General features: G+C 49.7%; 1 protein-coding gene across 1 annotated transcript; it reads right to left on the reverse strand.

Moving 5' to 3' along the window:
• Positions 1-33,605: 33,605 nt before the first annotated feature.
• On the reverse strand, positions 33,606-52,809 carry LOC146839452 (apelin receptor-like). Its single transcript, XM_085651502.1, has 2 exons — positions 50,428-52,809; positions 33,606-39,361 (listed from the first exon to the last, which is right to left on the reverse strand). The coding sequence occupies exon 1, from the start codon at positions 51,649-51,651 to the stop codon at positions 50,440-50,442; it is 1,212 nt and encodes a 403-aa protein (XP_085507628.1). The 5' UTR covers positions 51,652-52,809; the 3' UTR covers positions 33,606-39,361; positions 50,428-50,439.
• Positions 52,810-72,089: the final 19,280 nt, after the last annotated feature.

Raw genomic sequence — 72,089 nt, forward strand, 5'->3', positions numbered from 1 at the left:
GTAATGATACTGGTGTAACAGGTCTCTAAGGTAAATCAAAATTGATGACCAGTGGATATTTACTAGCTCATTGAATGTATGAATGTATTTGGGCCCAATTGAGAGTTGTGTGTATGTGTGTGTGTGTAGAGCTGGTAAACTCCGCTGCATCACCACCCAGGGGACCACCTCAACAGTGCCTCACCAAACACCGTAATCTCCGTTTTTCCCGCTTTAAGCTGGAGGAAGTTGTTTCGCATCCAGCCTGCAATGGTACGCTTACCCTCCAAAAACGTAGACTGGGCGTTAGGATTGTTCTTATCAAAGGAAAGTAGGAGCTGAGTATCATCAGCATAAGACATAGGAACAAAATCCTAAATCCCTTATCAATCCCGCTAAGAGAACAACATAGATGTTAAATAGGTTGGGGCTCAAGCAGGAGCCCTGCGGTACTCCCTTAGTCAGTTTAGTAGTCTTTGCACAGAAAGGGCCGAGATTTATCGTTTGTGTTCTGTCAGACAGAAAGCTCATCATCCCTTTCAGAGCGCTCCCTTTGAGGCCAATTTCCCCAAGTCTCCTGAGCAGAGTTTGATGGGAGATAGTGTTGAAGGCTGCCGATAAGTCAAGCAACACCAAATGCACCGCTTGTCCGTTGTCCAGGGCCATTATAATGTTGTCAGTAACTTCAATCAGAGCAGTCTCCATACTATGTCTGGATCGGAAGCCCGACTGAGATGTATCGAGGCAGTTCGAGGCTTTGACAAAATCAGACAGGTGTCTATTAATATGCTTTTCTAATACCTTGCTGAGGAGAGGTAGCAATGAGATGGGTCGATAATTGGATAAGTTCTCCATAGGGGCTTTAAGATTTTTGCGGATGGGAATTATTTGTGCCGCTTTCCATGCGGAGGGGAGGAGACCCTTTTCTTTAGAACAATTCAAGATTGAGCAAATAGGGGCAGCAAGTTGTTTGGCAAGCAGTGAGGTGGTCTTGGCTGGGATGATGCCTAGCAGGGAGCCTGATTTTACAGTTTTAAGTAGCACCTCTACATCCTCGGACTTGAGAGCCATTAATGTATCTAACCTCTGTGCATTGTCTGTAACCACAGGATGGTTTGACGGGTAGTCAATCTGAGGACTTCCAGCTGTAGTGATTTTGTTATAAATCGATTCAATTTTCTGGGTAAAATGTATGGCTAGTTTGTCGCATCGGGCTTGAGAAGGTGTTTCTTCTTTATTGCATGCCTTGCGATTGTTGAACGTTTTTAAAATCTTATAGAGGGTTTTGGGGGCATTCCCTACCTGTTCAAGTTTCTGCGCTATGTGGGTTCTGCGAGCAGTTTTAATGTTTTTATGGTATTTGGCCAGTGCAAGTTTATATCTTTCTTTATCCTGTATGTCATGTGACTGTTGCCAGAGTCGTTAAAAAATTTTACAACTTCTTTTTTCTATTCGGAGGTTTGGAGAGACCCAAGCTGTCTGAGAATGCCTGGCTACGCTGGGGCATTTTTTCAGCGGGACCAGATGATCAATAGTGGTTTTAATAGTGGAGTTAAAGCAGGCCAGGAAATCCCCAACGTTGTCTGCGTCAGAATTCTGTGGTCTAGGAAACATATTTTGAAAACCCTCGGGCGTACGTTTGTACCACTGTCTGCGCCACCTAGGTGAGTAGTACAGGAATTGTTGGATGTCCCAGGGCCTCTAATATAAAACTCTATTAGTGAGTGGTCAGTCCAAGTAAGTGGAGAGGTAGCACCACAGAAGATATTAGGGGTGTTAGTAAATATAGTATCTAGCGTAAATGGGTGAGGCCATTGTTGATCTTAATTAATTCCAGTGAAGTTAGGTCTGCCAGAAAAGTAGCTGTGTCTTGGTTTGTGGTGTCTCCACTATGCACATTGAAGTCTCCTAGAAGCAAAAAGTTTCTAGTAGAGATCACATGTGAAGAGATAGGTTCCATTAGTTGAAGCGAAAAATTAGAAAGGGGACCCGGGGCTGGTAGACCAGAGCCACCTTCCAGCAGTGTTGGGAGAGCAGATCCATTCCAAAAACCAAGATTTCCAGTATGTCATTACTTAGTTGGTCAAGTATGGATACTTTAATGGAGTCTTTATGGATAATGGCTATTCAAGCCCCCCCCCCCCCCGGAGGATCTATCCAACTTTTGGATCCGATCACCTTCCGGGAGAGTCACTGCAGTTGCAGGAATTGAGCTGGGTTTTATCCAGGTTTCAGTGAGGAACCCGGTATCAGGGAGTTTAGAAGAAACTGGTCCCATATTTCAGCCGTGTGTTTGGGTAAAGATCTACCATTACATAATAGACAATTCCAGCCTCGGAATTCCAATGGAATCAGGGGAGAGGAGTCAGTCTGGTCGAGGTGGCAGCTTTGACCATTGCTCCCGTCAGGCATCATGCTCTTAAAAGGAGGATGTACTTGTTTCATGCTCTGAAAGCGGCATGATCTACATGCAAAGGAACCTTCCATGGCCATACATGACATGGTGTTTTGCAGCTGAGTGCAGTTATCTAAGCTATCATTTCTGATCATTAGAAGTTCTTGCCTCGTATATCCCAAGTCCCTTTTACCTGAGTCTGGAGCAGAACATGCAGGCGTCCTGGCTCCTGGCGATGCCCAGGCGCGGTCGGGCGCAGATGGGCTGGCCTTAGGCGCACCTTTGGAGAGGTTAGTAGCTAGATCGCTAGGCTCAGCTCTGATTCCCGGGAAACCGGAAGCACCAAAAGGCCCCTCCCACTTTGCGCAGACTCCCTCCACACAAGCGGGAAAAACCTGTGGTGGACCGGGAGAGACGCGACTGCCCAAGTAGAGTTGTGCAGTGCCAATGAAAACAGGTAAGCGACATAACTGTAATGGCTACAATGGTATAAACCAGCAAACAAAACAGTGAACAAACAGTGACAAAATATTAAAAATCCCTCCGAGGGGAGTTGCAGTTAAAAGTTAAAATACTTCTAATCTCACTTTCTAATCTGTGCGCTGTTTCAAGCGCGTCCGCTTCACTTTGTACATTTCTTTGGTGAGTCCAAGCCCTTCTATTACATTTTCCTTTATATGCTGAGAGGACTCAGCCACATCCTCATTAAGAGTCAGAGGTCTATTTCTTCCCTCGACTGACAACGGTAGAGAGCCCCAGTGCTGGTGACCTCTCCCTCTCATTCTTCTGGCCCTCTCGAAGGTTGCAAACCCTTTATCAATGTCATCACCATCACTAGACCTGGGAACAGTCCCTCTGGGGATCTTAGGGTCAAAGGTTTCCTCTTTTTCCCTGTTTTCTTTGCTGCTGAACTTATCTTTGGGATTTAACCCATCCTGACCTTTCTTCTAGGACTAGTCTCCTTCCCTCTAGTTTGATCAGTCTCTCCTCTAGTGAGAGGAGGTCAACCTCTTCCTCAAGGGTACCTGCCACCTTACCAGTAGGGGGGTTACCAGAGTGGCTTCTATCACTTCCCACTGGTGAAGGGGGTCCAGGGAAAGATATGGGGCAGATTTATGAGCCCCTTGCGCCACTTTTGCGTCACTTTTAACATGGGAAAAGTGACGCAAAAGTGGCGCAAGGGGCTCATAAATCTACCCCATAGAGCTTTGGTCTTCACCTTCTTCTCCAACATCTTCTACTTGGGTCATGGTATCATCCTCATCCTCTTCAGGGTGTTCTTCTGAGCAATGGCCTTCCCTCTCTACCTTTTCCTTCTAAAAGGAGCTGAGGGCTCATTTTTGGTTATCTTATGGAAGCCAATGCCCCGAATTTTGCACAAGGCTCTCAGATCATTGATCTTCAGAGCTGGAAGGATGGACAGGTCAAGGTTCTTGTCAGCGTCCATTGTGAACTAACCTTTTACATGAAAGTTGGGGCCATTTTAAAACGTTACAAAAACTTTAAAAACTTTTTCCTAATGTTCTAACTTTTTAGTTACTTGGAATGGAGATCTACACAGGGTCCCAAAAATTGCAATAAAAACTTTTTAGAAAAATCTGGGGAAAAAATGTGGGTCTAATGTCAATAGTGAAAAGTCACTTATGACCAAGTGGTACTGCAAAACACAAGTTCAGGATCCCACCACTGTGACACCAATGTACGAAAGTGGGCTATTATGCAGTGAGGCTGGTAACTCTTCACTATACATTAATCTCACGGAACCCTAAATAGGTCCTTCGGATTCACACTAATAAATCCTTAGTTCGGTGGTGGTAGTGTGGAACAGAGCAGTCAGGCTTTACTAGAGAAGCATTTCAGAGTACCAACAGGGACGATAAGTCATTGACACGGCTCAAAAGAAATCCGATATCAATTTATAAAAATAAAACAGATTTTTATTTTAATTGTCGACACCAAAGCAAAGACAATTGGAGGAGTATAACTGGAGTTATGGATTTTTAAAAGAAAAATAAATCGGTGCATTTCACTCTTGCAAACTTTTAACGTCACAGTCATTGGAGAAATGTACTAGTGACAAGCGGTCACTTGCAGGTTGAGTTCCGTGGAACCCACTGAGCGTAAAGGTGAGGTGGATACCAGGACCAAGCTCGGACAGTCGGTTGAGTTGCACCTGGTCCATAGAGCCCGGGTTCACTCTAGGCACGGCGTTGAATAAAGGTAGTTGTAGCTGAGCTGCCCACCAACAGGTTTTGGCAGCTGCAAGTTCAGTCTTTGGTTACTTCGACATTCGGGAGTACGGGGGAAAAGAGTAGCTGCCTGAAACTTGCTGGAGGTCAGGACTACATTTCCCATTATGCACTACACTATCTACTTTTAGGCAATTCCCTCAACGGGCCTGAAGGCCAGTGATTCTTTGATTTCGGAGTGTGGTTTGGCTTGCATGCTGCAGTGGACTAGTACCTCTAATCCTACGAAATTCTGGGGGGTGCCTTTAGTTTGCAGAGGGGTTCCTCTTTCCTTTGGAACCAGTCTCTAATCCAGGACGAGTTGCAGTCATGCAGTTGCAGGGTGGTAGCCACAAGTGCAGTCTTTGGTGCCTTTTTTTGTGCAGGTCCTGAAGTCACAAACTCATGTCGCTTCTTTGTCCTTTTGTTCTAAGCTGTTCAGATCTGAGGTTCTGGTGCAAGGTGTGCCCCTTAAATCCTAGATTATGGGGTGTTAGGGGTGTGGAAGCTAGTAGCCAAAGGGCTACAGGACCCAGTGGCTAATCTGCTCCTGAGACGACTACTTCTAAAGGAGTGTGGCACCTCTCCTACCCAGAAGTTTCTATTCTGCCACTTTTAACATTGGCAGAACCCTTCTTTGGCTATACAGTCCTGGTAGCCCACCCCAGAGGTGTGGCTAGCCTTCTTGGGTGTACGTCTCCTGACTACCTAATTTTCCTGCCTGCCTGGATGGGAAATATGCCCGGGGCAGATGGTTGGCTTTTTCCTCCTCTGGGAAGAAGCCTACACATATCAGAGGCGGTGAGTGCTTTGAAGCCCACCGCCTTGATGTGCCACTTCACTAGCCATCCTGTCAGGGCAGGCAGGTCTTTGTTTCTGACCCCTGAGAGTGTTCACACCTCCTAGCAGGGCATCAGATTCCTGTCTTAGTGGCAGCAACTTGTGGGCTGTCAGCTAGGGCACAGGAAAGGCTGTGGCAACCAGTGTGGCAGCCTCTAAGCTAGCCACCTGGGTGCATGTCACATTAAATCCGCCTTTGGAACAAGATTGGGTTGATAAGCCAAATGGGACCATTATGGAGCTGCCAACCTGGAAGTGCCTGGGTGCCAACTCATGTTACTCAATGGCCCCCTGAACACTTATAGTAGCTCCTATGGTAAGAAAGCTTCTATAGGGTCATATAAGCTTGCACTTATATGTCCGCACCATTAATATAATGCGCCCTGCCTCCTGGGCTCAGGGGGTCTACCTTAGGGGTGACTGACTGTTATTAAAAATAGTGCTGTGCCCTTGCCACTGATGGTGAGGGCAAAATCGGGTTTGAGCATTTTGCACTGCTCATGCAGTCTGCAATGGGAGGCCTGCTCTCATTCTTTTACTTGGGTAGTACAATCAGCACTTCAGGCGCTGGTGACACTTTTAATTCCCATGCCCTGGGTACCACTGGTTTCACTTACCAGGGACTTATAGGGCGTTGTTAGACCTGGCACCATTGGCGTGAGTCTCCCTTCCATTTTTTCGCTGTGTCTCCTCTGTTTTTGCTGGTTATAGATGCTCTGGGCGCTGTGCCGCTGCCATTCAGTGCCACAGCGCGAATGCTCCCTTTGTAAAGATGACATATGAATTGGTACATCCATGATTGGCTTATTTGGTTTACCTGTTAGTCCCTAGTAGCGTGGCCTGTGTGTGCCCAGGGCTGGTAAACCGAATGCTGCTGGTGAGCCTGCAGCACTGGTTTGTGCCACCCACAGAAGCAGCTTGTAAAGTATGTCTCAGACCTGCCACTGCAGTGTCTGCGTGCAGTCCAGAACTGCCATCTTGGCTGTGAAGTGCACCCACTTCCCAGCCCCTAAACCTTCCCTTGGCATCCTGTAAGTCCCCCTTATGATAGGGCGCATTGTATGTGTAAGGTAGGACATGCCCTGATGTATGTAGCATGTCCTAGTAGTGAATTACACCCCATTTCGTTTTTCACTACTGTAAGGCTACCTGTTCTCCATAGGCCAGAATGGGAGGTCTGGGCTATTACATTCTATAGTCCTAACTGACCCACAGAACATGGTAGAAAAACGAATCTAGTATGCCTGAGCTCAGAATATTAAAATACATCTTTTAGTAAAGGTTATTTTTATATTCTGTGTTTGAAACTACTACTTTTAGAGTATAGGTACTTTCTTGCCTAAGCCTTCCAGTTTGCTCTGCTATGATGTGTATTGGCTGTCTGGTTTTGGAGGGACAGGGCAGGCTGAGTCAGACCTGGGTTGAATAGAGCGACCTGCCTTGGTGTGAGGGGAGGGGTAGCTCCTGCACTTGAATAGGACTGTGCCTGGCAAGGTGACTGCTGGCTCCACCTCCCACTGTGCGTCTGAGGCAGACCCCCTCTTTCTGAAAGGAAGGATGCAGCCTGATCAACAAAGTGCTCCAGGGCTGGGCAGAACTGGTTCTGGCTGGGTTCAGAGACTTGGGACCCCTAAGAACAAAGACTTTGGGGGTATAAATATTTGTGCACAAACCCCTACAATTTGTATTGCTCCTGGATAACAAGAAGAACCTCTGTCCGTGTGGCTACAGGAATCTGCAAGAGAAGGACTGTCCTTGTGCCTTGTGTGCTGTTTCTGGGACTGCCCTGCAGCTGTTACTACTGGACTTCAGGAAGAGGAAAAGAACTTTGATTGGACTTTTATTTTTGTGCTACAGCAATCACCCAAGGGCTAGGAGAGAGCTAGCCTCCTGCTGGAGTCTCAGGCACATCAGACTCCCCCACCAGACTCCTGTTTCCTCCCAGCGAGGATTACTATCTGCAGGTGAGGCTCCTGTGTGTTCCAGGGCCTCTAGTTCTACTGCTGAGAAGAGAGCGCTGAAAATCGTCGCTAACCTCCGTTAGCGAGCCGCTGCAGCTGGTGAGCGTGAGATATATCGCCGCTCCGCTGTCGCCGAGTGCTCGCTAACCCCGAAGATCGTCGCAGCACCTGCCTGCGGGCCTGAAAACGCCCGCTATCCAAAGATCGTCGCCGCACCTGTCTGCGGGCCTGAAAACACCCGCTATCTGGAAATCATCGCAACAGGATCATCGCATCGCGGACGCCGAGCGTCCGCCATTTTCCCCGCATCGAATCCGGATCGTCGCTTCCTCGCGGAGCGCCATCTTTGTCAACGCAGCAAGATCGCACACGCAACAGGCCCGGTGCATCATCCTCCCTTCGCGGCAAGGATTTCATCGCATCACCGGCTTAGCGTGAGGAAGGTTGTCGCTTTGTCCTGCCCGCAACCCAGCGCATCATCCTCCCTTGCGGTAAGGATTCAACGCATCGCTGGGTAGCGTGAGGAAATTTATCGCTACAACGCCTTAGCGACATTTTTGTTGCTTTGCTCCAGGAACCAGATACTTTGTGAGTAAAAGGGTCGCAGAGACCCCTGCCTTGAACTAAACATCATTTTGTGCATCCTGAACTATTTTTCCTTGCAGCATTTCTAAAGTAATTATATTTTTATAGTATTGTGGATTTTTACTGTTATTGGTCTTGTGATTAAGTCTATATAAAAATACCTATTTTTCATAACTACTTGAGTGGTGTCTATTTGTAGTGTTCCTCATTATATTACTGTGTATGGTCATAAATGCTTCACACACTGCCTCTGAGATAAGCCTAGCTGCTCGTGCTACGTTACCACAGGGTTGAGCAGGGGTTGTCAAAGGGTGTAGGCTGCTTACTCTGACTTAGGAAGAAGGGTCCCTACTTGGACAGTGGCCAGCCATTGCCAAATAGAGACCCCCATTTCTAACATTGGTGGTCAGCGGTGAGGATCTGGACTTGCATTTATGATTGCATACAGTAATTATAGTGTACACTACTAGTGAGTGCAGACCATAACATAACCACGTACGTTTTTGGAGATTTTCTGATTCTATTTTTGATCGTTATTGCCAGTTATTGCTACAATGGGCAAGCCCAGATCCAATGCCTCTGAGGATCTCTCCTGGGAAGAAGAGAACTTAGACACCTACAATGCCAAGCAGCTCAAATATTTTTGCAAACGCTTCACAGTCCCTATAACAGGTCTCACTAAAAGGGAAGAGTATTACAAGGCATTGAAGGCCTGGCTAGAAGCCAGGGATGCCCCTAGGAATGAGGAAGGGCCTGTGGAGGGGGGAGAGAATGCAGGAGAGCAGCAGGAAGATGGAGATGGAGGACAGGGAGAGAGATAGGCGGCATAATATGGAGATGGCTAAGCTCAAATTGGATGGTCAGAGAGACCTAGAGAATAAGAAGTTAGAAGTTGAGATAATGAAGATGAAATTTGAACATGAGAGAATTTTGAGGGAGTTGGAGATTAAGGCCAAGAGTATTGAGATCTCCCCCTCTGGTGGCAGCATACCAGTAGTGCATACTGAGAGTAGAGTGTATATACCTAAAGAGGTTATTAAGGATTTTCATAAAAGTGAGGATATTGGGCAATGGTTTGCCGCTTATGAATTAGCTATGGTGTCCCACCGGGTCCCTGAGAAGGATTGGGGAGCGGGGTTGTTGGGACGCTTTGTGAGTGAGGGGAGGGATACCTTGTTGGACCTACCCCCCGAAAGTAGGATGATTTATGCCCACATGAAGGAAGCTTTGATTACCCGCTATGGTTTGACCCCTGAAATGTACAGGCAGAGATTTAGAACCTGCAAGAAGATAGAGGGTACCACGTGGGTTGAATATGTGTCTTTTTTTGGCAGAGCAATGGAACGCTGGGTAAAAGGCAGCAAAGTAGAAACTTTTGAGCAACTGTATGACTTGATTGCATGGGAGCATTTTCTAGTAACTGTTTTCCTGAGCTACGCCAGCATCTGATAGATTGCAAGCCGACTAACCCTAGGAAGCTCGCTGAGGAAGCGGACCGCTGGGTGAGCACCCGGGTTCGCAAGGGTCCAGTGGGAGACTTCGCCAAAGGTGGGCAGGGTCCCCAGCAGAGAGGTGGGGGGGACAGGGGTAAACCAAGGGAGTTCCACCGAGGGCCCCAAGATAATTCCCAAGGGAACCAGGCAGTGGTATCCCAGCCTCCCCCAGATAAGAAGCCAGTGCCTCCAACAGGTAATCCTGTTCCAAGGAGGCCCCCTACTTGTTTTAAGTGTGGCCAGGTGGGCCACAGATACTTTGACCCCCAGTGTCCCCAAAAGGATACTCCTGCACCACCCGGTGCACCGCCCCGCCAGCTTGCCAGTGTAGCCCTGGGGGAGGAGGAGATGGGTGCCCCAGGTGGGTGGGACCCCGTAGAGTTGACCCTTGTCTCACTAGGAGACTTTGAAATGGTTCCTAAGCCTGCACTGCCTGATAACACTAAAAAATACAGGCAGTGGGTAACCATCAATGGCCATAGAGTGGAGGCTCTGAGGGACACAGGAGCCAGTGTAACTGCTGTCAGCTCCCGGTTGGTGTCCAAAGAGCAGGTTGTGCCCCATGCATTCTACCCAGTAGTGTCTGCAGACAACACCGAGAGCCAATGTGAGGTGGCTCAGGTTCCCTTTGAGTGGGGGGGGTCTCAGGAACTCTTCAGGTGGCTGTGAGGCCGCCATGCCTGTGGACTGTCTGTTGGGCAATGATTTAGAGAACTCACCGTGGGCTACAGTGGAGAGGAGAGCTCACTTGCAAATGTTGGGACTGCCTGAGTGGGCATGTGCTACCACTCGGTCCATGGCAGCCAGAGAGAGTGTTGAGAAAGACCTGGAGCCTGAGAATATGGCCCAGGTCCCTGCCTTAGAGGGAGGGGGCAGGGGGCGCGGAAAACCGGCCCCCTTGGTTCCCACGGCCCAGGAGGGAGCAGACCCTGAGGGGGATGCCCTGGAGCCTACCGGGGAGCAGAGTACCGACCTGGGGAACCTGCCTGAGCTGACCCAGTGGCAGCAGGAAGGGGGGCCCACCAGGGAGGAGTTTTGTGAACAGCAGAGAACTTGCCCCTCTCTTGAGGGTATGCGGCAACAGGCTGCAGCCCAGGCAGCAGGTGATATGTCCGGTTCACATCTGATTTATTGGGAGAACAGTCTCCTGTATAGCGAGCCTAAGGTTGCTGAGCCGGGGTCAGCCCGTGTGCTGGTGGTACCCGAGTGCTTCAGAGCCTTCCTACTGGGGTTGGCTCATGACATTCCATTGGCAGGACATCTGGGGCAGACCAAGACCTTTGAAAGGCTGGTCACCCACTTTTATTGGCCCCAGATGCGCAAGAGTTCAGATACGTATTGTAGGACCTGTGAGACTTGCCAGGCAAGTGGGAAGAGTGGGGGGAAGATCAAAGCCCCACTCCAACCCTTCCCAGTTGTTAGCACCCCATTCGAGCGAGTGGGCATTGACATTGTGGGGCCTCTGGACCCCAAGACAGCCATGGGCAACAGGTACATCCTGGTCTTGGTGGACCATGCCACCCGGTACCCTGAAGCCATCCCGCTCAGGACAGTGACGGCCCCCGTGGTGGGACGTGCACTGATGGGGATCTTCTCCCGTGTGGGGTTCCCCAGAGAGGTGGTGAGCGACAGGGGGACCAACTTCAACTCCCAGTATATGAAGTCTCTGTGGAAGGAGTGTGGGGTGACTTACAAGTTCACCACTCCTTACCACCCCCAGGGTAACGGTCTGGTTGAGAGATTCAACCGGACCTTGAAGGCCATGATCATGGGCCTAGAGGAGCCCCTGAGGCGTAAGTGGAACGTCCTCTTGCCATGCCTGTTGTTTGAATACCGTGAAGTGCCACAGAAGTCCTTAGGGTTCAGCCCCTTTGAACTGCTCTATGGCCATCCGGTAAGAGGGCCTCTGAGTTTGGTCAAGGAAGGCTGGGAGCAATCTCCCAGGATGTGTTTAGCTACATCCTGGCCTTCAGGAACCAAACTCGGCGTTTCAGAAACATTGCTGAGGCAAATCTGGAAGCCAGCCAGGAGGAGATGAAACGTTGGCACGACCAGAATGCCACTCTGGTCGAGTTTCAACCTGGTCAAAAGGTTTGGGTACTGGCCCCAGTGGAGCCCTGTGCGCTCCAAGATAAGTGAAACGGTCCATTTGAGGTGGTGGAGCGAAAAAGTCAAGTTACCTATTTGGTGGACTTTAAATCTCCCAGGAACCCCCTGCGGGTCCTGCATGTGAATCGCCTAAAGCCCCACTTTGCGAGGTCTGAAGTGGGCATGCTTCTTGCCACAGATGCAGGGATGGAGGAGGAGAGTGAGCCTCTTCCTGACCTCCTGTGTGCAGGAGAGAAGGATGGGTCAGTGGAGGGTGTGGTCCTCTCCACCACACTGACCCCAGAACAGCAGAGAGATTGCCACCAGCTGTTGGGGCAATTCCCCGATTTATTTTCCCTGGTACCTGGTGTCACTGACTGGTGCGTTCATGAGGTAGACACCGGGGACAGTCCTCCTGTCAAGCACAAGGCTTACAGGGTGACCGACAGAGTAAGGGCCTGCATTAAGGAGGAGGTCTCCAAAATGTTTGCCCTGGGGGTGATTGAGTCCTCTAGCAGCCCTTGGTCCAGCCCCGTGGTCTTGGTACCAAAGGCTGCAGCGCCTGGTGACACTCCAGAACTTAGGTTCTGTGTGGACTACCGAGGTCTCAATTCGGTCACGAGGACCGACGCGCACCCCATCCCCAGAGCTGATGAGCTCATAGATCGGTTGGGGGCTGCCCGGTACCTCAGCACGTTTGATCTAACGTCTGGGTACTGGCAGATCGCCTTAACTGATGGGGCAAAGGAGAGGTCCGCATTCTCCACCCCAGATGGGCACTACCAGTTCCGTGTGATGCCCTTTGGGATGAAGAATGCCCCTGCCACCTTTCAGAGGTTGGTCAACCAGGTGTTGGCGGGGCTGGAGGATTTCAGCGCCGCCTACCTGGACGACATTGCCGTATTTAGTTCCTCATGGGAGGACCACTTACGCCACCTCTGGGAAGTGTTGATGGCGCTGCGCAGAGCAGGCCTCACAATCAAGGCCAGTAAGTGCCAGATTGGGCAGGGTTCGGTGGTGTACTTAGGACACCAGGTAGGGAGTGGCCAGGTGGCCCCTCTACAGCCCAAGATTGAGACCATCCTGGCTTGGGAGCCCCCAAGGACTCAGACCCAGGTGAGGGCCTTCTTAGGACTCACGGGTTATTACAGGCGGTTTGTCAAGGGGTATGGCAGCATTTTTGCCCCCTTGACTGAGCTGACTTCCAAGAAGCAGCCCAAGATTGTGAACTGGACTGACACCTGTCAGAAAGCTTTTGATGCTCTCAAGACTGCCATGTGTACAGCACCCGTACTCCAGGCGCCCAACTTTGCTAAGGAATTTATTGTCCAGACAGACGCTTCAGAGCATGGGGTGGGGGCTGTTCTGTCACAGATGAATGAGGAGGGACTAGACCAACCTGTAGCCTTCATCAGTAGGAGGTTACTTCCACGGGAACAGAGGTGGAGTGCGATCTAGCGAGAGGCATTTGCTGTGGTCTGGGCACTGAAGAAGCTGAGACCCTACCTGTTTGGGACTCACTTCCGGGTTCAGACCGACCACAGGCCCCTCAGGTGGTTAATGCAGATGAGGGGTGAGAATCCCAAGTTGTTAAGGTGGTCCATTTCCCTACAGGGTATGGACTTTACGGTGGAACACCGCCCTGGTACAGAACACGCCAATGCTGATGGTCTGTCCAGATTTTTCCGCCTTAGTGATGAGAACCTCCCAGGGGATGGGTAGTTCTCCCCACATTTCAGCTGGAGGGGACGTGTGTTAGACCTGGCACCATTGGCGTGAGTCTCCCTTCCATTTTTTCGCTGTGTCTCCTCTGTTTTTGCTGGTTATAGATGCTCTGGGCGCTGTGCCGCTGCCATTCAGTGCCACAGCGCGAATGCTCCCTTTGTAAAGATGACATATGAATTGGTACATCCATGATTGGCTTATTTGGTTTACCTGTTAGTCCCTAGTAGCGTGGCCTGTGTGTGCCCAGGGCTGGTAAACCGAATGCTGCTGGTGGGCCTGCAGCACTGGTTTGTGCCACCCACAGAAGCAGCTTGTAAAGTATGTCTCAGACCTGCCACTGCAGTGTCTGCGTGCAGTCGAGAACTGCCATCTTGGCTGTGAAGTGCACCCACTTCCCAGCCCCTAAACCTTCCCTTGGCATCCTGTAAGTCCCCCTTATGATAGGGCGCATTGTATGTGTAAGGTAGGACATGCCCTGATGTATGTAGCATGTCCTAGTAGTGAATTACACCCCATTTCGTTTTTCACTACTGTAAGGCTACCTGTTCTCCATAGGCCAGAATGGGAGGTCTGGGCTATTACATTCTATAGTCCTAACTGACCCACAGAACATGGTAGAAAAACGAATCTAGTATGCCTGAGCTCAGAATATTAAAATACATCTTTTAGTAAAGGTTATTTTTATATTCTGTGTTTGAAACTACTACTTTTAGAGTATAGGTACTTTCTTGCCTAAGCCTTCCAGTTTGCTCTGCTATGATGTGTATTGGCTGTCTGGTTTTGGAGGGACAGGGCAGGCTGAGTCAGACCTGGGTTGGATAGAGCGACCTGCCTTGGTGTGAGGGGAGGGGTAGCTCCTGCACTTGAATAGGACTGTGCCTGGCAAGGTGACTGCTGGCTCCACCTCCCACTGTGCGTCTGAGACCCCCTCTTTCTGAAAGGAAGGATGCAGCCTGATCAAAAAAGTGCTCCAGGGCTGGGCAAAACTGGTTCTGGCTGGGTTCAGAGACTTGGGACCCCTAAGAACAAAGACTTTGGGGGTATAAATATTTGTGCACAAACCCCTACAATTTGTATTGCTCCTGGATAACAAGAAGAACCTCTGTTCGTGTGGCTACAGGAATCTGCAAGAGAAGGACTGTCCTTGTGCCTTGTGTGCTGTTTCTGGGACTGGCCTGCAGCTGTTACTACTGGACTTCAGGAAGAGGAAAAGAACTTTGATTGGACTTTTATTTTTGTGCTACAGCAATCACCCAAGGGCTAGGAGAGAGCTAGCCTCCTGCTGGAGTCTCAGGCACATCAGACTCCCCCACCAGCCTCCTGTTTCCTCCCAGCGAGGATTACTATCTGCAGGTGAGGCTCCTGTGTGTTCCAGGGCCTCTAGTTCTACTGCTGAGAAGAGAGCGCTGAAAATCGTCGCTAACCTCCGTTAGCGAGCCGCTGCAGCTGGTGAGCGTGAGATATATCGCCGCTCCGCTGTCGCCGAGTGCTCGCTAACCCCGAAGATCGTCGCAGCACCTGTCTGCGGGCCTGAAAACGCCCGCTATCCAAAGATCGTCGCCGCACCTGTCTGCGGGCCTGAAAACGCCCGCTATCTGGAAATCATCGCAACAGGATCATCGCATCGCGGACGCCGAGCGTCCGCCATTTTCCCCGCATCGAATCCGGATCGTCGCTTCCTCGCGGAGCGCCATCTTTGTCAACGCAGCAAGATCGCACACGCAACAGGCCCGGTGCATCATCCTCCCTTCGCGGCAAGGATTTCATCGCATCACCGGCTTAGCGTGAGGAAGGTTGTCGCTTTGTCCTGCCCGCAACCCAGCGCATCATCCTCCCTTGCGGTAAGGATTCAACGCATCGCTGGGTAGCGTGAGGAAATTTATCGCTACAACGCCTTAGCAACATTTTTGTTGCTTTGCTCCAGGAACCAGATACTTTGTGAGTAAAAGGGTCGCAGAGACCCCTGCCTTGAACTAAACATCATTTTGTGCATCCTGAACTATTTTTCCTTGCAGCATTTCTAAAGTAATTATATTTTTATAGTATTGTGGATTTTTACTGTTATTGGTCTTGTGATTAAGTCTATATAAAAATACCTATTTTTCATAACTACTTGAGTGGTGTCCATTTATAGTGTTCCTCATTATATTACTGTGTATGGTCATAAATGCTTCACACACTGCCTCTGAGATAAGCCTAGCTGCTCGTGCTATGTTACCACAGGGTTGAGCAGGGGTTGTCAAAGGGTGAAGGCTGCTTACTCTGACTTAGGAAGAAGGGTCCCTACTTGGACAGTGGCCAGCCATTGCCAACTAGAGACCCCCATTTCTAACAGGCGTTAAGGTCAATGCCAATTGGGGTTGCCAATTCACATGATTCATATTTTAGGGAGAGTGTACTGACACTGGTTATAGTTAGCAGGCTACAGTTCACTTTCAGAGGCAAAACCATCAACAATGGAGAAAAAAGTGTGGGGGTGACTATAGATAGAGAGCACTTTCCTACAGTAGTATCTACTGTCCTCACTGCCTTGAGGCCTTCTGCGCCACCTTCCTATAGGATACCGTGGCCATCAGTGCTGGTCGCAAGAAGTACCTGAGCCGGCTGAAGAGGTTTCAGCGGGCCCCAATGAGAGAGAAGCTTACTACCGAGACAACGAAGTGCAAACCTGACCCAGGCTTGCTGGTTTATGAGAGAAATGCTTACAACCAAGACAACCAAGTGCAAACCTGACCCAAGCTTGCTGGTCTATGAGCGAGACGCTTACAACCAAGACAACCAAGTGCAAACCTGAGCAGACCTTGCTGGTCTATGAGAGAGACGCTTATAACCAAGACAACCAAGTGCAAACCTGAGCAGAGCTTGCTGGTCTATGAGAGAGACGCTTACAACCAAGGCAACCAAGTGCAAACCTGACCCAAGCTTGCTGGTCTATGAGAGAGACGCTTACAACCAAGGCAACAAAGTGCAAACCTGACCCAAGCTTGCTGGTTTATGAGAGAGACGCTTACAACCAAGACAACCAATTGCAAACCTGACCCAAGCTTGCTGGTCTATGAGAGAGACGCTTACAACCAAGACAACCAAGTGCAAACCTGAGCAGACCTTGCTGGTCTATGAGAGAGACGCTTACAACCATGACAACCAAGTGCAAACCTGACCCAAGCTTGCTGGTCTATGAGAGACGCTTACAACCAAGACAACGAAGTGCAAACCTGACCCAAGCTTGCTGGTCTACCTTGAGTTGATGAAGAGAAAATCCAGCCATCAGAGGATAAGGGTCAAGCTGCGTTGGACTTGGAGGGTTCCAAACTTTTACCCAGGTGAGGGCCTTTCTAGGACTCAGCAGGAAGTACCATTTGAATTGTAACCTATGCTGACACACTTCCAAAAGAGAGGGCTTCCCTTTTTAAACACCTCGGGTGTCAGTGGCCATCAGAAAACCAGACGAGTGAGCTGTGTCATGCACAGAGTCCTTGAACTCAGCTTCCTCAGTAAGAGAGTCAGCAGTCATCCTTCTAACAGTGATGCAGAGACAAGTGTTAATGTGTCTTAGAGACCCCCTTACACTATGTGACAGGATTTTCATCAATGACATTCATCGGAGTGAGCCTAATGTAAAGATCTTTGGTGTACCATGCTAGTCTGACACATTATTCTGCAGGAAAGTGTAATTTTGGCACCAACTTAAAGTACAGATCCGTGGGAACACGGGACATCTTAATGCCTACGAAAGGAGAGTATGTTCCAACCATCTCCATAAGTGGTTTATGTTTAAGCATTCCTGCAGCTGGAACTCCTCCCTGAAAGACAAGAGCCCCCAGATGTAATAAGAACTTAGCACAATGGTCCCTAGACCCCAATAGTGGCCTAATAAACACACGGTTAGATGGGGAACACTGAAGCTATAATGCCACTCTGCAATCATGTCACCCTCTGGTTACAAGTTCCAAAATGAAGTCTCCATTCCTCTGAAGATCACAACAAGATCAGTCAGGAGCCAAAAGCAACATATGTTCTTCATTGTGTGGACTCGACCTAAATCTTGCTGCAAACAACAGATTTACAGCCTTAAGTGCTTTTCTAAACAGTATCATCCGTGAGTAAACATCCTGAGGACATAAAGCAACTCCCTGCATTAACTCAGTCAGTCAACCAATCTTTATTCGGCTTGAACAGCCAAAAAGGAACAAAATCAGACGAATGCATGGCATAAGTTTATAATACGGATTACCGTATGTTTCATAAAATGTTTCAAAACATTTATGCTCAAAATAGCACAGGTTGCAGCTCGACTACATCTACTTTTAAAACATGTCACCAAAAAATGTTATGAAAATCATTACAAACATTTGTGAGGGCCCTTCTTATAAAATTTAAAACAGCATAGCACATATTGTGGGCCTCTAGCCTCTGTAACAATGCCAGCGCTAGCTTATCATAAGTTCTAACGTAGAGCGGAAAATAGTATATAGAAGAACATAAGTGACGTGTGCTTTGAGAGGAGACAATATCACAAGGTGAGAGACTCCTAAGAAAGGAGCCCTGCATGGGGAAAGCAACAATAAAGTGCACTGTGTTCAAACATAAACGCGTTAAGAAAAAACGACGTGGCATATACATATGAACCCCTTGTGCAGCAGACGCGTCACCTTTTGTGGCGCTCCGGCAGGGCGAACCAATAAATCATATATTATGAGACCACGTAATGCCACTTTCCCACGCAACACCCATGGATTTTGACACATTCCCAGATTTACAAGGACTTGTAAACCTGTCTATCTTAAGTTCTCCTGATTCCCCCTCTTTCTGCATTCGGCAGCCCACATAGAAAGAGGAAAACGCCTCTTAGGATTGTTTCTGTGCAGGAAAGTGCCCCTTCCTGCACTTAAACAATCCTGCCTATTATGCAGGCACCCTAACACCATGGTGCAAGGGTGCCTGCCTTGGCGCTAGGCTGCCAAACTGTGCCAGCGCAGGGGGAATGGACAGGAATCCATCGTATTGGATAAATACAGAGCATTCCAGCCCTTTCACTTTGACGTAGGTCAGCAGAGCAAGGTGCCTTCCTGCGCTGCCCAATGCCCAATCCCCATACCTACGCCCGACGAGTGGAATTCAATATGAGGAACAGGTAAAGTTCTATCCCTGAGGATGTATTGACAGCAGAATACTGGATTATACGTGACGTGGATACAGCGCATCCCCTCCTTTGCTCCATATGGTATTCCTGATACACTGTGCAGTTCTAGATTTACAGCTCAGATTTACATGCCAGGGGGTGGTAAACAGATCTGGAACTCCCAGCTGGTAAAACATTTTTTGACATATGCAAACCATGGTATGCTGCAAATGATCAAGTAACAGACCATCCCCAAGAATGACCCTTTCCAATCCACCTTCCTGTTTGGCCCAACAGTTATCCATGAAATCAAGGGGGCAAGGCCGATCCTGTTTCCAGGTAGGTTAGGCCTGCGTCTTCATGTCAAACAAAGGACACAGAGCTTCTTGGAACCGACAGCAATCTGTAGATAAATCAGTTTTCGTGCCTTGAAGGATATCTGCATTACTGCACCCCATACACCCCCAACAGGGATACACTTGCTCTTTTAGATGTTTACTCATTCTTTGACTGGCTTCTGGCGTACTTTTTCTGCCAGTCCAAACACTGCCTCGTTGCTTTTACTACGTTGTTGGTTTCTCAGAGTTGAAAGAAGGTTCCATGTAAGAGATGAATAAAATAAAATCTCCAAATAATTAAAAGTCTTGGCGGCATATTTACAAGGTCTTTATTTCTGCCTTTTTGGCTTTTAAAGCCAAAAAAGCAAAGATAAAACTATCGCCCTATTAACAAGAGGGTGCTAACATGCATTAGCACATGTTAGCACCCTTTTACCCAACGCCTCCCTTTGCATCTCTAATGACATGAAAAGTGGGCATCACTGGGCAGGACAACCTTGTAAATATCGCTGATGTTCACACCGCGATATTTACAAGGCTGCCCCAGCATTTTAGCACACGTTCGTTTTTGGAGAAAATCGCAGTTTTTTCCAAAAACTAACGTCTGCTAAAATGCAGACTTACCTACCCCTAACATTGGGGTGGATTATGCTGATACGACCCACAGGGTCGTATCAGCAAGGTTATCGCCGTTTTGCAGGGAACATCGCTGGAAAACCAGCGATGTTCCCTGCAAAACGGCGATAACCTCGCTATCTCTGGAATTTTTATTGCCCTGGAGAAACGCGTTGTTAATAATGCGCTACCAGGGCAATAAATTCCAGAGATAGCCTGCGATAACAAAATTATCGCTAAGCACGGCCAGCGATAATTATCGCTGGCCGTTGATAATATGCCCCTTAGTTCTGCCTAACTGGGTCTCCCCAACCTGTGGGTCTTAAGTTTTGTCTTAGCTGGAGCACAGGTCACAACAAATGATGAGTTAAAATCGACCTTTAAGTCCAGACTCTCCATGAAAGATGGAAACGAGCCCAGTACAATGCGAAGACCATGGGCTGTTCTTGAGATAATAACTCACTATCCACTGTGCCCCAAGGTCGCCACCGAGAACCCCCTGCAGAAACCTTAGCACCACAATTTCCAAAAATGCAAAGCAATATCTAAGCTAGCAACCCTTAGGGAACACCCAGGGACCCTTATGACTGATCTTCACATGTGTGTGAGGGCTGGAGTCACCAACCCTACCTCTCTGTTCTTCACCTGTGACCTCGTCAGCAGCCGTAAGGCATTGCTCTCATAGCTAACCAATAACCTAACCCTTACCGTGTGTAGAACACTTTAGCCAATAGCCAAGACAATAGAATAATTAGAGCTCAGGGAAACAACAAGAGTTTAAGATCCTTCAAAGAAATATTCAACAATCTGTCCACTCTTAGAACAACATCTGCTGAAGCCTCCTGCTCTCACAGGTCCTGGCTGTCCTCTAAAATCATCTATAGCATAAAGCGCCTCGATGCATACCAATGCGCCCCGAGGTCCAAGCATACAGCCACAGATGACCCTCAACCTAGCTGGGCAGAGAGGTCCAATGCATACAGAGTTCTGATAAGGAGGAATTGTGGGGCTTATGCATGGTCAAGCGCTAAAGGGACGCCTCTGATGCTCATTTTTAGTTTTAAAAGTAAGGAGTTATAAAAACAGAGATGAAGAGCTCCAGTTCACACAACTGGACCTCAGGGCCCTCTGCTCGCCCTATAACCCTCTCCTGCCCTCCGAACCAGCTCCCGCACTGCCATATCCGGGAGGGCGCCGCTCACTGCTTTGCTTCTTTCTTTGCTGCCAAGGATGGCTGGAGGAGTCAACACACATGAGGCTGGCGGGTAATACTACATGGATCACACATGAGGGTTGTAATCATTAGTGCGAGGCATTAGCACCTCTCTTTCTGTCAATTCAGCACTGGCCTTTGATGCAGTCTTCCTGTCTGTCTGGCCTTCTGTTTACAGAGCTTTCACAATACAAGTACTTCACACTCTGTTGTTTCCTGGGCCTGCACTTCTTTCCATGTTAGTCTTGTTTCTTGAGCTAGAACTCTTGCACTGCACCCTTGTTTCCTGAACCTGGTCCATTTTACAATCCCGCCTTGTTTCTTGGGCTAGCACTGTCTTGCAGAGCGCCCTCATCTGAACCTGCTCTGTTTTGCAAAGCATCCTTGTTTCCTAAGCTAACACTGTTAGGCAGTTTCCCTGTTCTGAGAGATAGCACTTTCCAGCAGACCAACCTTGTTCCCACAACTAGCAGTTTTGCACAGCATCCTCGTTCCCAGAGCAAAGCACTGTCTTGCTGCAATTTTCTGAGCTAGCACTGTTTTGCAATCTATCCATCCTCCCAAAGCTAGCTCTGTCTTGAAGTTCCCCCCGTTTCCTGAGCTATCACTGTCTAGCAGTGCCCCCATTTCATGAGCAAGCACAGATTTACAGTGCCCCCTATTTCCTGGGCTATTACAGCTTAGCAGTGTATCTTTGATTCCTGAGCGAGCTCCGTCTTGCAGTGTACACTCGTTTCTTGAGCTAGCGCTGTCTCGCAGAGTACCCTTGTTTCCATCGATAGTACTGTTTAGCAGTGTATCTTTGTTTCCTGAGCTAACACTGTCTTGCAGAGTACACTTGTGTCCAGAGATAGCACTGTTTAGCATTGTATCTTTGTTTCCTGAGCTAACACTGTCTTGCAGAGTACACTTGTTTCCATCGATAGTACTGTTTAGCAGTGTAAACTTGTTTCCAGAGCTAGCACCGTCTTGTAGTGCACACTCGTTTCCTGAGCTAACACTGTCTTGCAGAGTACACTTGTGTCCAGAGACAGGCCTGCAATACCCACGCGACATGCGGGAAAATGCACAATGAAAGTTGGAAAAAAAAACACATACAACAGCCAAACAACAGCGAAGCACACTGGAGTCAGCTGGAGCAAGTGCAGAGGACAACCAGAACCCCACAAGCCCCCGGAGGAGCAGCCTGGGACCTCGGGGTTAGGGAAGGGCAAGGAGAAGAAGAGTAGGAAGAAAAGATTCAGTCCGCAGGAAAATAGGATCCTGATAACGGAGGTGATAGAACACCATCAACTACTGTTCGTCACCTCCACTGTGTCACTGGCAACTAAAAATGGAATTTGGCAGACCATCATGGGCAAGGTGAATGCAGTCAGAGTGCTGAAGAGGACAATGGAAGAGGTCAAGAGGCGCTGGAATGATGTCAAGCGCAAAACCAAGCAGAAACTCGCAAACCACCGGAAGGCAGCAATGCAGACTGGAGGTGGGAGTCCAGCGCCACAGGAGGAGCTGGACGAGATGGAGGAAATGGTGTCCACAGCCATCAGTGGGGGGACGGTGGCAGGAGTTGGGGGCCCGAACACTGCTCAACATGACCGGACACAACAGCAACAGGGTGAGTATCGACTGGGGGACAGGGGGAGATGGGCATAATGGCACACATGCACATGTAAGCATAGCACATCTGCGGACAAATCATGCCCCAGACCCCCAACTCCCACCAAGATGCCAATGCAACCAAGTATGCAACATCTCAGCACTGTATAAGCACAGAAGCCAGAGGCACACCGCATGTAAGGGATAAGGGGCAGCCAAATCAGAGCTGCAGGGGCGACTCCCCTAAAATGCGGCACACACACATCACATGCAGAGCACATCAACATTGACAATGATGTGGCACAATTCGCAACACGTCCACAACAGAACAGAGGACACAACTGGTGCCACTTGTGGGCAGAAACTGGCCAATCACATATGGCATCGCAGGGAAATGTGAGTTGACAATGTACAAGTACAAACACACATCCGTGATGTTGTCGAAATGTCCACTGTCCCGCATCAAATAGGCAGCTCCCCACCAACAGCCACAATGTACACTGTCATGCAGTCTGAATGTAAAAATGTACAATGTGTCAACATACATGTGAACTCAATGTTAAACTGCATCTCCCCTTCACATTGCAAAGGGAGAATCAACATCTCCTGCAGAGCAGACCGAGCCTCTCTTCCCTGATGACGAAGAGGACCACCACAGCTTCGACTCCGATGCCCTCCAACAGCTCGTGGAGAGCCTCCGCAGCCCACTTCCAGGAGCAGAGCAGCCCAGCGGCTACGAGTATAACCCACTGCCTGCACAGTACACACAGCAGGCAGCACCCACCAACACGGCTTCCCCCCTGGACCCCCACGATGAACACATGGCCTTCCAACTCCATGTGTTGGGGTGCCAGGAGAAGCTGGCTGAACAGGTGCAGGTGGGGTTCGAACGCATGGCAGCCAAACTAGACACCATACATGAGTGTCTAAGTCCCATCAGGGACCACTCACAGTCCCTAACGGACACTGGCAGTCCACTCCATGCCCTCCAACAAACCATGGCTGACATCGCCAGAATCCTAAATCTGCGACAAGAACGACTGTCTAGTCAGAGTGGTTCCAGTGGAGGCTCATGGAGAACATGGAGCGGACACAGGCAGAAAGAGCGGCTGCCACGGCTGCACACGAGTGAGAGGTAGCTGGGACCCTCAATGCCATAAAGACCCTCCACATGTCATTTCTGCCACAAGGCCTGTCTCTGATGCATGCTGCTGCTACCACTCCATCCACATCTCTGGCCCCTGATGTGTCAGTGCCACAAAGTGCAGCACACATTCCACCTCCTGCCCCTGAGGTGTCACTGCCACACAGTGCTGGAGACAGAACATCACCGCCCACATGTGAGGCACATGCAACAGCAGAGGACGAAGATGCAGATGAATCTAAACTCGTGGTCAGAAGGAAGCGGTAGCATTCATCTCCGCCATATGGCCTGTTTCTGCTTGGTTCTGCCCTCTGCATCACTGTCCCCCGATGCACTCTGCGACACTCACCTTGGACCTCGACATGGACTGCCATAATCTGTTTTGTTACCAATGACACAGCTATCAGACAACGGACTGAAATCCTCCTCTTCTAGTGTACTTGTCATTCCCTGAAAGACTCTGGCTGGCCCTCCACGGGCTAACAATGTAAAGTGGGGTTTGCATGGCCCTGTACTGCTCCAGCTACGACACTCCATTGAATGTGCATTAAACATTCATTGTCACACCGATGATGTGTCATGTCTATGATCTTGCAAGTGTGGAGGTATGGATGAATGTAGGGTCAATGATTCCCCCTTACGTCCATGTTGCTCATGTTGTGGGACTTGGGTCACAGGGTGACACATTGCTGATTGCGTTCCAGGTGACGCTGACACTAGAACGGAGACACACGCATTAGTCACTTCCTTGTCCAGCCCAGAACGGAAGCACGCCCAGAGCCCCGGGGTCATTGTTCACACACTTACGCTGGACTGGCATACGCCAGGCCAGCCCACTCTGCTTACGCTCTCGGGGGGGATGACAACGCTACATGTCCCAGGTCTTCCCTGTAGGGATCTGCTGCTCACAGGTCTAGATGTCAGTATGCCATAGCCACTCCCTCACGGCTGGTTCACACCCACACCACACCCATTTAGCACCGGCGTGACAGGACATGTGACCCTGCCAATAAAAAGGGTCTGGCGCATGTGCTGGACGCCATTTCAACTCTCCAACTGGGTGTCTCCTTGTGGGTATCATTTCTGCCTGAGTGCCTAGAGCCCAGTGCCAGCAGCACATTGCCCGGTGCCGGGGGTGACATGATGGTGTCCGTACCATGGGACTCAATCATAAAGGGTTCATGGCTTGCGGTGCACAGACTTGGTGGCACAGGATACACTGCGGCAGGCGCAGGCACACTGCCATGGGACGGTATCTTTCAGGTAGGGGCACCTAAAGTGCTGAGCGGGTGTGCAGCCTGCGATGATGCGTCATCCAGGCGGTCCGGAATGGTGGCATTAGTGTAAGCCCTTCTGGACCGCAGTGTAGGCCTGAGGCAGCAGGCAGTGCGGGCCTACTGAAACGTGGAGTCGCCTCGCAGTTCACAGAGTTAGTGCCACCTCTAGGGCTGAGCGGTTGTGTATCCTGCAATGAGGCTGGGTGCACTAATATGTTCTCCGACATAGCGAAATCAAGACCCAGAATCAAGTGTGTGACCTGGTGGCCCGCAGAGCGGGGCTGCATGATGTGGAGGGTGCCATGGTAGCGGGCCCTGGGCTTGGGGCTCCCAGCGGTACGTGGTGGACCCTCTTGGAGACACGCCAGTGGCGGAAGGTGAGCAGTGAGGCCTGGTTGCGCAGGTGCGGGGAATCTACGCTGGGCAGCAGGAGGGGCTGGGGTGCAGCTGCCTGTGTGCACAGGGGGGGCAAACGATGCTGGCGTGTGCTACTGTACGGACTCTGCCATTCATGTCTCTGGCAACTGTTTCAGATGAGGGACCTGGGGGTCTGCAGTGTGTACCAGCACAGGTGAGCAGTGAGGCCTGGGTCTGCACTCTCTCTCCCTCTCTTTCTCTCCCTCCCTCTCTCTTTCTCTCCCTCTCCCTCTCTCTTTCTCTCTCTCTCTCTTTCTCTCTCTCCCTCCCTCTCTCCCTCTCTTCCTCTCTCCCTCCCGCTCTTTTTCTCTCTCCCTCTCTTCCCTTCTTCCCATCTCTCTCTCTCTCTCGCTTTCGCTCTCTCTGTACTTTGATGGGCACATGACACACCTTCTTATCTGTATTTCTGCCTTGCAGGCTGTAACTTACAGAATGCCCAAAAAAGACCCGCCGTGCTTCTTCAAGATTGTTATTTTGTGTTTCATATGTAATAAACGTTTTATTTGGATTATATGATATGAATGTATAATCTCCATTTTTCTGGCCACACCTGTATGTTAGGTGTTGTGTGATTGTACGACTTCAGGTGATTTGTTTGGTTCATGGTTTCGTGGAGTTGATGTGGATTCTCTTTGTCCAAGGGGGGCAGGGGGGTGTTGTTACCCTATTGGGGCTCCGGGCTGCATGTTCAGTTGCTCAGGGGGATCTGTTGTTCTTCAGGTGTGGCTATGGGCTGTGCTCCCTTGGCTGCTGCCGGTTGTCGTCTGACTTTACACCAGGTCAGAGCAGGTATTAGTTTCCTGCTGCTAAAGCGCCTTATCACCTGTGTTGTGGTCTTATCGCCGATCTGGCTGGTCGTTGAGAATGTTGTGGAGTGGTGCTGTCGTGGCTTTTTGCTCGGGAACGCCTACTCTGCATCTCATGAGCGATAGTTGCCGGGGTCATCTGTGCCGATGTTTTTTGCGACTGCTATCGCTGGTAAACTGGTGATATCGGCTGTTAGCACCAGCTTGTGAATGGGGTGATAAATTTAGCGCGACTTTGGCTGCGCTAAAGTGCTGATAACTCGGCGATAGATCCTTGAGAATATGCCCCATGGTATTTTTGCCTGGGGGTGATAAAAAGTGTGTAGTTTACAGATTTGATTGTCATGAAATCTTAAGGAAAAACCAATATATTCACATGAATCCAGGGGTTCAGACTGTAGTTTCGTAATGGCAATGTCTGCTCTATATATACAGGCGATGCCTCCTCCCTTTTTGTTTGGTCTGTCTAATCTCACAATGCAGTAGTTCGGGGGGACTAACAGATCTAGGCATGGGGAGGACGAGTCAGATAGCCATGATTCTGTTAGGATGGTTACGTCAATTTCCTGGCTTAATATGAGGTCGGCTATGTCTGCGGCATGTTTCTTTGCTGACCGACAGTTTAGTAGAAGACACAGAATGGGTTTCTGTGGCTTGTTCGTTGAAGACTCTTGCTTATCGGGAATTAATGTCACATTTTGTAGGTTGTCAAAGTTTGGCATTCTATTGCTCGTCTTCGCAATTCTGCTAGCGTTGGTTGGGACTGACTGAAAGAAATGTTCATCTGATTTAATCGGAGGAATGTGAGATGGTTTATAAGGTAGCAAAAGGGTTTGTATCTCATTGTCAGTCAGATATCTAAGTTGACTATGAGGACGGTATAGTCTGCTTGTCGCTCCCAATGGGATAGATTTTCGTTTATTTTGGGTTTCGTGGGTTGATTTCTGTAGGAGTTCCAATTTTGATAGACATTTTTCAGATAAGAGTAGTAGGTTCTTCATATCTCTGACAGCCAATTGCATGGCTCTATAAGTCTTGCTCGATCGAGAGCTGAGATTATCAGTCTCTATACTTGAGTGAGGGGCACTGAGATTTTCAGACTCCATTCCACATTGAGGACTGATGGAAGGTTGTATGGGTGGCCCTGTTGGTATGTTAGCATAAGTTGTCTCTCGGGGAATGGGGCTATTTTTAGACTTTTCTGTGCATATTTTCGTATATCTTGGTACTGTTTCACGTTTCTTAGTGCCTGACCTATGTATACATCTCCAATTATCCTGGTCCGAAACTGTTGATTCTATCCTACCGACTTTTTCCAGTAGAGGGAAAGGACCGGTTTTGGGGCTTGATTTGGAGCTACAAGCTCTGTGGTTAGTGGGGGATAGTGTTGATTTGGAGAGATGTGGGCTGTTACTCGTAACTTCGGAAGGTCTGCCTTCCTGTTGTGATTGTTGAGGCTCATTAGCTGTGAAGTTTTCTATCTTTTGATTCCTGAGAAGGGAAATGGCTTGCGATTTGTTATTTGGTCGGTTACTTGATGGAGACCTGTTAAGAACGTATTCTTTTAAGGTTGGGAAATATTCATTAAATAGTTCCAGATCTTTGTTGGCGGCTTGTGTGAGAATCGTGCCATCTTTGTAGCATGTTATATTTAGTGTTGCACTTCGTTTTCGAGAGGGTGGAATTAGCAACTTAGTGCCATAAGGAATATTTCTCGTTTCCTGTACTTTAAGCATCTTATTTAGGGTACTGCGCCATTGTTTACTGAGCTAGAATTGCCTTTCAGTGCACCCAGGTCTCCGGTTTGGCAAAGTTTTCTTTCTTTATAGATCTAGCACTCGTTAGGAGTCTGCCGCTGTTTACAGAGCTAGAACTGCCTTTCAGTGTACCCTAGTCTCCGGTTCAGCAGTGTATTCTTTGTTTACAGATCTAGCACTCGTTAGGAGTCTGCCATAGTCCCCTGTTCAGCAGAGTATTCTTTGTTTACAAATCTGGCCCTTGTTAGGAGTCTGCCTTCGCTTACAGAGCTAGAACTGTCTATTAATGGACCCTGGTCTCCAGTTCAGCAAAGAGATCTTTGTTTACAGATCTCGCACTCATTTGGAGTCTGCCATTGTTTACAGAGCTAGAACTACCTTTCAGTGCACCTTAGTCTCTGGTTCAGGAAAGTATTCTTTGTTTACAGATTTAGAACTCGTTAGGAGTCTGCCATTGTTTACCGAGCTAGAACTGCCTTTCAGTGCACCTTGGTTTCGGTTCAGCAGGGCGTTCTTTCTTCACAGATCTAACACTCGTTAGCAATCTACTGTTTTTTACAAAGCTAGAACTGCCTTTCAGTGTACCCTGGTCTCTAGTTCAGCAGCGTATTCTTTGTTTGCAGATCTAACACTTGTTAGGAATCTGCCATAGTCTCCTGTTCAGCAGAGTATTCTTTGTTTACAAAACTGCCACTGCCGTTGTTCACAGAGCTAGAACTGCCTTTCAGTACACCCTAGTCTCTGGTTCAGCAAAGTATTCTTTGTTTACATATCTAGCTCTCGTTAGGAGTCTGCTGTTGTTTACAGAGCTAGAACTGCCTTTCAGTGCACCCTAGTCTCTGGTTCAGCAAAGTATTCTTTGTTTACAGATCTAGCAGTCTGCCGCTCTCTCTCAGATCTTGTGACTCACTGCTTCAATTTCATAAAATCTTGAAAACCCAACTTTTTAGCAGCCCTGACTGAATGCTCGTCTTTCTCAGACCCTGCTCTCTGCTACTGCCTCCCCCAATAGCGCTGAGAGGCCCTTCGGATAGCCGTGCGCTTTACAAGCTCTCTAAATAGATAAATAAATAGCACTTGTTAGGAGTCTGCAATTGTTTACCGAGCTAGAACTGCCTTTGAGTGCACCCTAGTCTCTGGCTCAGCAAAGTATTCTTTGTTTATAGATCTAGCACTGGCTAGCAGTCTGCCATTGTTTACAGAACTAGAACTGTCTTTCAGTGCACCCTGGTCTCCGGTTCAACAGTGTATTCTTTTTTTACAGATTTAACAAGCGTTAGCAGTCTCCCATTGTTTACAGAGCCAGAACTGCCTTCAGTGCACCCCGGTCTCTTGTTCAGCAGTGTATTCTTTGTTTAAAGATCTGGCACTGGTTAGCAGTCTCCCATTGTTTACAGAACTAGAACTGTCTTCAGGGCACCCTAGTCTTTTGTTCAGCAGGGTATTCTTAGTTTACAGATCTGGCACTGGTTAGCAGTCTCCCATCGTGTTAGACCCGGCCTTGTGGCATGGCCATCCCTGACCCCTAGCCACATCCCCTGACCCGTACACCTCATTCAGTCCCTCAGTACACGGCCTAGCCGGTCCTGCCCCGCCAGGACCCACACACACCCGATCCGGACTTCCCTGTCCGTGCCCTCCATCTTCCCAGCACCACCGGGCCCGCATGCCCACTTCATGCACCTACGATGGCCGCCCGGCCCCAGCACAACCCAGGCCTAGAGGCGCCGCCCCGGCTGGGGAACATCGCGCTCCCATGGGGTGAGAGAGGGAGGAGCAGTTTCCATCGCACCTCTGGCCTCCCCTCGGGAGATGGGTTTCGATCGGCCCTCCGGCCTCCCTGAGGGCTGGCTCCACACCTACTGGGTGTCTGGGACTCCTCCCGACCCGGCCCTGAAAGGATCAAAGGACAACATGGCAGGAAACTTCAACGAGCGGCCCCCAGGCGCTAAGACCCCTGCCTACACGGACCCCGGACATCAAAGAGGGGTTGACCTATAACAAGGGGTGCTCTGGGACTATCAGGTAGATTCGACTCTGGAACGACGAGAGCCCTGCTGACGTGGTCGCGGCTCCCTTGCAACCTTGGAACCTCTGAGCCCTGCTGAGTGACTCGCGGCTCCCCTGAAGATCGTAAGACCTCCGAACTTATGCTTGAGCCCTGCTGAGTGACTCGCGGCTCCCCTGAAGATCGTAAGACCTCCGAACTTGTGCTTGAGCCCTGCTGAGTGACTCGCGGCTCCCCTGAAGATCGTAAGACCTCCGAACTTGTGCTTGAGCCCTGCTGAGTGACTCGCGGCTCCTAACGACTCACTCGGTCCGGCTGGACCGCAGCGTATCCCCCCCGGCTCGAGGATTGTGAGCTGTGCGTTGGGTACGCCCCTGCATTTGATACGGATCCCCAAAGACTGTCCCGCTGTCCCCCTGTCCCTACCAAGACTCTTGGAGCCCGTGCTCTATTTGTATATATCCATCTTGGTGATCATAAAGATCCGACGTAGCTGAGTCGAAAAAAGATCGGTTCCCAAGAACCTACGGTGTGGTGTCTCTTTGTCGTGTGGTGCTGTGTGTACGATCCTAGATGCAAGACTCTTCCTCTGAGGAGTCTCCTGAAGGTGCCCGCATATTACCCCGAGGGTAGGTCTCAAGGTGGTCAGGTGACCTCCCTGTCTCTCCTGGGATCGCCTACTAACACATTGTTTACAGAGCTAGAACTGCCTTCAGTGCACCCCGGTCTCTTGTTCGGCAGTGTATTCTTTGTTTACAGATCTGGCACTGGTTAGCGGTCTCCCATTGTTTACAGAGCTAGAACTGTCTTCAGGGCACCCTGGTCTTTTGTTCGGCAGTGTATTCTTTGTTTACAGATCTGGCACTGGCTAGCAGTCTCCCATTGTTTACAGAGCTAGAACTGCCTTCAGTGCACCCCGGCCTCTTGTTCAGCAGTGTATTCTTTGTTTACAGATCTGGCACTGGTTAGCACACTGTCATTTTTACAGAGCTAGACCTGCCTTCAGTGCACCACGGCCTCTTGTTCAGCAGTGTATTCTTTGTTTACAGATCTGGCACTGGTTAGCACACTGTCATTTTTACAGAGCTAGACCTGCCTTCAGTGCACCCCGGTCTCTTGTTCAGCAGTGTATTCTTTGTTTACAGATCTGGCACTGGCTAGCAGTCTCCCATTGTTTACAGAGCTAGAACTGCCTTCAGTGCACCCCGGCCTCTTGTTCAGCAGTGTATTCTTTGTTTACAGATCTGGCACTGGTTAGCACACTGTCATTTTTACAGAGCTAGACCTGCCTTCAGTGCACCACGGCCTCTTGTTCAGCAGTGTATTCTTTGTTTACAGATCTGGCACTGGCTAGCAGTCTCCCATTGTTTACAGAGCTAGAACTGTCTTCTGGTCTTTTGTTCAGCAGTGTATTCTTTGTTTACAGATCTGGCACTGGCTAGCAGTCTCTCATTGTTTACAGAGCTAGAACTGCCTTCAGTGCACCCCGGTCTCTTGTTCGGCAGTGTATTCTTTGTTTACAGATCTGGCACTGGCTAGCAATCTCCCAATGTTTACAGAGCTAGAACTGTCTTCAGGGCACCCTGGTCTTTTGTTCAGCAGGGTATTCTTAGTTTACAGATCTAGCACTTGTTAGAATAATTGATTTGTTGCCAGCGCAGCACTGATTACGGACACCTTTATCATTGATCTTCCACTACTTTCTGTTGATACTGTGTTCTCACTCTTTGCGTTCGTTTTCTAGTTTCCGAGTGCACCGCCTTACAATCCCTGCTCCCAGAGGTTCCTGTTTTCTTGTATATGTTTGATCACTTTCTGCAATAGTTATCATATTCCCTTCTTTCCCTTCCACTCTAACTCCTTGTCGATCATGGAAGGGTATTAACGCTAACACCCGCGCTGTTACCACCTTACATGCCCTTGCGATCTCCAGGATTCATGTCAAAGCTGGCAGCCTCGCTGGTGTTTCTGCTCTAGTGTGAGTATTGTCTTATGTTACCTTTTATGCCATCAACAAAGCTATCCGCTCCTTACTGATATGAATGTTTTACAGACAGTATCTTGGCATGACTTGTTGGTGAAGACTTTTCTTAGCTTTCGTGTTACTGTCTGAAGCTCCTGAGTACTTTACCCACAATCCCATTCGTGTTATTGTTGGTATCTGTGGATGTTGCACACACTGGATGTTAGTTACTCTGAATAATGAATTCCTTCCAGTGCCTTTTCTTTATGAGCTTTGACTTTCTTTGTTACCTTGTGCAGGACTTCCTTCGGGGATCACTGATGGCCACCATGCTATTCCTTTCGTTCCGCTTGTCACCGGTCCTCCACAGAACATTGACAGATCCTTTAACGCTGACCTCAGGTGGTCCCCTGTAAGGTAAGGTGAGGGGGCACCCATTACCCATTCCCTAACTGCCTTGCTGCTTCTCAGTGTTTTATTTGTTTGCAGCTGGACAGCCCAAGGAGGGTCCATTTAGGTGAAGGGAGTGCCCCCTCACACCCGCGACCCGTGGGAGTTTCATTTACGCCCCTGCACTGCCCACCACCAAACATCTTGGTTGCCCAAGGCCTCGTCCCTCTTCCGGGGCCCTCGGCAGACTGTCCACTCCGTGGGTTTGCAGTAGTGTCCGGCTCCTGTGGGTCAAGGGCCAACAGCAGTACTTGTTATAAGGTTGGCCGTGCTGCCGGTCAGCCCCAGTCCATGAGCAACTGGACCAATCAGTCCCGTTGTCTTACAGTGATTGTGCAACCACACAGATCAATGTTTGCACTCTTCAATAAAGTACAATAAATACCTTAAAATTAATAATAGAATTATTTTCTTGAAAAATTGGCATGTTAAAGATTCCATTGGGTTCATCAACTTTTTCAAGGTAATACATGTATAACTTCTATAGATGCTCAGTCACCTTTTTCTTTACCTATTTCTTATGCATCTAAATATCAGTCTTTAAGTTCATTGATCCGATCAATTTGTAATCGTTTGGCTCATATTTCTGCCCCTTCATCTTCACCTCCTAATGTTCTTTCAGTTTTATCTCTTTCTCTGTCTGCATCCCAGTGTACAAACGCTTTACTTGTTCTCCAGTCACTTGAAATAAAACAGAGGTAGAACTTTCCTGGGAACGTGACCTCCAGCTTTCCCTTTCCTTTCTTGCTTCGAATAAGGTCTGGATTAAAACTAGGAAATCTCCTAGACCTGCCAACCCTAAAACGTTTTTTTTTGTTTACAACAGACTTCTGCTTACCCCTGCTTTATTACATAAAATAGATCCTACTCTTTCTCCCTCTTGCTGGTCTTGTAGTACGACTCCAGTAGACTTAAAACACGTGCTATGTATATGCCCTCATATCCACAACCTTTGGAAACAAATCAATAACATTTTCAATACACAAATCCCTTGTGCTTTCGTTAATATATTTCTAGGTAGTGTATCTGATGGCAGGGACTCTCACTCAAACAACTTTCATATTATAGATTTACCTCTTGCGGTTGCTTTCCAACAGATTACCAGGGCATAGAAAGATACTTCCACTATTTGTTACCGCGCCTGGTGGTACGGTGCTGGTTATAACCACAGATTAGATCGAACATATGTGTATCCCATTACCCTTGCGATGGAAAGAGATTTCCTGCGGTCCCCCATCACTCATTTCCGAGACTCATCTGCAAATACAACACAAGTTCATAACCCCCGAGTTGGAGAAGTACCTAAACCCCATGATAATGTTTATTACTATATTTCATTTCAAATGTTATGTAACTCTTGTATTGAATTTCTTTCTTTGTGCTATTTGTTAGGAATTAGTAAGTATATAAGTGGTTATGTGAAACTAAATATAAACGAATGTCTTTTATTCCCTTCCCCCTTTTTTTTATCCTCCCCCCGTATTAAGTTTACAGCCTTATATAACTCGATTTTATCTTGTATTTCTGTATTATATTGAGAAGTTTTATATCATATCAATAAAATCTCCGTTTCAACTAAAAACAAAATGATGCTACCACACAATATTTCTATTAGCTTTTTTTGTTTTATTCGATATTTTTCTAAAAACATACATTTCAGTGCAACTCTTGCCATTAAAAATGGTAAACGAAAGAAAAACAGAAAATGAACAAAACCGTCAGATTAAGGCAGTATTTACATAATCCAGGGCTGGAGCCTGGGGAGGTGGGGGGGAGGGGAGGCGGTCCTGCTGCAGTGGTCTTGGGAGGTGTGTGGGGAATGAATCTGCAGAGAGGAGAGTGAAGTGGGGCTGGCTGGTCGGTAGAAGGCAGTGCCTGAGGCCCAGCAGACAGCTTAGGGCAGGGACCGAGGGACTGAGATTGTGATAATGGTGTGCGAAATCACACACAAATATTCACGCAAACTGCAAACATTTGGATTTGCAAAATGACATTTGTAGTATTTTACATCGAAGTTGAAAGTGGGTGCATGCTTTACATTAAAGTCACTCAAGGTACTAGCAGGTGGAGGGCTTAGAGGAGAAAATGTCTTCAGCAAGACAGTTTCTGCTCGTCTGTCTCCCATGAGACATTCTCAGCTGTCCCATTGTAAAACGTGCAAAATGTCACATCTGCAAAAATTGAGAAATGTCATAAATTTCTCATAATTTGAATATATCTACAAATGTTGTGAGGATCCTAAACATTTTACAGAAGCCTATCTAGAAGCAGATATGCACTGGTGCTACAGCGACCTCTACTGGACATTCAGGGTACCACACTGATAGGAATACTGGGGTGATGAACGGAGCTGACAGGCATCAGTACAGCAGGGCAGGAGAAGGCAGTCTCTAAGGGAGCAGGCAGAAATATACTGATACTGCAGTGACACCTACTGGACATTCAGGGTACCACACTGATTAGAATACTGGGGTGATGAAAGGAGCTGACAGGCATTAGTACAGCAGGGCAGGAGAAGGAAGTCCCTGAGTGAGAAGGCAGAAATATACTGGTATTGCAGTGACACCTACTGGACATTTAGGGTACCACACTCATTAGAATACTGGGGTGATGAACGGAGCTGACAGGCATCAGTACAGCAGGGCAGGAGAAGGCAGTGACTGAGGACCTGAGGGAGACATCAGGAAGATACCGGTGTAACTCATGAGACTCACTCAACAGTCAACTGCAGCACAGACACCCCTCACCATGGGAGAGTGTCAGAGGTACTACTGGAGCTCGGGAGACCCTCTCGGGTGCAGCTGAGACAAACTAATATGGGTGAGTGAGTGACAGAGGGATTGCTTGATCTAATGAGACCCTCTCCAGGTGCAGCAGAGACACCCCTCACCATGGGAGAGTGTCAGAGGTACTACTGGAGCCCGGGAGACCCTCTTGGGTGCAGCTGAGACAAACTAACATGGGTGAGTGAGTGACAGAGGGATTGCTTGATCTAATGAGACCCTCTCCAGGTGTAGAAGAGACACCCTCGCCATGGAAGAGCGTCAGAGGTACTACTGGAGCCCGGGAGACCCTCTTGGGTGCAGCTGAGACAAACTAACATGGGTGAGTGAGTGACAGAGGGATTGCTTGATCTAATGAGACCCTCTCCAGGTGCAGCAGAGACACCCCTCACCATGGAAGAGCGTCAGAGGTACTACTGGGGCCCGGGAGACCCTCTTGGGTGCAGTTGAGACAAAATAACATGGGGAGTGAGTGTCAGAGGGATTGCTTGAGCTCACGAGACCCTCTCCAGGTGCAGAAGAGACACCCTCGCCATGGAAGGTCGTTAGATGTACTTCTCGAGCTCATGAGACGCTCTACGGGTGCAACAGAGACTGCCCCCTACCGTGAGAGAGTGCCAGGGTTAATACTGAGGTTCCTGAGGCCTGCTCAGAGAGCAGCAGAGAGCCCTTCGGCAGCGGAGAGTGTTCGAGGGAGGGCTGGAGCCCAGGAGACCTTCTCCCAGTCCCGCAAAGACTACCCACCCGGCAGGGGAGACTGTCCGAGGTTCTGCTGGAGTCCAAGAGCCCCCCCTCAGTGTGCCAAAGAGACCCCTTTAGAGGGAGAGACTGTCAGACCCTCTCCAGGTGGAGCTGAGACACCACCTTACCATGGGAGAGTGCCAGAATTACTGTTGCAGTCTATGAGACCCCCTTAGTGTGCAGAACAGACCCCTTCATAAGGAGAGAGTGTCGGAAACTCTCCAGGTGCAGCTGAGACACCCCTTACCATGGGAGAGTGCCAGAAGTACTGTTGCACTATATGAGACCCCCTCAGTGTGCAGCAGAGAGACCTTTAGAAGGAGAGAGTGTCAGAGGTACTGCTGCAGTCCAAGAGCCCCCCCCTCATTGTTCAAGAGACCTCCCTTCCGAGGGGTGGGGGTGTCAGAGGTATCGCTGGAGCCCACAAGACACACTAGATGTGCAGCAGAGACACCCCCTCAATAGCAGAGTGTCAGTGGTACTACTTGAGTCTACGGGACTCACTCTGGGTGCAGCAGAGACACCTTCCCCATGGGAGAGTGTCAAAAGAACTGGTGGACTCTATGAGACCCACCTCAGTGTGCAGAACAGACCCCTTCATAAGGAGAGAGTGTCGGAAACTCTTCAGGTGCAGCTGAGACACCCCTTACCATGGGAGAGCGTCAGAAGTACTGTTGCACTCTATGAGACCACCTCAGTGTGCAGCAGAGAGACCTTTAGAAGGAGAGACTGTCAGGTGGTGCTAGAACCTATGAGACCTCCCCAGTGTGCGAGAGATGTTTTAAGGCATGGGCCAAGTGGGCTCTGGCCCAGGGCCCCTGCCTTTGAGGGGGCCCCTGGTAGAGCCAGCTCTGTTCTGCAGTCTCATTCTAATGACCTTGAATAATTCTTTAATTAGTTGTTTTTAATGCAGGTGATGTGTGAGAGTTATTACAGACATTTTGCAGAGTAATGTTGAGTTTATGTAACATACATATAAAAATTTTATTTTATATCAAAACAGGCCCTCACATATGAGAAATGGGAGGGGGCCACAGAGATTATTGGCGGTAATATTAGTGAGCTGTTGCTGCGCGACAATATGGAAAACACGTCACTATCCCTGAATATTGGATGTAAACACATTTAGGGGTATATTATCAAGACAGGCGATAAAATGTGAAGGACATCTAACCTGAGCTTCCATAGAGCACATTATCAAGCCCATTATCGCCGCTTTAGCGGCCGTTTTCTGCCGCTAAAGCGGCGATAATTGTATCTCCTGCCTTGATAATATGCCCCTTAGTATCTGGTCGCGTGTGCCCCTGCACTGTAAGTTACCTGGCCAAAGAGGGCACGAAAGAGCTGAAACTGGATCATATTATCCAAGCTGTTCCATACAGTTGCCCCTAAAATAGGTTTAGCCCCGGCCCCCCAAATCCTTAAGATGTCCCTGCAGTGTACAGCAGAGACGCCCCTCACCGTTGCAGAGTCTCCGGGCTACTGCTGGACGCACGAGACCCTCTTCGGGTGCTGCCGAGACGCACACCCCCCGTGCGACACTCCTACCCCGAGAGAAGAGACCGCCCTTCACGCTGAGAGGGTTTTTAGACGCCCAGCCCTCTCTGCGGCCCCCATTTGCCTCGCGGACCCCCGGGCGCGCGCCGGCTCAGTCCAGGCTCCTGTCATGTTTACGCACCTCGGCCATAAATTCCTGCTCCGTTTGGGTTCATTGACGGGGATGTGTGAAGGCACTCCAGGGGTCCCGGAGGATTCAACTCAAGAGTGAGCGAGACAGAAACGGGGGGAATGAAGGAACGGGAACTGGGGGATGAGGGGGCAAATTAAAGAGAAAACTAAACAAATGTGGAAGGAGAAGAAAGCACGGGAGGAATTAAAGCAAGATCGACGTATGCAAGGGAGGTGGGGCTAGGTAAGGGGGCGGGGGGGGGGAGGTTAGCGCAAACATTTGGCAGGAGAGGTTTCTTGCACCTCCGTGTAAATTCTCGAGTCTGTAGTGTATAAGGGATCGCGTTTCCCTTCTGCTGTGTGCGACTTTGGGGGGGGCGGGGGGGGGGGGGGGGTACCAGAAAGCTCTGCCTTTTATAATCCACCCGATGGCTGAGGTTCCTGTATAGTGCGCCCTTCCGACTGACTGGCATCTAGGCGCTTAGGTGGCATTAGGGGACCACTGGAAACTGCAGGGTTGAAAGCACCAAAGACTTATTCACTCAGAAGTGCAGGACTTATCAAACTGCCAACGTGTGGGCGTTCTGGTGACTGGGTTATGATAATGCAGACTCCATGCCCATTCAATCGTTGGCCTATCTGCTAGCAGAACTAAAAAGTGCCAAATATATGTAATTTGTATGATAGTTTGACAACATGGACGAGAACATACATCAACAATGAAATAGTAGTCTACGAATCAAATCTGCGCCATGAGTGACTGAACCCCCCTGCCCCCCCATCGCCGGTTTCAGAGACACCAGTTGACTCAGGAGTAGGTGTCCTTCACAGGTTCATCATAAATTGTCTTCTGGGCATCCAGTGCTCTCAAGAGTAAGTCAGTCTTTGCCCTTCACCCACTGACCTCCCTTCCCCTCTTAGTGCAAAATCCAGGACAGGACCCTGGATGGGCCGGTCTCTGCCCCCCCCCCCCCCCAACACTTCACTTTCTGTTTTCAGAGGGGTGCGGCCGGGTGCCCCTGTGCCCAGCAAGACAGAGGCCCGGGTTTTGTGAGGGGGTTCATGGAGAGTCTTTGGTGGGGTTGGTTTAGTAAGGACTGACGGTCAAGCCTGTGGGACGCCAGCACGGCAGGGTTCTAGGTTCGACCGGGTTCTGCTGCACCTAGTGTGGGCTTCTGGGCGCTGCAGTACTTTGGTGTCCAGCATGGGAGGGTTCTGGGATCAGGAGGGTTCTGGTGCCAGCGTGATAAGGACCTGGGTTCAGCAGTGCTGTGGTGATGGCATTATTTTGGTCTAGATGCCATCGGTGACCACCATACCAGTGGCCTGGGCTCAGAGTGGGTCTGTGACCTGGACTCAGAGGGGGTCTGTTGCCTGGATTCAGAGGGGGTCTGAAGCTCAACATGGGGAACAGTCAACAATCTAGACTCAGTCGGTGGCTTGGACTCAGATGGGGGTTGTCACCCGAACTCAGAGGGGGTTTGTGACCTGGATCAAAGGGGGTTTGTAACCTGGATCAAAGGGGGTCTGTGACCTGGATCAGAGGGGGTCTGTGGCCTGGATCAGAGGGGGTCTGTGACCTGGATCAGAGGGGGTTTGAAGCTAGCCCACCATTGCCAGTGGCCTGGGCTCAAAGGGGGTCTGTGGCCTGGACTCACTGCAGCTTTTTAGTCCACAGTTGTGTTGTGTATCCAGTGGGTTCTGGTGCCCTCTATGCCAGGATACTTGTCTGGCGGGCGTGTGCTGTCTCACATTCCAGTGTGCTAGGTCCTGCGTGTTTCTCGGTGTGCCAGGGGTGCAGGGTAAACAGCGATCTGGCGCCTGGCATGATACCTTCTGCAGTGTGCTGGGTTCTGCTGGGCTCACGTGTCCAGCACGGTTCACTTCCGGGCTCTGCTGGGTTCTGGGGTCCAGCACGGTTCATGTCCGGGTCCGGCTGGGCTCACGTGTCCAGCACGGTTCATTTCCGGGCTCTGCTGGGTTCTGGTGCCCTACATGCCAGCGGTCCAGCTCGGCGTATGCCCAATGTTCTGCACTGCAGGGGCCCGGGGCCAGGCACATATAGCGTCCAGCAGGACTCCGGGTTTATAGCGCCTGTTGCCGCATCCATAAAAGGCTTCGTGGTTGTCTGTGCTGATTCAGCTGGACGGACAGTGGGGGGCCAGTAATCTGCAAAGAGAAACAGTGAGGTCAGATCTATAGACACAGACAAGAGGGGCAAGAAGTGAGCAAACACTGGTGTCAACATGGCGGCGGAGGGGGTGTGCAGGGCCACACACACGGCGGAAGAGCAAATGGGTAGAGTGCTGGGGGTGGGAGTACAGAAGCAGAGTGCTGGGGTGGGAGAGGGGCAGAGGGCCCCACTGGCACACACTGCTTTCAACATGGCGGCGCTTGGGGGGGGGGGGGTCACACACACGTGGAAAGAGCAAAGGCGCAGAGTGCTGGGGAGGGGGGATAGAGGTACCCTGACACACACTGCTCTCAACATGGCGGCGGAGGGGCAGTGGAGGGCCACACACACGGAGAGGGTGGGGGGGGGGGGGCAAGGTCGCAGAGTGCTGGAGAGGGAGGGTGAGGTGTACCCTGGCACACACTGCTGTCAACATGGCGGCGCTAGGGATGGGGGAGGGGAGGGTCACACACACGTGGGAAGGGCAAAGGCGCAGAGTGCTGAGGAGGGGGGATAGAGGTACCCTGGCACACACTACTGTCATTTGCCAACATAGCGGCGCAGAGCCGAAGGCAGGAAGCGCTAGGGAGGGGGTAAAGCTGGGGTGCGGGGGTAAACGTTGGTAGAAGGTTTCTGAGATCTACAGTTCTGGGCCTTTGAGCAGATCAGTGGAGCCATATTTATTGTAAGCCAAAAAAGGGGGTGCCTGGTATTCAGAACAAAGGAGTGGGGGTTCAATAAATGTGTGAGGGGGTCTTACAGCAGGAGTCATCTGTGTGATATCAGTGTTGGGTTATTAAATACGCCCCTACACGCTTATTGTGGCGGAGTGTGCCCGCAGACTTCCACCGCTCTTTGCACGGGTAGAAAAGGGCTGGCACCCTTCATGAATGGCGCTTGCATTTTTATTGATGGAGGCATGTGCCACAAAATACAGCTAAAACAAAAATGGGAATAGTTTAGGACATGCAAACCTACTTGGCCCCAAACTGTGAATGGATTTAGCAATCCCTAATAACAGGACAACACACATATAAGGCACTACATTCCTAAACTGCACGAGAAGAAACGGATAACAATGTTTCAACCTTCACTTCATCAAGTGGACCTTCTTCTGGATGTTGTGTTCCATTGTGTTACTTTATTTTATGACGAGACCTATGGTTTAACACCCCAAAAGAATGAGTGAAAAGCAGCTCTGGAGCTTATAAAGCCAGACCACAAAATCCCTTTTTTTATTTCAGAAGTTGGAGCTTCTATTTATGCCTCTTATGTGCACAACCTTTGATCTTCGTTTACAGGAACATGCAGATGAGAAGAAATGTGATGTCAGTCCGTTCTCTGATAGCAAGGGCCTGTTATGAAACACCGTCTATTATAAGACCCTCCTCTGACATCAGAACCCCCAATATTATTATATGGACCTCCTCTGACATAAGAACCCCCAATATTATTATATGAACCCCCTCTGACATAACAACCCCCAATATTATTATATGGACCTCCTCTGACATAAGAACCCCAATATTATTATATGAACCCCCTGTGCCATAACAACCCCCAATATTATTATATGAACCTCCTCTGACATAAGAACCCCCAATATTATTATAAGAACCTCCTCTGACATAAGAACCCCCAATATTATTATAAGAACCTCCTCTGACATAAGAACCCCCAATATTATTACATGAACCTCCTCTGACATAAGAACCCCCAATATTATTACATGGACCTCCTCTGACATAAGAACCCCCATATTATTACATGAACCTCCTCTGACATAAGAACCCCCCATATTATTACATGGACCTCCTCTGACATAAGAAACCCCAATATTATTACAAGAACCTCCTCTGACATAAGAACCCCCCATATTATTACATGAACCTCCTCTGACATAAGAACCCCCAATATTATTACATGGACCTCCTCTGACATAAGAAACCCCAATATTATTACAAGAACCTCCTCTGACATAAGAACCCCCAATATTATTACATGGACCTCCTCTGACATAAGAACCCCCAATATTTTTATATGAACCTCCTCTGACATAAGAACCCCCAATATTATTACATGAACCTCCTCTGACATAAGAACCCCTAATACTATTACATGGACCTCCTCTGACATAAGAGCCCCCAATATTATTATATAAACCTCCTCTTATATAAGAACCCCCTCTCTTATACGAACCTCGTCTGACCTATGAACCCCTTTATCTGACCCTCCTCTAAGATAAGAACCCCCAATATTATATGAGCCTCCTCTTTTGTATGAAGTCTTCTCTGATATATGAATCCCCGCTGTTCTATGAACCTCCTCTGATTTAAAAACAAAAACCTGGTGTTGGAACCTCCCCTCTGATATAGAAGCCTGTGCTAACAAGGGCCTGCTATAAGAAGTTCCCCTGTTACAATAACTGCACCCCGATATAATATGGATACCGCCTCTTCTATACAGAGGTGCTTTGCTACCTGGAAACTCTATTAGAGACACACGGGAGAGGGATATAAGAACCCCCTTTCCTGGAAAAATCTTCACCGATAACAAAGATATGGTGTAAACACCTCCTCTGTTACAGGGGCTCACTCCAACATAAGACCCCCCTCTGTTACAGGGGCTCGCTCCAACATAACACCCTCCTCTGTTACAGGGACTCGCTCCAACTAACACCCTCCTCCGTTACAGGGGCTCGCTCCAACATAACACCCTCCTCTGTTACAGGAGCTCGCTCCAACATAACACCCTCCTCTGATACAGGTGCTCACTCCAACATAAGACCCTCCTCTGTTACAGGGGCTCGCTCCAACTAACACCCTCCTCCGTTACAGGGGCTCGCTCCAACATAACACCCTCCTCTGTTACAGGAGCTCGCTCCAACATAACACCCTCCTCTGATACAGGTGCTCACTCCAACATAAGACCCTCCTCTGTTACAGGGGCTCGCTCCAACATAACAACCTCCTCCGTTACAGGGGCTCGCTCCAACATAAGACCCTCCTCTGTTACAGGGGCTCGCTCCAACATAACACCCTCCTCTGATACAGGTGCTCACTCCAACATAAGACCCTCCTCTGTTACAGGGGCTCGCTCCAACTAACACCCTCCTCCGTTACAGGGGCTCGCTCCAACATAACACCCTCCTCTGTTACAGGGGCTCCCTCCAACATAACACCCTCCTCTGTTACAGGGGCTCGCTCCAACATAAGACCCTCCTCTGTTACAGGGGCTCACTCCAACATAACACCCTCCTCTGTTTCAGGGGCTCGCTCCAAAATAACACCCTCCTCCGTTACAGGGGCTCGCTCCAACATAACACCCTCCTCTGTTACAGGGCCTCGCTCCAAAATAACACCCTCCTCCGTTACAGGGGCTCGCTCCAACATAAGACCCTCCTCTGTTACAGGGGCTCGCTCCAACTAACACCCTCCTCTGATACAGGGGCTCCCTCCAACATAAGACCCTCCTCTGTTACAGGGGCTCGCTCCAACATAAGACCCTCCTCTGTTACAGGGGCTCGCTCCAACATAAGACCCTCCTCTGTTACTGGGGCTCGCTCCAACATAAGACCCACCTCTGTTACAGGGGCTCGCTCCAACATAAGACCCTCCTCTGTTACAGGGGCTCGCTCCAACATAAGACCCTCCTCTGTTACAGGGGCTCGCTCCAACTAACACCCTCCTCTGATACAGGGGCTCCCTCCAACATAAGACCCTCCTCTGTTACAGGGGCTCGCTCCAACATAAGACCCTCCTCTGTTACAGGGGCTCGCTCCAACATAAGACCCTCCTCTGTTACTGGGGCTCGCTCCAACATAAGACCCACCTCTGTTACAGGGGCTCGCTCCAACATAAGACCCTCCCTCCTCTGTTACAGGGGCTCGCTCCAACATAAGACCCTCCTCTGTTACAGGGGCTCGCTCCAACTAACACCCTCCTCTGTTACAGGTTCTCGCTCCAACTAACACCCTCCTCTGTTACAGGTTCTCGCTCCAACATAAGACCCTCCTCTGTTACAGGGGCTTGCTCCAACATAAGACCCTCCTCTGTTACAGGGGCTCGCTCCATCATAACACCCTCCTCAACACCCTCCTCTGTTATAGGGGCTCGCTCCAACATAACACCCTCCTCTGTTACAGAAGCTTGCTCCAACTAACACCCTCCTTTGTTACAGGGAGTCGCTCCAACATAACACCCTCCTCTGTTACAGGGGCTCACTCCAACATAACACCCTCTTCAACACCCTCCTCTGTTATAGGGGCTCGCTCCAACATAACACCCTCCTCTGTTACAGGGGCTCGCTCCAACTAACACCCTCCTCTGTTACAGGGGCTCACTCCAACTAACACCCTCCTCTGTTACAGGGGATCGCTCCAACATAAGACCCTCCTCTGTTACAGGAGCTCGCTCCAACATAAGACCCTCCTCTGTTACAGGGGCTCGCTCCAACATAACACCCTCCTCAACACCCTCCTCTGTTATAGGGGCTCGCTCCAACATAACACCCTCCTCTGTTACAGAAGCTTGCTCCAACTAACACCCACCTCTGTTACAGGGAGTCGCTCCAGCATAACACCCTCCTCTGTTACAAGGGCTCACTCCAACATAAGACCCTCCTCTGTTACAGGGGCTCGCTCCAACTAACATCCTTCTCTGTTACAGGGGCTTGCTCCATCATAACACCCTCCTCTGTTACAGGGGCTAACTCCAACAAACACCCTCCTCTGTTACAGGGGCTCACTCCAACAAACACTCTCCTCTGTTACAGGGGCTCGCTCCAACATAACACCCTCCTCTGTTACAGGGGCTTTCTCCAACTAGCACCCTCCTCTGTTACAGGGGCTCGCTCCAACATAAGACCCTCCTCTGTTACAGGGGCTTGCTCCAACATAACAACCTCCTCTGTTACAGGGGCTCGCTCCAACTAACACCCTCCTCTGATACAGGGGCTCCCTCCAACAAACACCCTCCTCTGTTACAGAAGCTTGCTCCAACATAACACTCTCGTCTGATATAGGGACCCCCTCTGGTATGAAAATGTGCTCTCGTGAGAGAAGGTTCTTGCGCACTGTCGCCTCCATTTAAGAACCCCTAATAAGGGAACCCCCTCTCACAAAAGACCCGCCTCTGAGAATAGAAATGTCTTTTCAGAACAAGAAGATCCGATATCCGATCCCCCTCGGGTCAAGAACATCCCCTGACCATAGACAGATCTCCCCAGAACAGGATGCTGTGATATTTGAACCTTCTTCTCAGGCTGGAAGATCTGCTCTTGGAACCCACCCTGGTTTAAAAACCTCCTCTGATCATAGACACGTCCTTCCAGAACAGGAAGGCCTGATGTTGGAACCCCCTCTGCTTGGTGACCCCCCTCTGAGAATAGAAGGCTGTCTCATGCAGCACATCAAAACCTCCTCTGATACAAGACACTCTCTGATGAAGGAGCCTCCTCTGAGAATAGAAACGTCTTCTTGAGAGAGGAAGGAAAACACTCGAACCCTCTGTGGCATCAGAGCCTCCTCTGAGAATAGAAACGTTTGCTTAAGAGAGGAAGGACTCGAACCCTCTGTGGCATCAGAGCCTCCTCTGAGAATAGAAAGAAGAGAGAGGGAGATCTCATATTAGACCTCTCTCAGGATCAAGACAATCATTTGATGATGTAACACTCTTCCCAGAACAGGGAGGCAGATATCAGAACCCCTCTGGTGTAAGAACCTTATCCTATCATAGAAACTTCTGAGCACAGGAAGCTCTGATATTGGAACCCTTTCTTGTTATCCCAGCTCCTTTTGCGGGGCTGAGCTCTTAAAATGTTGGCTCCGAGGGATAAAAGCTTCACCTCCTCGGCAGAGCGTCTCTCCCTCTCTGGGAGTCTTGCCATAAAGTGAAAGCAGACAGCAGCATGTCACTCCCCCTGGGAAGAATCAAATGTTTCATGAAGGAAATTAGTACTCAGGCTCAGTGCTGATTTTGTCCAGTAGGTGGGGACGTCGCATCACTTTTCCTGGCCAGTTTGCCATAGGCTAAATAAAAAGAGGATGTATTAACATTTAAGGATTTCATGGGGTCGTTTCTCTAAGGGAGATCTGGAGATGGGTGGCAAGGAGGGGGCGCTGTGACTGGGACCACCCCCTCTGAAGTGCCCCTCAGACGTTCACAGACCTCGCAAGGTGTGAGGGGCTTGACACGTCTACGACTACAGGCTTATTACAGGATATTCATTATTTTTCCTGAGTGCGCTGGTGTAGAAACAAAGAACATGGAACAAAGGTAGGTTGAGTATGAGACGCTGTGGATTCTGAAAACTGAAATAGTAATTATTAAAGGACCCCCCCGTAACCCACCCAGCTCTCCCTCCTGCTCCCTGTGCGGCCAGGGTGTTAGCTGAGAGCTTTGGGGGACCCGACGTAGGGACCTATTCAGTCACTAAACATTCACCCAAAGCAGGCGTCCTGCGCACGAGTTCAGGGACTGGGAAGAGTCGGTTGGATTCTTAGGCGCGATGTAACGAGGCGCTATGAGAAGCAGAGGGGCGGGTGCAGCAGCGTCAATCAACCTTCGAGGGCTAATGGTTTTGGTGCCGAAAGTTGACGTCAGCGCCGAATATTAATGCGCCAAAGCGTTTTTTATTTTGATTTTCTTTCCAGCGCAAAACAGTAAGTCGAAGTAGCGCAAAGTGCTGGTTTGCGTTACTCTGTGTCAGGGGAGCATTTCATGGGTTCTACATGGGCGTTCCCCTGCTACCAGTCATGCTCTTTTTGATGGTAAACCCTATCTTCTAACAATACTGGACAGGGGTTTGTGCCAAAAATGAACACCGCTCTGAAGCAGCCGTAAAACCGAGAAACTGACCTTTCTGTTCCAAAATTCTCCTTTCTTTTCTGACTCTGCATGCGTGCTGCACTGTACCAGACACATGCCAAGGGGGAAGTTTTACAGCTTGCCTAGGTATAGTATTTTGTAGCGGAAGGGCATCATTCCAGTACAAACCCATGCTAGACTCACATAGACACCCATGCACTATGGTGCAAACGTGTGTGGCGCACGGCAGCCTGATTGTGCGCCAGTGCTAGGGAGAGGGGAGGAGAGTGTATCTCTGTGGATATGGCGCTGTCCTTCTCGCTCCTTGTCACGCAACGCAGCGCAGCAACTTTGGGTGCTGTGCTGCGTTGTTTGCCAGGGTCGTAAATATGGCTCGAAAAGCCCAAGCCTCTTAGAACCCCAAGTAAAGCCGGGGCTCCATACACAGTCTGATCAACTAGAGGCACGCAAAGTGAGTGAAAGTCACGCAAAGTGACGCGCCTGTAAGTGGAGTTCCAGTGTGAAACGTAAAGAGGGGCAGGCAGCAGGGACAACGCAAGCATGGTCTTTCATTTCTTCAAACATGCAGGGTTGTGTTCCTGTACAGGCGCACGCCAGTGCATGTTTATGTTAGTTTCAAAGAGCCCACAGCCTTCTCAAAACCTTACAGTGTGAAGCCATATAAGTGTGCTTGTAACACATTCTGGATAGATCTAATTTATCGATACATATATTAATTGTTTACATGTCTCTGGCTTCATCTCCTGGAGGAACTTTTAGAGGGCCCGTCGCATCTGGGTTTCCTTAGAGGCTTTTCACATGGCAGGAAAACTAGGCAGCTCTTAAAGCTTTCACCTAAGCAGCCTGAGAGATGTGTGAATGCCTGTCTCCCATCAGCAGCAGGCCTGCTGCCCGAGTGACTGTGTCTGCCTGTCTCCTCCTATCAGCAGCAGGCCTGCTGCCCGAGTGTCTGTGTCTGCCTGTCTCCTCCCATCAGCAGCAGGCCTGCTGCCAGAGTGCCTGTCTCTGCCTGTCCCCTCTCATCAGCAGCAGGCCTGCTGCCCGAGTGCCTGTGCCTGCCTGTCTCCTCCCATCTGCAGCATGCCTGCTGCCCGAGTGCCTGTGTCCGCCTGTCCCCTCCCATCAACAGCAGGCCTGGTGCCTGAGTGCCTGTGTCTGCCTGTCCGCTCCCATCAGCAGCATGCCTGCTGCCCGAGTGCCTGTGTCCGCCTGTCCCCTCCCATCAGCAGCAGGCCTACTGCCAGAGTGCCTGTGTCTGCCTGTCCCCTTCCATCATCAGCAGTCCTGCTACCCGAGTGCTTGTGTCTGCCTGTCTCCTCCCATCAGCAGCAGGCCTGCTGCCCGAGTGCCTGTGTCTGCCTGTCTCCTCCCATCCGCAGCAGTCCTGCTACCCGTGTGCTTGTGTCTGCCTGTCCCCTCCCATCAACAGCAGGCCTGGTGCCCGAGTGCCTGTGTCTGCCTGTCCCCTCCCATCAACAGCAGGCCTGCTGCCTGATTGCCTGTGTCTGCCTGTCCCCTCCCATCAGCAGCATGCCTGCTGCCCGAGTGCCTGTGTCCGCCTGTCCCCTCCCATCAGCAGCAGGCCTGCTGCCCGAGTGCCTTTGTCTGCCATTCCCCTTCCATCAGCAGCAGTCCTGCTACCCGAGTGCTTGTGTCTGCCTGTCCCCTCCCATCAACAGCAGGCCTGCTGCCAGAGTGCCTGTGTCTGCCATTCCCCTTCCATCAGCAGCAGTCCTGCTACCCGAGTGCTTGTGTCTGCCTGTCCCCTCCCATCAACAGCAGGCCTGCTGCCCGAGTGCCTGTGTCTGCTCTAAAACAACAAAAACAATGCAGGTGCCAGTACTGATAGTCCTTAATAAACAAGTTAAAATACGGCGCAAGACCACTCATCAATGACAGCCGGATCTATTGAATAGTTTTTATTTTAGATAATTTTTCTTATTTAGTATTATCTTTTTTTAAGAATCACATTTCAACAATTATATACTATATTACCAAAACATGACCATACTTTTTACAAAAACGTACAAAAGAACAAAAGTCACACAATCTGGAATAATCTCTCCAATCTCATTCACACCAATTCACGCACCCACAAGCTTCCTACCATACTAATATCATGCCACACTCACTCAACTCATACAAACTCCCTTGGTCTGTTGCCAACTCAATCACTTAAATAGACCAAGGTGCCAAACCCAACAACATACAATTTTGGCTACTAGTCTTTGTGCACGAACCAAATTATAAACCTTCCAATCTAAACAGTACAGACTTCACAAAAATGCACAACAACCAATCATTTTACAAAATGTTTGTTTGGCAATCAAGAACGCCAGGTCGACGTGTTTCGAACCCTCTTCAATATAGGGTTCTCCTCAGGACCAAACAGTACATTTCTTTGCACCTCGAGATCTTCAAGACAACTGAAAATCTAATGCGGGTTTTTTGTCAATAATGCCTGGGTCGTGTCAAAGTTTCTAAAATGCTGCGTGGCTGATTGATGGCAACGTTTCTGAATCCAAATTGCAGGCAAGTGAGGTAATTCAACTCAAGTCCTCACATTCACTTGGAGAGAAGTCATGTTTTCGCTTTCATATCCGACTCTTCTCAGGATGGAATCGGTAGATTCAATGCCACTTCGATTTTTCTCCGATTTTTCTTCTATTGGGGTCTGGTTTACTATCGTGTCGCATCCATGCGAATTCGCCCGTGTTTATAGCCTCAACCAGCAAACGAGCTGCTCGGGGCGCTGCTGCAAGGCAAGCTGAGGTGCGCCTGGCTGGGTGTCTGGTCCTCGGATGGATGTTTGTATGCATACGTCGTGGGCGGTTAATGCGCTGTGATGAAGTGTTCATTAAAGAGCTGCGCACAGAGCACATTTAAAACACCACGGGCAGATTTACAAGCCCCTTGCGTCACTTTTCCCATGTTAAAAGTGGCGCAAAAGTGGCGCAAGGGGCTTGTAAATCTGCCCCCACATGCGTTTAAAATATCCCGGATCTAGCACCAAGAAGCAGCAGAGAGCGCTTCACATAGCACAGCTGTACATATCCCGGATCCACAGCTGTACATATCCCGGATCTAGCACCAAGAGGCAGCAGAGAGCGCTTCACATAGCACAGCTGTACATATCCCGGATCCACAGCTGTACATATCCCGGATCTAGCACCAAGAAGCAGCAGAGAGCGCTTCACATAGCACAGCTGTACATATCCCGGATCCACAGCGGTACATATCCCGGATCTAGCACCAAGAAGCAGCAGAGAGCGCTTCACATAGCACAGCTGTACATATCCCGGATCCACAGCTGTACATATCCCGGATCTAGCACCAAGAAGCAGCAGAGAGCGCTTCACATAGCACGGCTGTACATATCCCGGATCCACAGCTGTACATATCCCGGATCTAGCACCAAGAAGCAGCAGAGAGCGCTTCACATAGCACGGCTGTACATATCCCGGATCTACAGCTGTACATATCCCAGATCTAGCACCAAGAAGCAGCAGAGAGCGCTTCACATAGCACAACTGTACATATCCCGGATCCACAGCTGTACATATCCGGGACGTAGCACCAAGAAGCAGCAGAGCGCTTCACAAAGAATACGTTCACTGTAGCAGGGCACCGCAAATACAAGTGCTTTTATTGAACGCTATGGTGTGCGAGGTGCAAATAACACCACGCCACGGAAAATAGGGTGGAATTGGGACACGTGACGTCACTAGAGCAATGCTGGTTTTTACGTAATTACACATTTATGATTTACGACGTACATGCATTAGACTAGAGATAATTGTTGGCAAGTGAAGAAAAACATGTTTCCCCTTATTATGCTAAATACCAAAAATAATTTTAACCTAGTCACCATTTCCTGGGTTAATCACATCAATGAGCTGCTAGATTGTAGCTGACGACACTGGGAACCCCGCATATTCTCAAGAAGGGAAGGGCTCTCCCCGGGAATCCAGCGTGACCAGTTCCAAATGTCACTGGAAAATTCAAACTAATTCTAGATACATCTCAGCCCTGGTCATAGGTGTCTAATGGTGTCTAATGGTGTCTGCTGGTTGCAGAATGGACTATTTCTAACAAGCAGAACTTCCTTTGCTTTTTTCAACTTGACTTACATAGTCTAATGTCCAAAACCCCACCTGCTTCTACTGCCCAGTAGAAACCATTAAGAACTGGTCTCTTGGTTAAGGAGCAATCAAGGGTACAGGACTCTTCCTTACCTGCCTCTGGGCTCAGACTTTGCATGGGATCAGCGTCTCCTCCGTCGGGGTCCCCGGGGGCACCTTGGTTTCTCCAGACTGCTTGCCGGCATGGCTGCCGGAAGAGAGGCTGCCTGACTTGTCGTCCAGGCGGGAGCCTGGCCGGATCTTCAGCAGTGGCCTCAGCTTGCCGCAGGAGAGCACGGCCAGGCACTGCTCGCGGAAGCGGCTGTCGAAGAAGGCGTACAGGAAGGGGTTCAGGCAGCTGTTGACGTAGGCCACGCAGGTGGTGTAGGGGTGGATGTTGCTCAGGAAGGCGTGGAAGCCGCAGGACCAGGGAAGGACCTCGAGGTCCATCAGGAGGTAGATGATCTTCACCAGGTGGAAGGGTAGCCAGCAGGCCGCGAAGCAGGCCACTAGAGTGGAGATGATGCTGAGGAGACGCCTCTTCCGCAGGCCTTCATGGCGCTGCTTCTGGAAGTGGCTGGAGATGGTCCGACCGATGAAGACGTAGCAGGTCAGCATGACGGCGAAGGGTGCCACAAACCCAAGAAGGGTGGACAAGATGCTTAGACTGACCATCCAGTGCAATTCAGTGGCTTTGCCGGCCACGCTGGCGTAGTCCATGAGACAACTGGTCTTCTCCGCTTGCTCCTGCCCAGGGCCCGTTCCACGGAACACCAGCACTGGTAGGGCAAGTATGGCAGCCAGGACCCAAAGCACGCCTGTGGCCACCAGGCCGCTGATCCGTGAGCGAATTCGCCCATTGGTCAAGGAGTGCACAATGGCAAGGTAGCGGTCGAAGCTGAGGCAGGTGAGGCAGAAGACGCTGGCATACATGTTCAGGGAGGTCAGGTAACTGCTGAGCTTGCATGCCAAGGAGCCAAAGGGCCAGTGGTAGTTCAGGGCAGTGTAGACTGCCCAGAGGGGCAGCGTGACCACAAAGGCTAGGTCGGCCAGGGCCAGGCTGGCGATGAAGGTGTCCGCTGAGCGCCTCTTCTCAGGGTTGCGGTAGATGGTCCAGAGCACAAGGCCGTTACCTGAGATGCCCAGGAGGAAGACGAGGATGTAGATGGTGGGCATGAGTACGTGGGTGGGCGTCCAATCATTGTACTCACACTCAGTCTCATTGTCGTGAGGGTTGTAGCTCATGCCATCTGGATAGTTGTAGTCACCCTCATATCCACTGTCCATGCTGGAATTGTGCAGTTCACTCATTGCCTGTAGGCCCTGCCCGTGGGTCATAGCGGCGGTTCAACAAAAAGAGGGCTTTGACTAAAGCGAGGACGCCTTCTCCAAAATCGAAGCAGGCCTTTCCTGGTGGCCTGAAACAAATCAATGTACTTCTTTCCTGGTGGTCTCCTCAAGAACCACGAAGTCCTCTCTTGGGAACTTCTTCCCAAAGAGTGGGCCCTTTAGGAGGGACCTCCCAGATCCAGGGAGTCCTCCTCTCAGATCCGGGGAGTCCTCTCACATCCAGGGAGTCCTCCTCTCAGATTCAGGGAGTCCTCTCAGATCCGGGGAGTCCTCCTCTCAGATTCAGGGAGTCCTCCTCTCAGATTCAGGGAGTCCTCCTCTCAGATCCGGGGAGTCCTCTCAGAGATCCGGGGAGTCCTCTCAGATCCAGGGAGTCCTCCTCTCAGATCCAGGGAGTCCTCCTCTCAGATCCGGGGAGTCTTCCTCTCAGATCCGGTGAGACCTCTTCTCCAGAGAGCTGGTCTCCGAGCCTGCTGATCGCCTCCCCACTCACCAGCCCTCCTGGCCGCGGCCCTTCTTGGTTTGAACCGCGGGTTCAGGTGTCCTTGGTTTCCCTTGAGGTGCCGGCTCGCTTCCGAGAGGCTTTCCTCGTCCCTTGTTTGTCTCGGTCAGAACCGCCTGTCCCGTCTCTGGATGCACTCTCCGTCCCTTCGCTGGACTTTCCGTCGCCCCTCGGTCTCACTCTCAGGCTGGACACTCGCCCCTCCTCTGTCTCCTGTGCTCTGGGTACCAGCCGGTGGTATCAGATGGGGGTAGCTCCCCTGGCCTCTGTCCCTCCTGCGGTCCGGGGTTGTCCCTCTGAGCCTCCAGTGCCTGACCACCCGTGCTCGGGGTCCTTCCACCTCTCCACTGTCTCCTGCAGGGACCTGGAGACTGAACTGCCCTCTCTGGTGGTCTCTGTGCTAAAGATGCCTGACCCAGCCCCTTCCGTGCCATAAGATTAGCGGGGTCTGAAGGCACACCCCTTCCCCGAGCCTCACATCTTAACTTCTTCCCCCCATCACCACCGCCTCGTCTTCCTCACACCTCCTCGGGGAGCCGTTAACCCCTGCAGTGCTCTGGGCACTCACAGATTTCATCTGTAGACATGACATACAGACTGCCACTGCCTGGCCCGTCAGCCCGCACTCTGTCCGTGCTTCCCCTGCCCTGCCTGGCCCGCCGGCCCGCACTCTGCCCGTGCTTCCCCTGCCCTGCCTGTCCCGCCGGCCTGCACTCTGTCCGTGCATCCCCTGCTCTGCCTGTCCCGTCGGCCTTCACTCTGTCCCTGCTGCCCCTTTTCTGCCTGTCCCGTCGGCCTGCACTCTGTCCGTGCATCCCCTGCTCTGCCTGTCCCGTCGGCCTTCACTCTGTCCCTGCTGCCCCTGCTCTGCCTGTCCCGTCGGCCTGCACTCTGTCGGTGCTTCCCTGCTCTGCCTGTCCCGTCGGCCTGCACTCTGTCGGTGCTTCCATGCTCTGCCTGTCCCGTCGGCCTGCCTTCTGTCCGTGCCTCCCCTGCTCTGCCTGTCCCGTTTGCCTACACTCTGTCCGTGCCTTCCCTGCCTGTCCCATCGGCCGGCACTCTGTCCGTGCCTTCCCTGCCTGTCCCGTCGGCCTTCACTCTGTCCCTGCTGCCCCTGCTCTGCCTGTCCCGTCGGCCTGCACTCTGTCGGTGCTTCCCCTGCTCTGCCTGTCCCGTCGACCTGCCTTCTGTCCGTACCTCCCCTGCCCTGCCTGTCCCGTCGGCCTGCGCTCTGTACGTGCCTTCCCTGCCTGTCCCGTTGGCCTGCACTGTGTCCGTGCTTCCCCTGCCCTGCCTGTCCCGTCGGCCTGCACCCTGTCCTTCCTTCCCCTGCTTCTCCCTGCCTTGCCAGTTCTCCGACTGTCCCCTCTGTACGTGCATGTTCAATTCCTGCCATCTCACTGCCAGTGGTTTTAATTGACGCAAACTGCCTGCCAGCTATCTGGCTTAGTTGGTCTTTTTCTGCCTGTGTTCTGAGTACCCTCTAATCCTCTGGCCAGAACCCTGCCAACCTTCTGCCCCCATCTTGCGAGAACCCTGCCAACCCACTCCCCCTGCCTGCCAGAACCCTGCCAACCCTCTGCCCCCAGCTTGCGAGAACCCTGCCAACCCACTCCCCCTGCGTGCCAGAACCCTGCCAACCCTCTGCCTCCTGCCTGCGAGAACCCTGCCACCCTCTCCCCCGCCTGCGGATTTCTCCCCGTCTCTTGTTTTATGTCTTGTGACTGGCCCTGCGATAGGAGTGCCCGTTCTGCCTATGCCTGCTCCCTTCGTGACCTCTAACTGCCCCCTCTACGCATGCCTGTCCCCTTCGTGTCTTGAGACTGCCACTTCTTCCCATGCCTGCTCCCTTCGTGTCCTCCGACTGTCTCTTCTGTCCACGCCTGCTCCCTTTGTGTCCTCATACTACCCTTCTCTCTATGCCTGCTCCCTTCGCGCACTGTCTGCTCCTTGTGTTCATGCCTGCTTCATTCGTGCCCCCTGATTGACCCATCTGTCCATGCCTACTCGCTTCAAACCCTCAGACTGCCTCTTCTATCCATGCCTGCTCCCTTCGACCCAGACTGCCCCTTCTCTCTATGCCTGCTCCCTTCGCGCACTGTCTGCTCCTTGTGTTCATGCCTGCTTCATTCGTGCCCCCTGATTGACCTATCTGTCCATGCCTACTCGCTTCAAACCCTCAGACTGCCTCTTCTATCCATGCCTGCTCCCTTCGACCCAGACTGCCCCTTCTGTCCATGCCTGCTCCCTTCGACCCACAGACTGCCTCTTCTATCCTTGCCTGCTCGCTTCGAACCCTCAGACTGCCCCATCTGTCCATGCCTGCTCCCTTCGACCCACAGACTGCCTCTTCTATCCATGCCTGCTCGCTTCGAACCCTCAGACTGCCCCATCTGTCCATGCCTGCTCCCTTCGACCCAGACTGCCCCTTCTGTCCATGCCTGCTCCCTTCGACCCACAGACTGCCTCTTCTATCCATGCCTGCTCCCTTCGACCCACAGACTGCCTCTTCTATCCATGCTGCTCCCTTCGACCCACAGACTGCCTCTTCTGTCCATGCCTGCTCGCTTCGAGCCCTCCGACTGCTTCTTCTGTCCATGCCTGCTTCCTTCGTTCTCTCAGTCTGCTCCTTGTGTTCTTGCCTGCTCCATTCGTGGCCCTGATTGACCCATCTGTCCATGCCTGCTCCCTTCGAGCCCTCAGACTGCCTCTTCTATCCATGCCTGCTCCATTCGCGCACTCAGTCTGCTCCTTCTGTCCATGCCTGCTCTATTCGTACCCTTAAACTCCCTCTTCTCCATACCTGCTCCTGTCATGTTCTCAGACTACCACTTATATACATGCCTGCTTCATACGTGCCCTCACACTACCCCTTCTGTCCATGCCTGCTCCCTTTGAGCCCCAGACTGCTTCTTCTTTCCATGCCTGCTCCCTTCGAGCCCTAGACTGCCTCTTCTGTTCATGCCTGCTCCCTTCGAGCCCCAGACTGCTTCTTCTGTTCATGCCTGCTCCCTTGATAGCATCAGACTGCCCTTTGTGTCCATGTCTACTCCCTTCGTGCCTTCTGACTGCCCCTTCTGTCCATGCCTACTTCCGTCGTGCCCTCAGACTACCCCTTCTGCCCATGTCTGCCCCGTGCCCTCAGACTGCCCCCTCTGTCCATGCCTGCCCCCGCGTCCTCGACTGCCCCTTCTGTTCATGCCTTCTTTCTCCGTGACCTTAGACTACCCCTTCTGTTTATGTCTGCTCCATAGTACCCCCAGGGGCACCCCGCTTTCCCCCCTCCCCCAAATTAGGTTACCCAATGACACACAAGAAACAGTTGTAAGTGGGTAACAAATGCTGCAGGTTTATTACATAATTCCAGGATATGTAATAGGTGGGTTATCTTACGGGCGATCCAAGGGCAGGCGGCCATCTACTTCACCTGCCCGCCTGATGAGCCGGGCAGCGCGGGAGCGATGCCCGCAAGTGCTGCCCTCCAGGTGATTCTTTCTACGATCACGTGCCGTTGGTAGTTCTACTCACGCCCCCCCTCTCGGGGCGGAGCGTCGCATAGCAAGCCCCCGGTTGTTCAGGCCCACAACCACCCGCAGGACTAGCGGGGCGCCGACACGGCTTCCGGGAGCTCTCTGGAGGCTCCTCGTTTTGGCTCAGGCACCCCGTTGGTGCCGCGCAGAGGTACTCTTTGTACCGGCCTGCTTCCAGATCGCCCTGTAACTCCGCCTGCAACGAAAAGGAAAACATTACAACGCTCAGAAAACCCCCCCCCAACCACGCCTACGCCGGGTAAGCGGTAGGGAGGGAAAAGGCGAGGTGGGCGACAAAAGAGGTCGCCAGTGAGGGTGGGGGAAGGCTAAATAGCCTCCCCCTCACACCTGGGCCAGGAAGTGACACCCATTGCGCGTCACTTCCGGCCCTGACAACGGAGGGGGGCTCCAGTCTGTGTCCCCGCCCCCCCCGGAGGGAGGGGGTGGGGAGGGGTGACCGGGGCCCCGGGGCCACTAAGGCGCCGACCGCCGAGTGGCCCCCTGCGGGGGCCGCGGTCAGCGACATAGTACCCCCAGGGGCACCCCGCTTTCCCCCTCCCCCAAATTAGGTTACCCAATGACACACAAGAAACAGTTGTAAGTGGGTAACAAATGCTGCAGGTTTATTACATAATTCCAAGATATGTAATGGGTGGGTTATCTTACGGGCGATCCAAGGGCAGGCAACCATCTGGGTTGCCTGCCCGCCTGATGAGCCGGGCAGCGCGGGAGCGATGCCCGCAAGTGCTGCCCTCCAGGTGATTCTTTCTACGATCACGTGCCGTTGGTAGTTCTACTCACGCCCCCCCTCTCGGGGCGGAGCGTCGCATAGCAAGCCCCCGGTTGTTCAGGCCCACAACCGCCCGCAGGACTAGCGGGGCGCCGACACGGCTTCCGGGACCTCTCTGGAGGCTCCTCGTTTTGGCTCAGGCACCCCCTTGGTGCCGCGCAGAGGTACTCTTTGTACCGGCCTACTTCCAGATCGCCCTGTAACTCCGCCACAGCCATGGCGGCGGCCCCCGTCGCCGCCAGGGCCCCCCACCACCTGCTATAGTTTTACCTGCAACCTCTCCTATCTAGGGCTTCCTGCAACTAGCTGGAAGGGAACCATCCTAGCAGAAAGAAGAGTTTGAAATTCTGCCGCCTCAAGACAGTGTGACAGCGTTAGCGGGACTCAAACCCTGTGAGATCCCTGTTATCCACAGGCCCAAGACTTACCAGTGAGCTATAGCTCCTTGTGTTGTAGATAGCCCCATCTATGCCCCCAAGGCCTGGGGAGATGTGCCAAGAACTATTTCGCTCCTCATGCGGGCAGATTACCCTCTTCACAATTCTGGGCCTGCCCTCTTTGGCTATGAAGGCGAGAAGGGTTTTTACTTAACCTTTGGCCAGTCCTCTGCTTGCTAAACCCGGAGCACCGGAGTGCTCCTGGCTGCCAGCGCGTGACCATGGTCAAGGGGCGACTCTCGCCCCTGCCCACCATCCCCTATTCCTTATGGGAATTATGCCCCTACAGATCCCTCAGTGATGTAACCCCCTAGGTATGCCAGCTTCGGGCATCTGTCTGGCTTAAGCATTGCGCGCTGTCAGTAAAGTTCAAGCATTGAGGATTGACTAAGCCTACTTCGCTCCTCCCATCCTGCTCCTCAGTAGGAGGGTGGCGGGGGGTGCCCCCCCCCCCACAAACCCAGAGCATCCCCAGCTTTGCCAAATTCCTGCTCCGTTGAAGTGGAGATTTAGTGCACCCTGGGCGTGACAAATGTACTATTGACATAATGTCCCCTTGTGTTTGCCCCGCTGACACCCCAGTTATTGGGACAGCAGCACCCTATGTATGGCTGGCAGCGCCCCTAGCGCGGTAAACGTGGCCGTAACCCCCGATCCCAGTCTCCCGCAGCTGCAGTACGCGACCAGTGAATCCGGTGGGGGATACCCCCAACCGCAATGGTCCTATAGACATCCAGAAAAGGCCCTAATTTTACCTGGGCCTATCTCCAAATGATGGTGGTTTCACCCAGCTGTAAGGCCAGAGGCCCGCCTAAGGAGCCTATTTACTTGTTTTGCTACTCGGCCCCTTTATGGGTAGGCCTCAGAATTTAGGGCAACGCGCGGGCTCCCAGGGCACGGAGCTGCTGGAGAGCAGATGCCTGTTACCCACACGCTGATACTTTCTCTGTTGCTGACAACAACGACAACGACACCCGAACCAAGCCCCCTTCAGCAAAAGGTTGGAGACGAGGGACACGTGGTCACGTGTGGTCAGGATCGGACAGCGCGACCCTAGCTGTGAATAGCACTTTATATGCGCAAACTCGACCCGAAGGTATAGCAGCGCTGTGCATGAGCACCATATTTACACCCATATTCGGGCACGGGAGTGAGATCATACGGCGATATTCACTGATTTACCCAGCGTCACACACCCAGCGCGAACTCGATCTGAAGGTAATGGCGCGCAGTTCCCGAGCACCGAATTTACATACATAATCGGGCACGGGGGGATTAAGTAATCTGCCCGGCGTCACAGCGCGACTCGGACGGTATATGGGGCGCAGTCCGTACGCCCCGTATCTACATACATGTTCGGGCACGGAGTGGGATCATGAGCCGCCAAAACTCGCGACCCTCGGGGGTCCAGGTGGACCAGGCCCAGTCGCACGCATGCCTATCTGGGCATGGGGTGATCCATGATTTGCCCAGCGTCACAAACACAGCGCGAACTCGATCCGAAGGAAATGGCGCGCAGTTACCGAGCACCGTATATACATACATCATCGGGCACATGGGTATTAAATTATCAGCGTGACCCGCCCGAAGGTATTGGAGTGCAGTACATGAGCCCCGCATTAGCATACCTATTCGGGCACGGTGGATTAGCATTAGCTCAAACCGTAATGCGCGCGAAATTATTAAAGCGCCAGACACGAGCACCGACCAAATAACCCAATGTGGGCACAAGCAAAATCTTGTGCACAATGCCTGCACTTGTATCAAGTGTCTGCCTTATCGGAAGCCAGCAGATACATGTTGCCTATTTGTATAACGCGAACTCGACGTCAAAGGTCTTGGAGCGCTTTACATGAGCACCGTATTTACATTACACTATGTCGGCACGGGGAGCATGAGCGATTCGTACCATATTACACGATCCCCGTGCCAAATCACGCGAACACCGCACCAGGTTAACATTGAGGTGCGGGGGGTTTAGTAATGCCTGCAATCGCGTAATGTGAACAATGCATGTACTTGTGTCATGTATCTGCTTTATAGGAGGCTAGCAATTACATGTTGCATATTTATATAGCGCGAACTCGACCCAAGGTATTGGTGCGCTTTACATGAGCACCTTTATTTACAAAGGCAGGGGAAGGTTTAGACCTTGCCCGCGAAGCCCCCTGAACCCTGGTTCGATGCGGCTGCCAACCACTATCTCGCGGCCGATGCATGGGCAGGGGGGGTCTGGAAGGCATTGAAGCGCTCTAACTAGTACAGTGTTTACATTACGCATTCACGCATTCGGTGGTTGCGCGTCACTTCCGGCCCTGACAACGGAGGGGGGCTCCAGTCTGTGTCCCCGCCCCCCCCCGGAGGGAGGGGGTGGGGAGGGGTGACCGGGGCCCCGGGGCCACTAAGGCGCCGACCGCCGAGTGGCCCCCTGCGGGGGCCGCGGTCAGCGACATAGTGCCCTCAGACTACGTTTCTTTCCATGCCTGCTCACTTTGTGCCCTCTAACTCCCCATTATCTCCATGCCTGTTTGCTTTGTTCCCTCAGAATGCTCCTTCTGTCCATGCTTGTTCCCTCCGTGCCCTCAGACTGCCCCGTCTGTTCATGCCTGCTTCTTCTGTGACCCTAGACTACCCCTTCTGTCCATGCCAGCCCCTATACGTGCTTTCTGACTGTCCCTTCTATCCATGCCTGCCCCCGTGCCCTCTGACTGCCCCTTCTGTCCTTGCCTGCTCCCTTCGAGCCCTCAGCCTGCTCAATTGTGTCCATGCCTGCTCCCTTCGAGCCGTCAGACTACACTTCTGTCCATGCCTGCCCCCGCGCTCCCTCTGACTGCCCGTACTCTCCATGCCTGCTCCCTTTGTGCCCTCAGACTACCCTTCTGTCAATGCCTGCTCCCTTCGTGCCCTTAAACTACCTCTTCTGTCCATGCCTGCTCCTGTCATGTTCTCAGACTACCACTTATATCCACACCTGCACCCTTGGTGCCCTCAGACCACCCTTCTGTCCATGCCTGTTTCTTTCGTGCCCTGAGACTGCCCCTTCTGTCCATGACTGCCCCGCGCCCTCTGACCGCCCCTTAGGTCCATGACTGCTCTCTTTGGGCTCTCTGACTGCCCCCTCTAACCATACCTGCTCCATACGTGTTCTCAGACTACCCATTCTGTCCATGCCTGCTCCGTACGTGCCCTCAGACTACCTCTTCTTTCCATGCTTGTTTCCTTCGTGTACTCTGTCTGCCCCTTGTGTTCATGCCTGCTTCCTCTGTGACCTCCGACTACCCCTTCTGTCCATGCCAGCTCCATACGTGCCTTCTGACTCCCCCTTATATCCATGCCTGCTCCCTTCGTGCACTCAGTCTGCTCCTTGTGTCCATGACTGCTCCATTTGTGCCCCCTGATTGATCCATCTGGCCATGCCTGCTCCCATCGTGCTTTCAGACTTCCCCTTCTGTCCATCCCAGCCCCATTCGTGCTCTCAGACTACCTACCTCTTCTGTCCATGCCTTCTCCCTTCATGCCCTCAGACTGCCCCTTCCCTCCATGCCTGCTCCCTTCGGGCCCTCTAACTACCAATTATCTCCATGCATGTTCTCTTTGTGCCTTCAGACTACCCCTTCTTTCCATGCCTGTTTCCTTCGTGTCCGCTGTCTTCCCCTTGTGTTCATGCCTGCTTCCTCTGTGACCTCCGACTACCCCTTCTGTCCATGCCTGCTCCATACGTGCCTTCAGATTGCTTCTTCTGTCCATGCCTTCTCCCCAAGCCTTCTGACTGCCCATTCTATTTAAGTCTGTTCCCTTTGTGCTCTCAGCCTGCTCCTTGTGTCCATGCCTGCTCCATTTGTGCCCCCCAATTGAAAATGTTTCCATGTCTGCTCCCTTCGAGCCCTCAGACTGCCACTTCTGTCCATACCTGCTCCCTTCATGCCCTTAAACTGCCTCTTCGGTCCATGCCTTTTCCTGTCATGTTCTCAGACTACCACTTATATCCATGCCTGCTCCCTTTGTGCCCTCAGACTGCTCCTTCTGTCGATGCCTGCTTCCTTTGTGCCCTCAGACTTCCCCCTCTGTCCATGCATGCTCCCTTCGAGCCCCGGACTGCTTCGGTCCATGCCTGCTTCCTTCATATCCTCATACCACCCTTCTGCCCATGCCCTCAGACCACCCTTCTGTCCATGTCTGCTCACTTCGTAGCATCACACTGCCTCTTCTGCCTTATGCTTGCTTTCTTTGTGCCCCCAGACTGCCCTTATGTCCATGACTGCTCACTTTGTGCCCTCTGACTTCCCCTTCTCTCTGCAGGATACAGGAAGCACCCATGCTCCCAGACTTCCCTAGCGAATCACGATGCTGCTGTCACCAGCATGACAACAGCGTTTTGATTGGTCTGAGCGCCGTGGTTCAGCACTCAGACAGGGGTTGGGAGTCTTTGCATGTTCTCCACCCAGGCTGTGCTATGCAACCCGGTGGAGAACATGCTAAGTGTGTATGACTGTTTGGCCAACCCGGGACGGCCGTCCAAGCCATCATGCACACTTAGAAAGTGCCCACTACTCCTCTCCCTGCTCTATGGGCAGTCCTGCCTGCCTTGCCCCGCACCTAGGGAAAAATAAAATGATAATAACATAGTGTTATACTTTTATTTTTCCTGGGGGACGGCGCTCCTCTGCCTTAACAGATGAGCCACCACTGGGTCATAGGTAGGAGGGTCATGGAGCAGAGTGGGAACGAGTGGAGAAGAATGTCCTAGAGTGAAGTGGCATAGAGTGTCTTAGAGTGGAGTGGCGTAGAGTGGCATGGATGGCATAGAGTGCAGTAGAGTGGAGTGTCATGGAGTGTCATAGAGTTTGTTGTTGTAGAGTTGAGTGTTGTAGAGTGGAGCGGCGTAAAGTGGAGTGGCGTAAAGCGGAGTGGCACAGAGTGGAGTGGCATAGAGGGCCATAGAGTAGAGTTTCGTAGAGTGGAGGAGTGTTGCCGGGTGGAGTATCGTGGAGTGGAATGGTGTAGAGTGCAATGGAGTGGTGTAGAGCGGAACGGAGCAGCGTAGAGTAGAGTAGTGTCCTATAGTGGTGTAGAGCGGAGTTGTGTAGAGTGGAGCACACATGATGTGGTAGCACACTACCGTTACAAACAACACATTTTCAACTGAAAGTGACCATTACACTGTAGAAATAAAAACCTTTTTAGGGGTTCACTGATACACCTGGTCCTTTAAACCAACAAAGAAGAGATTGGCACGGAAGCTGTAATATCAAAAATAAATATTTATTAACCTCACATGAGGGAGACTGCGTCACACAGTACCCTCAGGCCACTGTAGGAGACAGTCTAACGGGTACAGAGAACAGGGGCCTTATATACCCACACAGGGGCACAAAAGGAGGCGGTACAAGTACACATGAGAAGAGTTACACACATAGATGGTCATACAGAAACTGCACAGTCAACAAGTAGGAGGAGTTATGAGTTGCTGACATCAGTTAGAAGAGCCTGACAGTTACAGTCTAAGGCAGGTGCATTCTGGAAGCTACAGGTCTTTCTGAGCATGTGCACGGCTCTGGAAGAGGGAGAAAGCACACGGTGAGCACATGGCTAACTAAAATGGCTGCCAGGAACAAAATGGCTTTTAGCTCATGCTAACAGCGTTTCCTGCAATCTTTTACAGACGGTCCTCTTAGCATGAGCTAAAGACATTCCTATGATCTAGAAGGAACATAGAAAATATTTTGCACATTTATTCTCATAAATTCATCAATATTCTAATCCATTGCTAGGTGGGTATTTCTCATTCTAAATATTGTTAAGCGGACATATATAAGGTATAGACAGAAGCACAAGGGGAACAGAGCTTTGGGTCATACAGATAGCAGGAGAGGGTAATGACTATTATCACAAACAGAACTATCAATATTTTCCAACCCTAAGCAGAAAGCAAATCCCAAAACCATCTAGTCCAATTCTATGTTTCAGGGCTCCTATGCATTTCAGTGATCATCTATTTCAATTTCAGAATAGCCAAAAGCACATATCTAATAAAAACCTTTTCAATAGACTTTTTCAATGTTCTTTTCATGAGGGCTAGAGTATCAATCAATATACTTTAGGAGGAGGGCAAAGTAACGTTTGTCAACTGCTCAGAAGAACGTTTCTCTTGCAGAATAAACATTATTCCTAATGCAAATATTAAAGCAGTCAGACATATTATTACAAAAACAATCCTGGCTGCAGGGGACCAAGAGGACCAAATGGGGCCATAGGAATTAGGACGAGGAGCTGCAAAGGGCTGCTCCTCCTCAAAAATGGGACGACCAAAGGGTTACATTGCTAACAAAAAGAAGTCCTTGGGAAATTGAAGCCGCTGTACAACCAGCCAGAGGGGAGTCTTCTCCCTGTGTCCGTTTGAGTCTCACAGGCAGGCTCCTATTGTTCATCCAACGCTGGAGCTGCACAACTTGCAACTCAAAAAAAATCATGGCCCAGTTTCAAGAGAAAAGTTTCTTCTTTCAGCATAGGGCAATCACCTTCCGGGGCAAATGCCCTCAGCAATCCTGTCCAGTGTCTCAGGCAGTGCACCAGTTTTCTGCACTTTAATCTAACAGGCACCAAAGGCACAGCACCTGTACCCTGAACTCACTCCTTCCCTAACTCCTGTATTGCTCCTCTGGCACACTGCTCTTTGGTTGGGGCCACAGATTGTACCCAGTATGCCCAGGCATCGCTTGATCAACAAACAAAGGTGTAAACTTTTATTTACTTCATAGCCAGGATTCAGGGGCGTGATGCAGAAGTACCTGAAGCAACCCTTATTTCAAAGGGCCTCACCCCAAGCAAAAGCCTCCTTGCCATTCTGGTCGGTCTGACTCTCAGCTGGGCACAAGAAACTGGATCCACAAAGGATCAATTCTCCATTCTGATTTGTGACCCCGTCTTTCGCCCAAGACAGTGGCAGGGGTGCACACTTCACATCCCAGTGCTTCCGGCCTTCCACCTTCACTGAGGTCCTGGTTGCCAGCAATGCCTGTGCTGGTTACCTTCACCTTGACTTCAAGCTGGACTGGCGCTGACTCCTCAGGCTGAATCTGATGTCCGGGCCCCTCTGGCAATGGGTGTAAGGCAGCAAATATCTATTGGTGGACAGAGCAAAAGGTCTGTAGACAAGGCACACAAATAATCTATCAACAGAGAGGATATTCTATTTCAGAAAACTTCTTTTAGTCTTGAGGCGTCCCATACATTAGCAAGGCACCCAAGAACCACTTCATCTATCTAACATTGTACGCTTAGGACCATGCTCTCATGTTATAGGCGCAGCGGGGAAATCTAAAACTGCTATTTTAACAGGGATTCTTTTTACATAAAGAACTAAAAAACTCAACGTAGTGGGTACATACATTTCTCCAGCAGAACGTGTTGTAACAAACAAACTCCTATAAAACAATATTTTCCTTCAAAAATGTTTGCTGAGGATCACATGGGCGTCTTCCCTGACATGATAAACCTTATGCATTCTACTTTTCACGATGTGGACTATGCAACATCATTTTCAAAGGAAAAAACCCTATTCACCAGCTTTAATAAAGGCTGTCAGCTTATTTACACAGACTAGCTAATAAAAGACTAACAATACCCTTGCAAAAACTGTATGTAGCATGAGAATAACATATAGTTTCCCCTTAAAGGTCAAATAAGGGAACAGCAATCTAGACTACTCTTCCTTTCATAATTTCATCAGACAGGATGGGCACTAACATGACGTATTTTTTATTCATTTTATTAATTCTAACAATTTTAAAACAGTATTACTGAATAGCCAATTAAATGTCTCATGGCCGTTTCGTAGACAGCTTAGACAGGCTCAAAAGAGAGTGAGAAAAAGAGAGAGAAATAATAAATTTGCCTACCCTTAATTTGCGGAGGAGCTAACCTTTTTCCCCCATTTCGATAGTAGGACACCTGAAACAGGTTTACCTTTTGTCAACACTATCAACCCCTATTTGTGGCAGCTGGGCAGAAACAAACTTGTAGGACGTAAATAGCACATTGAGCTAGCTAGAAAACATTAATAACCAACTACCAATTCCTTTAGCAATTGTACTAGTGTAACATGAGGGCGCATGAATGCAAACTGAATTTCATTGCCTCCTTATTGTAGCCCTTGCACAGTAATCTTTAAACTAAAAGCATTAATGTTATATACATGGCAGAGCTATGCTCTACTCAGGGCCCACATATACCACTTTCCTTCTGTTCATATGACTGCACAAAAACTTGCTTTTGCCAAAAATAGTACGCAAAGCTTCTCTTTCTCTCCCTGCGCTGTCATCTCGTCTTTCAGAATTTTTCAGAGGCCGAAGTGTCAAATCAAACCGTGCCTGTAGCCCTGCTATGCTGCTAAATGCAGAATTCGACCTCTAACCCTTACCAGCTGTCCTATTTTGTGCAAGGCTTTTCCATGTGGCTTTTCCAATTCAAAGCAACTTATGGAGACTCACAGCTGAAAAGCAGTCCTGTTCCGTTCCTGTTTGCCAGTAATTTAGAGGTAGGATAATAACTTCTGCTGGTTTCTTTATACTTATTTTCATTTGTGTGCAGTGTGTGGGGTGCTGTCTAGCAGTTTAGAGGCCAGGTGCTTGTTGTATACTTGCATATGTGCATTACTGAAGCCTGAGATCAGTTTGAAAACTGCCCTGAGTGGCAGAACTGCTTTTAAAAAGTAAATTGTGCCCAAATTTGACCTTTGTGCTAGGGGTACTAAAAAAATGGATAAGCTACAATGTTTTGGCATATTAGGGACCCCAGAGTCTCCTCGAGATATCCCAGGAATGGGGAATCAGAAATGTATAAGGTACACCCTTAAAAAAATAGTTTTGTACGCCTGGGTAAAGTGACATTTCACATTTTAGTCTCCCCATTGTTGTAAAGCACTTCTCAAATTTAAACTTTGATGCTAGGAGCTATATATTTTTGACAGTATGATTATTAGACATTACAAAGATCAAAAACCGATTTTAGTGCAATTATTTGTAATATTTTATTTTCCATAAAGTCAAAATTCTTTTTTTATTTTTTTACTTTTTTTAATAATGATCACCAACCCTTTTGATGGTTCCACATATGAAAAGCAAGCCTCATTCCTTTCCTATCACCTTTAAATGCATTCATTTATAACACTAAGCACAAAAGCCTTACTGAAACATGAAATGTCTGCGTCACTTTTACAGGACAGTAATTATTTAACATCAGAACCACAGATGTGCTTATGTAAAAAGCAACAAGAAAGAAAATCCCTACTTTTAATCCTTTCACTGTTATCCAACCTAATGAAACTATCTTTTCTGACTTTGAAAATCAGCAGATTTCAATGTACGCTTTCAAACCATGTTTGCACGAACTTACGATCTAGTTGACCCAGCTTTTTCCCTCTGTGGCCAGTGGTCAGGAATAGCCATGTGTTATTGACCCAGCTGTGCTCTTGACCAGCAGGCATCAATTTCTCCGCCTTTCTCAGGAAAAACAAACCTTTGTTGTATTGAAATGTCCTGAAAAAGTTTAATCTCCTTTTGGTGTGTCAGACAGCTTCTTCTTAGTGAGACAACTTAAACACAGCCGTTTGAAAGCTCTTTTCCTGGTGCAGGAAATTTAAGCACGGTTCAATCTATATAAAAGTCAGGCATTGCAAGCCAGTCAAAATCTATCGTTCTGAATGTTTGTACACAAGATGCGTTTTTATTTAACCAGCAACTAATTACTCAGATAATGTGAATTCCTTTTAATATCTAAAACAATATATCTAAGGAGAATGCTGTAACATTTTATATTGAGTCCTAGGTGTGTAAAGCACACAATTTCGTTTTTCTTCCTTTCTATGAGGCCTATTTTATTCTTATTGATTTTGAATTCTAATTTATCTTTACCATTGTGGCAATTTGCACACATGTATAGTTTCTTACTCTTTCAATTTTAATGATAGCATGCAGCTATTTAGCATATGTTACATAATTTATTTCTGGAATTTTTAATGTAATTCTTTCAATGACATTTGCATAACAAAATGATGACACAAAAACACATTAAGCTCATTCCAGACATTTTCAGAAGGGGGTCCTACACTCAGAACACACAATACAGCGCGCTTAAGGCTACCCATTCTTAGACACTCATTTTTGGCTGGCAGAACACTCAAAAAGCGCTCTGCATATCACCACTTATGAATGTTACTAAGTGCACAGATCCGGATACTTTGTATAGATATATTTGATTCCATGATGTATTTAGTCACCAGGGAAGAAATACCATTTTTTAATATACCTAAACCTATTTAGGTATACCCTCTGAGGGGAGTCAGCTGAGTACTTTCAAGATTCACATTGGTACCTCCAAGAAAGCAGCACTTTCTACGAAGTGCGCTTGAAACAGGCATGCCAAGAATATTGGAAGATATACAATATTATACACAAAGAAGCACTTAACTCAAAGTGTGCCGTTCAAGTTTTCAAAGTTTCTCGTTACCTGCCTTTACAAATTGCAATTTGCATATTTCCAAACAAGTCAAAATTTTGGCCAAACAAGCAAACAAATGTTGACGACCTTACCAAGCACAAATCGCCAGCCTCTCACTGCCAAGTTCTGAGTGACCTAACGGTCGTTTTAGAATACTCACGCCAAAGAAGGTCTCAATCGGGAGCGGCTAACACCTGGAGGACCAGAGCAGGGAAACCAGAACCACGTGGTTTCAAAGAATCCATGCGCAGGGTACCTCCTCAATAGATTCCTGTCCTGTCCTCCTCAGTAGATTCCATCCTACTGTCAAGACCACTCCCTTGGATAGCCGCTTCTCCGATGAGGTCCCTGTTCAGGCGTCATTTGTAGAAATAAAAACCTTTTTAGGGGTTCACTGATACACCTGGTCCTTTAAACCAACAAAGAAGAGATTGGCACGGAAGCTGTAATATCAAAAAGAAGTATTTGTTAACCTCTCATGAGGGAGACTGCGTCACACAGTACCCTCAGGCCACTGTAGGAGACAGTCTAAGGAGTGCAGAGAACAGGGGCCTTATATACCCACACAGGGGCTCAAAAGGAGGCGGTACAAGAACACATGAGAAGAGTTACACACATAGATGGTCATACAGAAACTGCACAGTCAACAAGTAGGAGGAGTTATGAGTTGCTGACATCAGTTAGAACAGCCTGACAGTTTTATACTAGGAACAGGTGCATTCTACTAGCTAGGCACTTCTGAGCATGTGCAAGGCTCTGGAAGAGGGAGAAAGCACATGCTGAGCACATGGCTAACTAAAATGGCTGCCAAGAACAAAATGGCTTTTAGCTCATGCTAACAGCGTTTCCTGCAATCTTTAACAACACTTTCACAGAAATACAGCTTCCTGATCAAACTATACAGTGCACAAACGAGAATGTGTGGAAATGGCTTCACCTAGTGAATTGATTTGTTTTGGTCATATTAACATATTTGTTTCCACCACACTTCATAATTACAAAAAATGTGCTTAATTTGTGCTTTTTCTAATGCTGATGTATTCTGAAATTTTTGCACTGTTCATGTACAGACATTAAAATGTAGTTTTGTGTTAGAAAAAAGCCTTTTCTTTCCCACTCCCAGTACTCAGCAAGATTGCCACAAAAATCTTCTCACTTTGAAGTCAGAGAAAGATAAGTGAACACCAAGCTCCCTGGAAGTCAGAGCCGGGCATTTGACCTCTGTCTTTGAATGCACAGCAAATGTGACAAGATAAGAATACAATTTAAAGGTATGTTTACAGAAAGCGTGCACTTGTGGAACAATACAAGGAGCCTTGTAAACAGGCTGTGCTCCACAGGAGGGGCATAGACACCCTAGACTAAATAACAACAAATAAAGCTAGCAAAAAGAAAGCAAGCAACTGTGTGTTACAAAACAAAGCTCTCCTGGTTGAAGTGTCTGCCTGCAGAATTATTTAAGGCACCGTGAGTCATGTTTACAAAAGGATTTTGAATTCCCAAATGGTGCAAATTGCTATTTAGGTCCATTTCCAAATGGAAAACCCTCTTTCCATATGTACGAAAGGCAATTTTGTTAAGTCCAATTTGCGATTTCTTCCATTTGGTGATCTCTATTTTTGTGATTGCAAATAAGAAATTGTAAATAGAGATTTCCAAATTGTGAATCGCAACTAATGTGTAAGAAGAATTTCCTAAGTGCGACTAGGTGCAAAATGCAGTTTTAAGGCATGCAATTACCACCGATTCTGCTATTAGTCAGGTGCAACCTATATAATGTGGGCCATAATGCACCAGGCCATTTCGAAATGGCGACTTTGCATGTTCTGGCGAAGAGGATGAGAATTATGCTTGGTATGCCGTGAAGGAGACAGGAGAGGATTTTTAGGGTCCGGGTAACCCTTTTTGATCAAACTGAAGAGGAGATTTTTGAGAAGTACAGGCTTAGCAGTCAGGTCATTTTGGATTTAATAGTTGATATACATCCATGACTCAAGGCCTCTACAGATAGAAGCTATGCTATCCCATAGCAGGTGCTGTGTTGCCTACACCTTTTACCAGGGAGTAGCAGGGGGAGTATCTCAAAGTGTCTTGTGACATTTTTTCCATAGGTGCCTTGACATTAGGGTGACCAGAAGTAATGATGGCATTTATTTCCCTGCATTTCAGCAGGACTTACAACATAGCAAACTCTTATCATCCGGCACATTTTTGAAATGTCACAGTATGTGTTGATTGTACACATATTGCTACCTGTCCACCCTCTGCAAATGAATTTACTTTTTGAAATCGCATAAATAGCACTCCCTATATATACAGGCTGTGTGTGATGTCTCCTGTATAATAACAGACCTTGTAGCCCAATTTCCAGGCAGCATTCATCATTCCTATATGTTTTGCCACAGTGAGCTATGTAGTAGACTGTCTCAAGGTGATTTTGGCATTGGTTTCCTTCTTAGTAAGCTGGTTTAAATTATTTTACATCCATGTTAGCATCCAGTGTAATAACCAATACTAATGGAAGGTTCCTTAACTCCCTCGGAGACAGAGCATATACATTACAGCCTTGGATCTTAACACCATATTTACACCCAAGTACAAGGAGTGCGCGGAGATACACCCATGTTCTCAAAACTACACAATCTGTGATAGAGAGTACGTTTGGAATACTAAGATCACGCTTCGGGTGTATGCGCGAGAGTGACGGAGCCCTCCAGTACCATTGGGACATATTTTGCACAATCGTAGATGCACGTGCAATGCTGCATAATCTTGCTATATGAGGAGGGGTCTTCACAATGTGGACATTGATTCAGATTCAGATCTGCTGCTTAGGGTGGAGTGCGTCGTGCAGAGCTCAATAACAATGAATTTTAGGGTAAGTGAAAACAAAATAAGGTAAATAATTACAAGAATATATGTTTGTGAAGTTTTTGAACTCCAACAAAACATTTTTGTTTAAGGAATCATAATAGCCTCATTTTGCTAAAGAAAAAACAATGTAAACTGACACAGTTCTGTCCTATCCAGGTTTGTGTTGTAATAAACAAAATACTCATAATTAAGTACACATGAGAAATGCAACCACCCCATGAGTGCTTTCTTCTTGATCTGCTTGCACTGTTTTTCTCTGCATTACCTGCCTCTGCTGAACCCCTATCATATGTACTAGATGTATGTTGGTGTGTGTGCCATCAGGCACTGAGAGACTACTGGATCTTGATGCCTCTTCACTCTGACCCACCCCTACATCTGCAGGGCCATATATAGAACTGGTTTGCATACATTCCAAGGCAGATGTGACCTGCACTAATCCACGAGTCACATCTGTACAGCAGTGACCCATCTGAGTTTGTATATTTACAGTGCGTCTGGTTAGTGAGGTAGTGGCCTGTGCCAGGCGGTTAATTGATCTGCTCACTACATCAAACCACAACATATGCTGGTGATGTCTGCGCCTTTGCATTGTATGGTGTTGTTGCATTGCTGTTGTGTGTTTGTCCACAAAGTCTGTGACTTTAGCAAAGTTGTGATTCCTCATATTTTGACCAACCTCAAATATTTTATTACAACTTTCCTGGCCATCAAGCAATTCTGACATTGTACAACTGCTATACATTAATTGTTAACACTTTTTTTTATTTATCACTTTATTTATTAAACAGTTGGTTAAGAACACTAGACATCATAAGCAGTACAGTGTATTCTTTAAAGACCGCTCGTAGGGCGCCTATTAGATGCCAAAATACAACAGTCTATCCAGCCCTGTGCCCCTACAGTGATCCCCGCCAGCTGGAGCAGGTTACAAGCACTTCACCCTGGATTATTGTGTGGTAGTGATGACCCCTTCCCTCCCCCCCCCCTTGAACCCGGTATTGTTTCCATGGACCACACATCTTTTCGAATTCACATGTGCAGCCTTGGGAGCGGTATGTTGCCTGTTCTGCTAGCTGGCCCCAGTCCATGTCATCTTTCCAATCTCTGGCCGCTGGGGGCCTTGCGGCACCCCATAACCTGGCCGAATTGCGCTTCGCCACCCCTGCCGCCATGTTAAGCCAAGTGGTCACATGGGTGTGCCACTTCTCTTCCACCGACACTCCCAGTAGCAGCCACTTGGCCTCAAGTGGTATAGGTAGGACTGATACCTCCCTCATTGTCTCTACTATTCCTGACCAAAACGTTTGGATACGTGGGCACGTCCAAAGTGTGTGGAAGAATGTGCCCACATTACCACAATCCCGGGGGAACTCGGCTGTTTCAATGCGACCCTTCTTGAATACCCTTGATTTAGAAAGGTAGGACCTATGTAGTATCCAAAGCTGCACCAGGCAAACCCAAGCCCATATAGCTATCTCTCTGGGGCTCTGCAATGCCTCACTCCATTCCTCGTCCTCTAGGGGCCCCACAGCTACCATCTATGCCTCCCTAAGCGAGGCAAGACATTCCGGCATCTTGTTTATGATCTTCCTGTACATCACAGAAACTGCCTTGGTGGGAATTAGGTCCAACAGCAGTCTGTCTTCCATGGGGGAGCAGTCTGAGAGCAGCTCCCTCTCTGGTAGGTGGCATTTCAGGGAATGTTGCAGCTGTCAGTACCAGAAGAACTCGCCCTGTGCCAACTCGTATTCTGCTTGCAGTACTTCAAATGCCACTAAAGTACCCGTTCTCCA

The sequence above is a fragment of the Triturus cristatus genome, chromosome 4_1 (assembly GCF_964204655.1).
Source record: "Triturus cristatus chromosome 4_1, aTriCri1.1, whole genome shotgun sequence".
NCBI classification, from domain to species: Eukaryota; Metazoa; Chordata; class Amphibia; order Caudata; family Salamandridae; genus Triturus; species Triturus cristatus.

Excerpts from the sequence above, each read along its gene's own strand:
- LOC146839452 (XM_085651502.1), bottom strand. The coding sequence starts at position 51,651 with ATGACCCACGGGCAGGGCCTACAGGCAATGAGTGAACTGCACAATTCC.